The sequence below is a fragment of the Phocoena phocoena genome, chromosome 9, assembly GCF_963924675.1.
Source record: "Phocoena phocoena chromosome 9, mPhoPho1.1, whole genome shotgun sequence".
In the NCBI taxonomy this organism is placed as follows: Eukaryota; Metazoa; Chordata; class Mammalia; order Artiodactyla; family Phocoenidae; genus Phocoena; species Phocoena phocoena.
Genome location: NC_089227.1, coordinates 9,218,553 through 9,279,500, shown reverse-complemented (window position 1 = coordinate 9,279,500; position 60,948 = coordinate 9,218,553). Strand labels below are relative to the sequence as shown.

General features: G+C 48.6%; 3 protein-coding genes and 1 non-coding gene across 7 annotated transcripts; 2 read left to right on the top strand and 2 right to left on the bottom strand.

The window, feature by feature from the left end:
• Nucleotides 1-839: 839 nt before the first annotated feature.
• ZMIZ2 (zinc finger MIZ-type containing 2) lies at nucleotides 840-9,585 on the top strand. 3 transcript variants are annotated; one of them, XM_065883464.1, is made up of 18 exons: nucleotides 840-889; nucleotides 1,050-1,164; nucleotides 1,483-1,685; nucleotides 1,929-2,121; nucleotides 2,385-2,648; nucleotides 2,804-2,980; nucleotides 3,655-3,732; nucleotides 3,922-4,090; nucleotides 4,709-4,853; nucleotides 4,930-5,140; nucleotides 5,768-5,873; nucleotides 6,073-6,230; nucleotides 6,894-6,961; nucleotides 7,210-7,278; nucleotides 7,554-7,798; nucleotides 8,292-8,461; nucleotides 8,546-8,785; nucleotides 9,478-9,585. In XM_065883464.1, exons 1-18 carry the CDS (start codon nucleotides 840-842, stop codon nucleotides 9,583-9,585), a joined length of 2,769 nt encoding a protein of 922 aa, XP_065739536.1. The 3 variants fall into 3 exon arrangements, with proteins under 3 accessions (XP_065739536.1, XP_065739538.1, XP_065739537.1); XM_065883466.1 differs by lacking the exon at nucleotides 3,655-3,732 and having other exon boundaries at nucleotides 1,579-1,685; XM_065883465.1 differs by lacking the exon at nucleotides 3,655-3,732.
• A 15,337-nt stretch (nucleotides 9,586-24,922) lies between these two features.
• Nucleotides 24,923-28,724, top strand: PPIA (peptidylprolyl isomerase A). Its single transcript, XM_065884116.1, has 5 exons — nucleotides 24,923-25,030; nucleotides 27,108-27,138; nucleotides 27,227-27,315; nucleotides 27,684-27,856; nucleotides 28,383-28,724. The coding sequence occupies exons 1-5, from the start codon at nucleotides 24,962-24,964 to the stop codon at nucleotides 28,513-28,515; spliced, it is 495 nt and encodes a 164-aa protein (XP_065740188.1). The 5' UTR covers nucleotides 24,923-24,961; the 3' UTR covers nucleotides 28,516-28,724.
• Nucleotides 28,725-40,236: 11,512 nt separating this feature from the next.
• H2AZ2 (H2A.Z variant histone 2) lies at nucleotides 40,237-51,160 on the bottom strand. 2 transcript variants are annotated; one of them, XM_065883748.1, is made up of 5 exons: nucleotides 51,056-51,160; nucleotides 46,954-47,031; nucleotides 44,379-44,492; nucleotides 41,700-41,829; nucleotides 40,237-40,565 (listed from the first exon to the last, which is right to left on the bottom strand). In XM_065883748.1, the coding sequence occupies exons 1-5, from the start codon at nucleotides 51,056-51,058 to the stop codon at nucleotides 40,504-40,506; spliced, it is 387 nt and encodes a 128-aa protein (XP_065739820.1). In that variant the 5' UTR covers nucleotides 51,059-51,160; the 3' UTR covers nucleotides 40,237-40,503. The 2 variants fall into 2 exon arrangements, with proteins under 2 accessions (XP_065739820.1, XP_065739821.1); XM_065883749.1 differs by lacking the exon at nucleotides 41,700-41,829 and having other exon boundaries at nucleotides 40,264-40,565; nucleotides 51,056-51,109.
• Nucleotides 51,161-60,594: 9,434 nt separating this feature from the next.
• LOC136128651 (U6 spliceosomal RNA) lies at nucleotides 60,595-60,701 on the bottom strand. The gene has a single exon (XR_010656237.1). It is a non-coding gene; the product is annotated as a U6 spliceosomal RNA (small nuclear RNA).
• Nucleotides 60,702-60,948: the final 247 nt, after the last annotated feature.

Here is a 60,948-nt window from a genome sequence, read left to right as displayed (position 1 = left end):
GTTGGGAGCTCACCGTACCCGTGATCTGTGGGGGTCAGTCTTCCCGCCTTGCCCCTGTGCGCACCTCGCCCTTCTGCTGCTCTGGGGAGAAGCCCTGGGGCTGGGAGGCTGCCAGCCAGGGATGGGCTGCTGGCTCCACACCTAGTTCCGGCCCCTGCCTGGCCCCAGGCTGCAGGTTAGCTGACCTGGTGCCGCACCCCCACCCCCACCCCCACCTCCGGCATGCAGAGGCCCCTCCCCATAGTGGGCAGGCCCCAGACCCTGAGCAGGTGAGCCTGCTGTCTGGCACCCCTAGGCCTCTGGCCTTGTCTGCCCCGCCCCCGCTCGCCCCCCCCACCCCCACCCCACAGCCCCGGGCCTCAGGTGGGGTGGAGGCAGGGGATTCTGGCAGCTGGGTTCTGGATGTCCCCTGGCTTTTATGCGTATCCAGGTTTTCGTGTGGGGGAGGGAGAACGTGGAAAGTTTGGGGGATCAGAAAGTCTGCTTCCAGAACCATTCCGGGGGCTCCAGGTGGCAGGGCCCGGTCAGAAAGGGTCAGTGCTGGCTTCTGGGCTGGGGAGGGCAGAGATCTGCCAGGGTGGGCAGTGCGGTAGGGCCAATGCTGGGCTTCCCTGAGCCCCCTGAGCGGGCCCCCGGGTCCCGGTCTCACCTGCCCTACCCTTCATCGGTTGGAGCAGAGGAAGGACGGGGCTTGGTGCTGATAGGGGTCTCCCGGCAGCATCTCCACTGACTTCCTTCCCTCCTGTCCCAGCAGCCAGAGCATCTGAGTCCCACGTAAGCACCAGTGAGGGCTGCTTCCTGCCACCCACAGACCTGGCCTTTAGGCTGCTCCCAAGCCAATGAACCCCATGAACCCCATGAAACCCGCCCTGCCCCCCGCGCCACACGGGTGAGTGGGGTTTCCTGCTGCCCTCCCCGCTCGGGCCCCAGGACACGGGTGGGTGGTAGAGCGGGACCCCTCTGCTCTCAGCCTTCGCTTCTTCCCAGGCGGGGTTCTAGGCACCTGCGGCCTCCTGACCGAGCCTCCCCACCTGCCCCTCTCCTTGTAGTGATGGTCCATTCGCTTATGAGGCGGTGCCTTGGCAACAGAGTGCCACTCAGCCAGCAGGATCGCTGTCCGTGGTCACAACCGTGTGGGGAGTCGGCAACGCGGCGCAGAGCCAGGTGAGCCCACACCTGGGCCCCGTCCCGAGGGGCGCCAGAGCCCCCCTCAGATCTCGGAGAAGTGGAGCCAGGGCTTCCTGAGTCTCCCACGTCCTCAGAGACCAGTTCTTCCACACGTGGCGTGGGATCTCCTCCTCCTGTCTTCACCTGGCCTCCACACCCTACCTGTGAGCAGCTGCCCCTCCACTGGACCACCCTCCCCTCTGCCCCCACCTCCACCTCCTCACCTGCCCAGCCTCTCTTTTCCAGCACTTTAGAACCACGGCATGAAGCAGGTTGTTTGGATGGTGTCCTTTGGTGATTCTTCCTTCCTTGTAGGTTTTGGGGAACCCTATGGGCCCCGCAGGGAGCCCCCCCGGCAGCTCCATGATGCCCGGCATGGCAGGTGGCAGCTCTGCCCTGAACTCCCCGCAGTGCCTGGGACAGCAGGCGTTTGGTGAGGGTGGTGCCAACAAGGGCTACGTGCAGCAAGGGGTGTATGGCCGCGGGGGCTACCCCGGGGGCCCCGGCTTCACCGCTGGGTAAGCAGGACCCCTCCCCTGGCAGGCGTGCTAGGAGCCCTCTGGGGGCGACACTGCTAACTTGCTGGGCGCCTGGGAGCTGTGTGACACTGATGGGTTGAACGTTGCATCTCTGCGGCTCCTGCTGGCTCCCACACTAACGAGGGGGGTGTGTGGGAAAGAATGGGGCTCCCCTCGGGTGCTGTGTACCCCCCGGGAGATGGCAGGGGAGCACCTCTGAGCTGAGCCGTCTGTCTGTTACAGGTATGCGGGCGGCCCGGGGGGGCCGGGGGGCCTGGGCCTTCCCTCACACGCCACACGGCCCTCCACTGACTTCACTCAAGCAGCGGCGGCGGCTGCCGTGGCTGCTGCTGCCGCCACGGCCACGGCCACAGCCACGGCCACCGTGGCCGCCCTCCAGGAGAAGCAGAGCCAGGAGCTGAGCCAGTACGGAGCGGTGAGGCCCCGCAGCTCCTCCTGTGCGGCCCGTGTGCGTTGGTGCAGAAGGCAGGGTCTTGTCAGGCAGCCAGGATTGAGGCCCTGGGGACACGCACGCTGTGTGCTGGGGCCAATAAAGATGAGGCGGGAAAGGAGTGGGGAGCTGAGGGGAGAGGACCCAGGCCGGGGGGGCGAGGGGGAGCCTGCCTGCAGGGGGTGGGCACAAGGCTGGCACCCACAGCGGTGGGTAAGGCCTGGACGGTTCCTCTCTTCTCTTCCCAGATGGGGGCCGGACAGTCTTTCAACAGCCAGTTCCTGCAGCACGGTGGTCCCCGGGGGCCCAGTGTCCCCAGCAGCATGAACCCTGCCAGCGTGGGAGGGCTGATGGGCCCCTCCGGCATGAGCCCCATGGGCATGAACCCCACCCGAGCAGCGGGCCTGGCGCCCCTATATGCAGGGCAGCGCCTGCCCCAGCACGGGTACCCTGGGCCCCCCCAGGCCCAGCCCCTGCCCCGACAGGGCGTCAAGAGAGCCTACTCCAGTGAGGTGAGTGGTCAGGCCCCCCACCCCAAGCGCCCTCAGAGCCGTTGTGTGGAGGGAGAGTCGGCTGTGCCTGACAGGGCGGGTACCGCCCTCCCTCCCCGGGAACGGGCTTCCCCAGCACCTCTTCTCCTGGCCATTTTGCCTCTTTCCTCCTTCAGGTGTATCCTGGGCAGCAGTACCTGCCAGGAGGCCAGTACACACCCGCCACCACCCAGTACGCGCCTGGCCCCGGGCAGCCCCCCGCCCCGTCCTCCTACCCTGGGCACAGGCTGCCCCTGCAGCAGGGCGCGGGCCAGTCCCTGTCCACCCCCAGCCCCGCGGGACTGCACTACAAGGTAGGGCCGCTTCTCCCGGGCCTCTGCAGCCCCTGCTGGCCCACGCCAAGCCCTGTGGGACACAGGCGGACCTTGAGGCAGCCGGGGCTGGCGAGTGGGCTCGCGTGTGCTTGGGTGGCCGAGCAACCAGGAGCTTCCCGGGGGCCCTGATCAGCGTAGGGCAGCTCCCAGGAGGGGAGTCCAGGTACGAAAGGCCCCTCTGTGAGATTCAGTGTATGGAGCAGCAGGCAGGCACCCACGCCACCAGCGTGTCCTTTAGGGACAGTGTCCCCATCCCCTCTGCTTGCTGCAGAGAAGCCCAGCAAGGGGACAGGCCAGAGGGGCCAGGAGCTCGTGAGGGGAGGGGCCCGAGCGATAAGAGTGCCGCTGGAGGGCGGAGAGGAGGTGTGTGTACCTGTGTCCTTTCAGCCTCTCTGTGGCTTCATCGTAAACCTCTCTGATGCGTGAGGTCAGCTCTTTTTCTGTAGTGGTCATTCTTAAAATTATGAAATCGGCACGTGCTCCCTATAGATTATTTAGAAGACACGAAAAGTGTATAAAGAAGAAAGAAGCCAACACCCGTGTGTGTGGTGGGCCCCCCTGTCCCCAGCCCTCTCCTAGGGTCAAGTCCAGGACCCTGTGAGCGCTCAGGGGCAGGCGGCAGTCCCAGGCACACGCGGTTTTCTCTCCTGCAGCCCGCAGAGCAGTTCAGCGGGCAGGGTGCCAGCTTCAACGGGGGGAGCGTCAGCTACAGCCAGCCCAGCCTGAGTGGGGTATGGGCGGCGGGGCAGGCGGGCAGGCGGGCGGGAGGCTCATGGGGTGGGTGCCCGGAGAGAGGGCGCCCAGGCAGGAGGAAGCGTGGACTCCCTGCCCGTTCCTGGTCTGACCGTTCCCATTGGGTGCTCCAAGAACAAACTCTACCCCTACACCACTCCACCTTGACTGTTTGCTCAACCCCACAGCCCGCCCGTTCCATCCCCGGCTACCCCAGCTCCCCACTGCCAGGGAGCCCCACGCCGCCCATGACCCCCGGCAGCAGCATCCCCTACATGTCCACCAGCCAGGAGGTCAAGTCGCCCTTCCTGCCTGACCTCAAGCCCAGCGTGAGCAGCTTGCACCCGTCACCACCCGGTGAGTGAGGTCTGCTCTCAGGACAGATGGGCAGGGCTCCAGAGAGTCCTGCAGGGACCTTGGCGGGGGCGGTGGGGGGCCTTCACCTGCATTTTCTATTAATGGATCTCTTTGCAAATCCATTTGAAGCATCCATCTTCTCTGTAGAAAAATAGCCATGTGCACAGTTTTGTGTATGGTTTCAGGGGCCCCCTGAAGCCCACTTCTGGTTAAGACCTGCTTTCCGGGAGACCACTGCAGCAGCAGTTGGGGGTCCTAAAACCCTAGCTTGAGCACTAGGGTGACAGCAGGTGGCCCGTTCGTACCTCTTCTGCCTCCTACCCCCTCTGAAAGCACCAGAGGCGCCATCTTTTTGGGTTGGTGGGGCATATTCTCCAGTCATGATTCAGGGATCTTCTCGGGGCTCCTACTGGAGCAGGACAGAATGGCGGGACACCAAGATCTGTTCCCGTTGGAGGTGGAGGCCGAGCCCAGGGTCCCAGGAGAGATGCTGCCCAAGCCCCAGCCCCATGGAAGGGGAGGAGGGGCCACGGCCCCCGCGATGGGGCGGGGGCAGGCCGCTCGGCCTGGTGGCCATCCTGTAGGTGGCCTGTTCACACCGGCATGGCCTGCTTCCAGGCAGCGGCCCCTGTGACGAGCTGCGGCTGACTTTCCCCGTGCGGGACGGGGTGGTCCTGGAGCCCTTCCGCCTGCAGCACAACCTGGCCGTGAGCAATCACGCTTTCCAGCTCCGTGACTCCGTCTACAAGACCCTGATGCTGAGGTGAGTGGGCGCCTGCCCCCAGCTTGCAGCCCCTCGCACCGCCCCCTCGCTCTCAGCATCCATCCTTCCCGTGCAGGCCGGACCTGGAGCTGCAGTTCAAGTGCTACCACCACGAGGACCGGCAGATGAACACCAACTGGCCGGCCTCGGTGCAGGTCAGCGTCAACGCCACCCCGCTCACCATCGAGCGCGGCGACAACAAGACCTCCCACAAGCCCCTCTACCTGAAGCACGTGTGCCAGCCGGGCCGCAACACCATCCAGATCACCGTCACGGCCTGCTGCTGCGTGAGTGCCCTCTGCGGGGCTGGGTTGGGGGCGTCATGGCTAGAGAAAAAGGCACTGGCTCTCCTCCTAACCATCCTGGGCCTTGTAAGTAAAGGATCTCATAAAAATGCCCTTGCTGCTTTCGGGTTAGGTTCAGTGACTAAATTTGATGCTCATGTTAATTATGTAAGGGAAACTAGCTGGGCCTGCCTCTTCCCTGGAGGAAGCTCACAGGGCCCTGAGTCCCAGCTGACCCTGAGTCTTTGTTAAGGAGTCGTTCAGGTTCCAGCAGGCTCCAGATCCAGGACTAGAAGAGGCAGGATGCACAGCACTGATCAGCCCGGGTGGGAGGGGGCAGAGGCGGGCAGCCCTGATGCGGTTCTGGGATGTTTTCACTTGGACCAGCGTGGATAAAGGTGGATGCTGTAGGCAGGGCACATTCAGGAGCCTCTCAGATAATTGTGTTCCGACAGAGAGGCCGTGGTTGGTGCAGACACACAGTGAGCTTTCCAGATAGGTGTGGGCCTGGTCCCCCGGGCTCCCCGGGGAGGGGCAGCAGGTGGCCTGCCTGTGCGTTAGCCACAAGAGAACGGGCCTGCGCTGCGCCTGCCCGGGCCACGTCCCGCTGACCGGGTCCTCCTGTTGCAGTCCCACCTCTTCGTGCTGCAGCTGGTGCACCGGCCGTCCGTCCGCTCGGTGCTGCAGGGTCTCCTCAAGAAGCGCCTCCTACCTGCCGAGCACTGCATCACCAAGAGTGAGTGGCCCTTGCTTTCCTTGGCCCCAGGCAGCCGGCCCCATGACAGACAAGGCCGCCTTCTCTGGGGTGGGGGTGGGGGCTGCGTGCAGAGAGCAGCAGTCAGCCCTGGAACGCCCCTCGGAGGTGCTGAGCCAGCAGTGGCCGGGTCCCGCTTGGCGGCCCTCACCCACGTCCTCCTTTCCCCTGTCGATGTCAGTAAAGCGGAACTTCAGCAGCGGCACCATCCCTGGCACCCCTGGGCCCAATGGAGAGGACGGGGTGGAGCAGACGGCCATCAAGGTGTCTCTCAAGTGCCCCATCACCTTCCGCAGGATCCAGCTCCCTGCCCGAGGCCATGACTGTCGCCACATTCAGGTAGGTGGCCACTGCAGAGCTTTGCCAGAACTTCCGTTGCCCTTTAACTGTGTACAGCGGGAGTGGCCTCTGAGCACCTCGGCTGGCAGGTGACAGGACAGGCCGGCCAGTGGGCAGGTGGCCTGGCTCCCCTGTCTTCTCCCCTCAGACTGGGCTTTTGTTTCTTCTAACATTATTCTAAGCGTAACAGCCGTTTTACTGCGTTCTCGGGGCTCCGATTTTAAACGGCATCCTGGATGCAGGGCGCTGTCCTCTCCCCGCCCTGCCCCCAGGAGCAGCGCCTTTGTTTGTCTCTGCAGAAACGCTCTGCGTGCAGACAAGTACGTGCACACACACCCTCCACCACCCAGCCCCCGCCCACCTTTTGGTTACATAAACGGTAAACATCACTCTGCATCATGTTTTTCCTCCACACCACATCCTGGAAGTCATTCCCTGACTGGGCAAAGCTGCCCAGTTCTTGCTTTGGCCACACGTCATTCCCAGGGAGGGCTGCGTAGGCTGTCCCGTCTCTTACGTCTGTTAGGATGATGCCGTGGTAAAAGCCTGGGAGCCGAGCCTTCTCACACAGGCAGTAAATAAGCCCCAAGTTCCTGAAACCACAGAGCATGGCCGGGTTGCCCCGGCCCCAGTGTGAGGAACTGTCTCGCCCTTTCTCTGCAGTGCTTTGACCTGGAGTCCTATTTACAGCTCAACTGTGAGCGAGGGACCTGGAGGTGCCCTGTGTGCAAGTGAGTGTGTCAGAGACGGTCCCCACGGCTCTGGGGGCGGGTGGCACTTTCTCTGAGGCTGTTAATGGGCGTTTCCTTCCACAAGCCAGGTGTGGGGCTCACAGCACAGGCTAGGAGGGATGAAGTGGCTCAGGGCAGCGACGTCACGCAGGGTTACCTCACACCGGGGGCTGAGACATGACAGGGCCTGTGCCCGGGAAGAGGTTGGGCCAGCCCTCTGAGCTGTGTGTCCCCTTGGTTTTCTACAGCAAGACGGCATTGCTGGAGGGCCTGGAGGTGGACCAGTACATGCTGGGCATCCTCATTTACATTCAGAAGTGAGTCTCCTTTCCTGCAATCCCAGCATCTTTGGTCAGCAGAGGGCAAGCAGCCCTGGGACAGGTGGGGAGACACCCCATGCTGATCCAGCGTGGAGCGGGCTCGACTCCAGGCCGTGGATGGAATCCACATCCGACCCAGGCCCGCAGCCCACAAGCACGTGGAACGTGCTGGGTGGCCACGAGCATTTGAGTGGGAGGTCTGCCTAAAAATGGCCCAGGGCCAGGAGAGGCAGCAGGACAGGTGGTGACCAGCCGTGCATGTCCCCGCCCAGCTCTGACTACGAGGAGATCACCATCGACCCCACGTGCAGCTGGAAGCCAGTGCCTGTGAAGCCTGACGTGCACGTCAAGGAGGAGCCGGACGGGCCGGCGTTGAAGCGCTGCCGCACCGTGAGCCCCACCCACGTGCTCATGCCCAGCGTGATGGAGATGATCGCTGCCCTGGGCCCTGGGGCCGCGCCCTTCGCCCCCGTCCAGCCCCCCTCAGCCCCAGCCGCCGGTGATTACCCCAGCCAGGGTGAGTACAGGGGGCTTGCCCTAGAAACAGACGGCCCTGGGCAAATGATCCGTCCTCTGCCACCAGTCTGCTGCCTGTGGACGTGTCACTCCGAGGGCCGCGAGCCTGGGGGCCTGGTTGGGGACTTGGTGGCATAGGTGCAGCCTCGGCCGAGCCGGCGGGGATGGGCAGCAGGGCCTCCGGCTGCAGCTGCATGCACCTCCCCAGTGGTCTGGAACGAAGGTCTGTGCCGGCACACTTCATGGACCGGCCCCGTCCGACCACGCGTGCGGGAGTGTCTGGGTGCGGTGGGTCCCATTCCTGTCCCCTCGCAGCCTCCTGGCAGTGTCATCAGCCAGTTCCCCTAGCAGCAATGAGAAGAAATGCCCTTTGCCGAGTAGCAACTTCCATAAAGTCAGACGTTATCTGGGCGAGCTCAGTGAGTCCTGCCCACGCTGTGGCTGGCCTGTTTCCGTGCTCTACCGGCATGAGCCCCCTGGCTCTCCTCTCTCAGGTTCCAGCTTCCTGGGACCCGGGACGTTCCCCGACTCCTTCCCGCCCACCACGCCCAGCACCCCGACCCTTGCTGAGTTCACCCCGGGGCCCCCCCCTGTCTCCTATCAATCCGACATTCCCAGCAGCCTCCTGACACCGGAGAGATCTGCCCCCTGCCTCCCAGGCCAGGTCAGTGCCAAGGCGGGGGGCTGACGAGCTGTCCACCCAGAGAGCCCCTGGGCCGTTTTACTAGGTTCTTCTCTCCTCCTTCAGATGGCACCAGCGGGTCACCTGGACCCGGCCCATAACCCTGGGCCTCCGGGGCTGCACGCCGCCAACCTTGGAGGCCCCTCAGGGCCCCAGCTGCACCATCCAAACCCTCCCCCGGCATCCCGGCAGCCCCTGGGCCCGGTGAATTCGGGTCCCATCGGTGAGCTGGCCTTCAGTGCTGCCACAGGCATGATGGGGCCCCCCGTGTCTGGGGCAGGGGAGGCCCCGGAACCGGGCCTGGACGTGAGTACTGGGCCCCGTGCTGGGGAGCATTTGGAGCCGGGGCTGGGGTGTGGCTTATCTGTCATCCCAGGGTCCACATGCTTCATAGAAGGGAGGACAGTGATACCACCGTGACTTCCAGACGCAGGGAGAGCTGGTCGGGTGACGTCAGCGCTTTTGTTGACGAGTGTGAGGTATCCAGAGTAGCCGTGGGTGATTGTGTCCAGACATCTGGCCCTGGGGACCTGGGTGCCACTGTGGCATGGGCAGAGTCCCCGAGAAGACTTGGCTTGTAGCTGGTGACCCTGGCCTTAGGGTCTGATTTGACCTGTCTGACTCAGAGGTGGTATGTGAGCCAGAATCAGTGCAAAAAAGACAGGTGACTGTCCCTTGACCATGATAAATGAATACAAAGTTCAACGTGAAAAAAATGTAGAAAGCACAGCTCAAAGCAGAAAATCCCAGGGAGTGGGATCCCACCTTCTGCATTCGCCCTGTTCACGTCAGGGACCCCTCACGGTCCTGGGTGTCCCATGTTGTCCTTGAACAGCTTGTCACAAGCGATGCCTGGTCACAGAGCAGTCTTTCGCTGGAAGAGCCCCTGTGCAGAGCAGGCTGAGGGGCTCCAGTGCCAGCCTGTGTCGGGGAGAGGGGTGTGCCGCATCCTGGCTGGGGACCCAGGCCCAAAGCTGGCGGGTTTGCTTTGTCCTCAGCTGCTCCCAGAACTGACTAACCCTGACGAGCTGCTGTCCTACCTGGGTCCACCCGACCTCCCCACAAACAGCAATGACGACCTGCTCTCTCTCTTCGAGAACAACTGATCCTGTTGACCACCTGGCCGACGGGGACATGCCCGCAGATGTCACACACCCTTCTCTCCAGCCCGGCCCCCCAGACACCAGCGGCCCTCCCCACACGTACACCTGGAGCCAGGATGCGCCCCGACGCCTGGCCCTGGAGGCTGGAGGCGGCCCTGCACTTGCTGGGAGGGGACCCCTGGGCGGTGGTGCTCGCTGGCCCAGTTTGCAGCTGCAGAACTGTTTTTGATGAGATCCCCAGCCCCGCCCTTGTCCCTGCCCCGTCCGCACCCCACCCATGCTTGTCCAGCCCTGCCTGGTTCATGCACACCTGCTGCCCCTGACCCCCTGACCCCTGCCTGCTCTCACCAGCCTGCATCTTGTCCAGCGTTGACCTTTTTACTTCAATGACCCCTTGGCCCTGGGCCGGTGAGGAGCGGGGCTGCTCTGTCCCGGGGCCCCGTGTCGCCCAGCCTCCTGTGGCAGGGGCTGGGGGCGTCCCTCCTCCCACCCGAGGCTTCAGGCTGATGCTGGGGGTGGGGCCTCTACAGCACAGCAGTGTACCTAGTGTAGAAATGCTGACAGATGTAGGGTGGCTGGGCCTCTGTGCAGCCGGGGGCTCCTGCCCTGGCCGTGTGCAGATGGGGGGGGCGGGGGGGGCGGCAGCAAGCTCCCTCCTGCTGGAGGCAGGACTCGGACTCGGCTCCCCCAAGTTCCCCTTCTCTGTGAAAGTGAAGAATTGGTCTCGCTGTGTTTTTTAAAACCACACCTCTCCCGTGTCCACCCTGGGGCCACGCCAGGTGGGGGAGGAGCCGCCGCACTGCAGGTGCAGGGCTGAGCTGTGTCCCCTGTCCGCCCGTCTCTATTAAAGGACTCCCTCGTGGTGGACCTGGTGAGTCCCTCCTTCCTGCTCCACCTTCGTCCTGCGCCTGGGCGGGGCTCCCTGCTCCAAGCCAAGGCCCAGCTGTTCGCAACCCCGGGTAAATTTCCTTGTCCCTGGAATTTCCCAAGTTGGCTTTGGCAGGAGAGCTGTTTGGTGAAGTGTCACCAGGGCTGGGAGACGCATCTGCCACCACGTCACTGTGTGGGCTTGCCTCAGGCAGGGAGCCAGCTATGGGGCCAGAGGCCTCAGGAGGGGCCGGACCAAGTGCCTTCGTCTGTGTGCTAGCTGCCTGAGCCTCCCTGAGGGCCTTCCTGTCCAGCAGAAAAGGCTTATGTGTCCCATGGGGGAGGAGGGAGGGCGCCCCCGGACACCTGCCGCCGGGGGGAGCGTCCGGTGTGGGCGGGCTCCACGTTGCCTGCTGACATCTTGGAACCCCAGGTGTGGGCCTTCCTGTCCCTCTGCAGCCTTGCTTCTGGCTTTTCTGGCTGAGGGAACGGAAGTGGAGAGAGGCTGAGGGAGGAACGGCGCCCCCAGTGCTGCAGGGAGCAAAGAGGCAGGTCCCGGGGTTTGCCCAGAAGCCCAGACCCAGCAGAGTCCACCCCCAGGGGGTGGGGGGCTCCTTTCTGGGGGATGTTAGGCACAGCTGGAAGCGCTGTCCCACTGTGTGGGGCAGCTGTGCACCCTTGGCCTGTGATGTGCTGGGTAGAGTGGAGAGATCAGGAGATGGGCTGCTCGGGCTACACCCACAGAGAGGTCGGGAAAGGTCTGAGGGGCACCTCAGCCCCGATGTCACCGTGGCCATCTCAAACAGTGAGGGATGAAAGCAAGGTGTGGGGAGTTCACGTGGTGTGATGCCGTTTTTATAAAGCACAACACTAGGTCTGCATTTCATGGGATCTGCACACGTGCAACAGGAAGGAAAGCAAGGCGGTCAACACAGTGGCCACAGTGCTCCCTGTGGGGACAGCACAGGGGTGCATCTGGGGAGAGTGACAGTGGCAGTGGTGTTCTGACCCTCAAGGGGAGCGGTGGTTTCACGGGTGTTCACCTTATGCTTCGTGCTATATGTCCTTACGAACGTACCAAATATGCAACTTAAAAAGCTAACTAGGCCTGACAGACACACAGAACACCCAGCAACAGCAGAATACACGTTATTTTTAAGTGTATGTGGGACGTTCTCCAGGAGAGACCACACGTTAGGCCACAAAACAAGCCTCAATAAATTACCAAGATTGAAATCATACAAAGTACCTACTCTGACCACAGTGGAATGAAGCTAGATAAGAGAAGGGAAACGAAAACTCACAAATGTGTGTAAATGAACACACTTCAACAGTCAGAGGGTCAAAGGAGAAATCACAAATAAATTACAAGATAAAACACTACACACCAAAATCTAAAACACAATGAAAGCAGTGGTAAAGAGGGAAATTTATAGCTGTAAACGTCTATATTTAAAAAGAGGGACTTCCCTGGTGGTCCAGTGGCTAGGACTCCATGCTCCCATGCCTGGGGCTAAGGTTGGATCCCTGGTCAGGGAGCTAGATCCCACGTGCTGTGGCTGGGGGTTCGCATGCCCAAGTAAAGAGTCTGCATGCCGCGACTAAGACCCAGCACAGCTGAATGAATGAATGAATACTACAAAAAAAGAAGTAGCAAAAAAGAACTCAGTTAACCTAACTAGGACTGAAGGCAGTAGAAAAAAGAAACTAAATCCAGAGCTTGCAGAAGGAAATAACTATTAAACAGAGGGAATAGGAAGACAATAGAGAATCAAAGTAAGCAAAAGTTGTTTCTTTGAAAAGCAACAGAATGAAGAAAGCTTTAAGCTAGATTGACTAAAGGAAAAGAAACAAATGACATTAAAAGGATAAGAGAATACTATGAACAATCGTGCACCAACAAATTAGATAACTTAGATGAAATGGACTAATTCCGAGAAATACAAATTACCAAAACTGACCCAACAAGAAACCGAAAATATGAACAGACCTACAAGTAAGGAGATTGAATCAATAATCAAACCTCCCCCAACACAGAAAAGTCTGGGACCAGATGCCTTCATGGGTGAATTCTACCATTTAAAGGCTTATACCAATCTTTATCCCACTCTTGTAAACACTGCAGAGGAGGGAATACTTCCTGAGCGTTTCTTCTCGGCAGCTCCCTGCCAGCAGCACTGCCATGTTCCTGGCCTTCTCTCGCTCCAGGCTCGGTGGCCTGTGTCCTCTCCCTGCAGCAAGGAGCTGCCACCCCTGCCCCCTTAGCTCTACCCCCTGCAGCCCTGTCCTCCTTAACAACCTTTCAAGCTTGGGTGGCCCCTGAGACCATTCATCCTGCCTGCCGCGGGTTCTACGAGAGAAGCAGGGACATCACGGCAATGGCTGGAGGGAGAAGTCTCTAGACAGGATCAAGGGAATGTTTCATGGGCCCAGGGACTGCTGAAGCCTTTTTTCTTTTCTTTTTCTTACTGTTTAACCTTTTGTGTTGGGAGTCATTGGCCACTGGCCTGATCCACTTTTTTAAGCTGACATACAGAACTGAGTTCTGTAAGGTCAATACACCTGTGGAACTGCTGTCCAGGTGAAGACAGATGTTTCCACCGTTCCCCCCACCCCCTCAGCTACTGCTGCTCTGGCCTCTATCACCAGAGGTGAATTTGGCCTGGTCTTGAACCTGATATAAGTGAATCATAGGTCTGCACCCCTGGGTTAACTGACCCTTAAAGCTCATGTTTTTATTTTCATTTAACTGTAAGTTGTTCCTAGTTATGACTAGCAGTGATTAACACTGCTCCCCAGCCTCCGACACCCAACCCTTTCTGGCCAGGGTGCTCCTCGGCTGAAACCCTCTCCATGGGGTGTTAGCCACGACCCAGGTTGCAAGTGACCATGACCCACTCGGGACCATCTTGGGGCAAATTATGGACAAAAAGACCAAAAAAAAAAAACCCAACTGCCACTTCTGAAGAGCCAGGAGCAAAAACGGTGTCAGAAGCAAAAGCAGGGTACTGTGCGTGCCCCCTGCGCACAGCACCACCAAAGGGGTGGGCAAACCACCTAAGCTGGACCCCTGGACACACCCCTACCCTCACCCCATGTAAGGAACCAGCTTGGCCCCGCCTGGGGGAGCGGGCAGGGGAAACTGTTACTTGTTCTCTCTCCCCCCTGCTGCAGCAGGGGCCCCAGTAAAGCCTTGCCTGAATTTCTTGTCTGGCCTCTGGTCAATTGCTATTGATTGGGGAAGGCCAAGAACCTGGTCAGTGTCAGGGACAGCTGGACATGGGCAGGCACACCCCAGGATGGCATTCCTCCCCTTTCTGAAAGGTTTGTTCTCCAGACCTGAGCTTCCAAGCCTGGCTCAAGTTGACTCACCACAGAAAGGCACTGACCGTCTGTTTGCTTTCCGGTCTGGCTCTGGTTGGCTCAGCTAGGGGGGCCCCCGTGACTAGAGTGGGATCATGAGCACTTCCTGAGAGAGGGGGTCAGTTTTCAGAAGGGGGTGCAGGTGGCCCCCAGGTGCCCCAGGATGAGGTCCACATTCCTTAGCCCAAAGCCAGACCAGCCTGGCCTCACCTCCTCCAGCCAGGCTTCCCGGCCACAGAGACCAGCACCTCTGCCTCCCCACTCCCCACCCCGTCTGAAGATTTCCAGGTTTCTCAGTGTCTTACCCTAGCTCAGGCTTTGGTTGAACTGCCCCTTCCCCAGGGAGCTCTCTGTTTCCAGAATGAGTCGGAGCCTCTTGCTCTGGCCATGGCTCACCTGTGGGTTGCTGTCATGGTCCCCATTGTAGCTGATCAATTACAGACAATTATAGTTTATCTTTGTGAAGTTAAAACATAGTACAGTGAACATCCACACCACCTTTGGATTAACCAACTGTCAATATTTTGCCCTGTTGCTTTACTGTTCCCTCTCACTCCCTCCATATATCTGTGTTTTTTTAATGCACACACTCGCTTTTTTTGTTGCCAGCTTCAGAAAGTAAGTTGCAGAGAGACACTTCATCCCTACTTTTTTTTTTTTTTGGCCACACCATGCAGCATGCAGGATCTTAGTTCCCCTACCGGGGATCAAACCCATGCCCCCTGCAGTGGAAGCGCAGAGTCCTAACCAGTGGACTGCCAGGGAAGTCCCCACACTTCATCTCTAAATACTTCAGCACACATCTTGGAAAAACAAGAATGTTCTGTTATAAACACGTTACCATTATCACACCTAAGAAAACGAATGGTAATTCCACAGCTTCACCTATTATATTCAAAGGTCCCATTTGTCCTAAAATGCCTTTTATCACTTCTTTTTTTTTGCAATCTGGGATTCCATCAAGGTTCACTTTTGCAACTGGTTATTAGTCTCATTCAATCTAGAACAGTCTTTGGCCTTTTTTTCCCCCTTACATTGATTTTTTTTTTTTTTTAACAGTTCAGTCAAGTCACCTTATAGAATGTCCCACATTCACCTGGTTGTTCCCTCCTGGCATTGTTCACTTTCTCCTTTATCCCCTGTGTGTCCTGTCACTTACAAGGGAAGTCTAGAGCGTGGTTAAACATTCTTGGTCAGAGGAGATCATATAAGTTTTTAATTTGTTTTCCCCATGAGACAGTGAACTCCATGAGGGCAGGGAGCAGATCTCTCCTGTGTCCTGGATTATTCCGGTGCCCAAAACATTTGTCAGAGAGATTAAGGCAGGAACGAATGGGGTGGATGCAAAGCTGTCTTCCGGAGGTACATGCGGCCTGGCCCATTCTCCCCGAGGGCCGCCGCGTCTGCCCACCGCCAAGCGCCTCGCAAGCACGCAGAGCTTCTGCCGGCATCTTCTCCACTCAGCTGGTGACTGTCCCCTGCTAGGGACTGTGCCCTGCAGGACCACTCTAGGACACTCAGCAGGTGTCCAGAAGAGCATTTGCTGGTTTGATTGAGGAAGAGTTCGGCCATCTGCTTCGATGGCTGGTGGCAGAGCTAGATCTGGGCACAGTGACCCTGCTCTCCAGCTGGACCCCTACCCGCCCCCCCACAGAAGCGGCTCCCCTCCCAGCTCCTCTGCATCTCCTCGTGGCCCCCTTTGGGTGCTGGGACACTGGCTGACTGCGACGAGGCCACCTTCTCCATACTGCTCTTCCTTCCTGTAGCTGGATGTGGATGGCGGTCAGGATTTGACCACGAGGTGGAGCGGGGTGGCGCAAGCTCTGGTAACGCCAACTGGACTGGAGAACCGACCCTGCTGATGTCAAAACAGGTCCATGTGGCCGGAGCCAGCGTTGTGTGGTATTTTCTGTCTATAGCCAAAACTCCTCCTGACTGAGCCCGCACAGGACCACAGAGCCCGAGGTTTCTGGCGGCTGGTGTCAGTCTGCTCTTTTCTCCCCCAACCTATCCGCAGGAGCCCAAGACAGCAGAGGCCTCGGTGGAGAAGCCGTCACCTGCCAACAGTGTCACCGTCTGCTTGACTTCCTTGCAACATGAGCAGGAAACACTGCTTTTGTACAGTAAATACACACTCATGATAAAAAATAAAACACGAAAGTGACAGGAACCCTCATTCATTGCTGGTGCAAATGCAAAATGGTCCATCCACTTTGGAAGACAGTTTGGTGGTTTCTTATAAAACTCAACATACTCTTACCATACAATCCAGCAGCTGGGCTCCCTGTTTTTTTTTTTTTTTAATTTTTTTGGCCACATGGCACACAGGATCTTCGTTCCCCAACCAGGGATCGAACCCTTGCCTGCTGCAGTGGAAGCACGCAGTCTTAACCGCTGGACTGCAAGGAAGTCCCCGGGCTCCTTGGTATTTACACAAAGGAGTGGAAAATTTATGTCCACACGAAAACCTGCACACAGATGTTTATAGCAGCTTTATTCATAATTGCCAAAATCTGGAAGCCACCAAGATGCCCTTCAATAGGTGAAGAGATAAATAAACTGTGGTACAACCAGACAATGGAATATTATTCAGCACTAAAAAGAAATGAGCTGTCTGTTGTACACCAGTAACTTTTGTTAGATTGCACGTCAATTATGCTTCAATAAAAAAATTTAAAAAGACATAGAGGAACCTTAAATGCATAGTACTAGGTGAAAGAAGCCAATCTGAAAAGAATACATACTGTATAATTCTGACTATATGACATTCTGGAAAAGGCAAAACTATGGAGACAGTAAAAAGATCAGTGGTTGCCAGGAGTTGGGGGCTGAAAGATAACAGGTGGAGCACAGAGGATTTTTAGGGCAGTGAAAATACTCTGCGTGATACTGTAATGGTGGGTACATGCCATTATACATTTGTCAAAACCTACAGAATGCATCGATACAACACTGAGAGAACCCTAATGTAAACGGCGGGTTTGGGTGGCTATAATGTGTCAGTGTAGTTTCATCGATTGTAACAAATGCACCACTCTGGTGGGGGATGATGATAATGGGGGAGGTTGGCCAGGGGCAGGGGTGGGGAACAGGGGATATATGGGAAATATCTGTACTTTCTCCTTAATTTCCCTATAAGCCTAAAAACTGTTCTTAAAAAAGTTTCTTTTTAAAAAGTCTGTTAAACAATTGGTACCTTACATATTATTTGTAAATACGATTCTTAATTATTGTTACTGACTTTAAAAGAAACAAACAGCCTAAACAGGTGGAAAGCAGGAAGGACCCCTATACGGTCTGCCAGAAGTCCTCCGTGTGCATGGAGTCCAGGAAGACATCTGCTGTGTCTACTCAGAGTCTGGAGTCCTGCCCAAGCGGCCTCGTTGCATTATAAGGTCAGCTGTCTCATCATTGGCTATTTTCAGTGGTAACCAGCAGCCTCCCTTGGTGAAGGGGCCTCTCCCCTACTGTATTTGTAAGTGGGCTGCAGAGTAAGGACATTCAGCATGATTTCAACATGGTTTTAGCCTCCATTGAGGGTCCTCGACGATGCCCATGATTGCACTGCAAAGTGATTTTTTTCCTTTGATCTTTCCTTCTATATGCATTGCCTGGAATTCTGTGAAGAGTGACCCCCCCCATACATACACTTTTGTTATCTAGAATCACTGTGGGCTTGGATTTGTTTCTGTCCAATGTGTCGTAACTACTCTCATCATTTTTTTTGATACTTCAATTGACCCGAGTTTGACAGGTGGTACCCTGGCTCCTTGACCCGTTTGGACGTGAATACTCTTGCTTTCTGGCCCAAGCTGTTCGGGGCTCACCTTGCCCTTTCCCTGCCTCTGACCTTTGGTAGGGCATTTTCCCAGTGGTCCCTGGTTTCCTTGCATGGGAAAACCACATATTTATTTCTTTATTTTTTGCGGTACGCGGGCCTCTCACTGTTGTGGCCTCTCCCGTTGCGGAGCACAGGCTCCGGACGTGCAGGCTCAGCGGCCATGGCTCACGGGCCCAGCCGCTCGGCAGCATGTGGGATCTTCCCGGACCGGGGCACAAACCCGCGTCCCCTGCATCGGCTGGCGGACTCTCAAGCACTGCGCCACCAGGGAAGCCCTGGCTCCTCTTTATTGTTTCTATCTCTCTGTTGAAAATCTCACCTGTCGTGACATCATCCACCCTTTGCAGTATATCCTATTACACATTTACCATGGTTAAAGTCTCTTGTCTTATAACACAGGCTATGTCTGGGTCTGGTTCTATTGATTGTTGCCTTTCTAGATGATGGGTCACATTATCTTGGGGTTTGTTTGTTTTTGTTTTTGGTGTCTACATTTAGTCAGAGTTCTCCAGAGAAACAGAACCAATAGGAGATATACATATTTGTTTGCTTCTTATGAGGAATTAGCTCACCTGATTATGGAGGCTGACGAGCCCCAAGATCTGTGGGGTGAGTCAGCAAGCTGGAGACCCAGGAGAACCAATGGTGTAAGTTCCAGTCCAAAGACAGGAAAAAGCCAGTGCCCCAGTTCAAAGGCAGTCAGGCAGGAAGGATTTGTCACTGAATACCAAGCACAATGTGTAAAGAATAGCAGAGGCTGAAGTAAAGAGTTGGATGCCCAGGAAACGGCACATCCTTCTGTGCTGGCTGTTGGTGCTGGGCTCAGCCCATCTGGCCTGTGGGTGAGCTGAGTCTGGACTTTGTTGCAGCTTTAGATTCGGCTCGCCACAGGCAGCAGGATCCCTTCCTTTAGCAGTGCTGGCGTCTGAGTGTGTGAGGGTCTGTTGCGGCAGGCCCTGTGCCCCTGCACCTTGGCAGGTGGTCTCACTCTGCTCTTTCACTCCTCAGCGGTCGACGGCCATTGCCTGGCAGTCGGTGTGGCCTGGGGACACCTGTAGTGTTTCTCTTGATCCCCCTGCTCTCAGAGGCCCCATGTGCCTGTCCTTCAGCAGGTCTCAGCTCTCCTGACACACCCCCACTGGTACACAGTGTAGGGCCTGGCATGTCCACCCTCAGCCTCCAGTAGCACCATGTGCCTGACCCTCGGGCCAGGTCTTACTCATGATCCCCCAGGGCAGACAGTCACTCCCAGGTGCTTACTGCAGAGCCCCTGTCCTTGGAGGGTCTCTCAGGACCCCTGCTCCTCCCCCAGAGCCTCAGGGAGTCTCCTCCATCTCCTGGACCAGCCTCCCGTCTTCCTCATGAGCACTTGGTGATGACTCTTGGAAAAGAGCCAGGGGGTGAGTGTAAAGTCCCCTGTGTCTAGGGCTCCCAGGGATTGACGGTTTGCCACCAAAGGCAGTGGCAGGGCCAGCGACCCATGCAGCCACACAGGGCTCCGTGCTCAGAAGGGCCCTGTGCTTGGTTTAATGCTCTGCCATCCCTGTCTTGGAATCCTTGACCATTTTTGAATAAGGGGTCCCACATTTCATTTTGCTATGGGCTCTATACATGACGTAGCTGCTCTTCAGAGGACTGAATGGTCCCTGCCTAGTTTCCCCTCCTGGTTCTGTCTTCACCTGCTGTAGTTCCACCTTCAGCATTAGAGGAGGAGGTCAGGATGGTCACCACAGGAACTTTGCTGAAATCACCCCAGGAATTTGGAGAACTGAGCTTTGTGAGTAATGTTGACCTTCCCTTCGTGGTCAGACCCACACACACGTCAAAACTGAGTGTGAGTTATCACGCAGCCAAAGTTGAGATCCAGCCAATGGATACAACCTGGGCGCTCAAAAAAAAAAAAAAATCATGACACTATCAACAGAATGAAAAGGCAACCCACAGAATGGGAGAACATAGTTGCAAATCACATATATGTTAAGGGGTTAATATCAAGAATATGTAAAGTATTCCTAAAACTCAACAGCAAAAAGCCAAACTTGAATAGATGTTTCTCTGTTCAAAGAAGACACACAAGTGGCCAAAAACACAAGAAAAGATGCTCGGCATCACTAATCCTTAGGGAAATGCAAGTCAAAACCACAATGAAGTACTGCCTCACACCCATTAGGATGGCTACTATAAAAACAAACAAACAGAAAATATAACATGCTGGTGAGGATGTGGAGAAACTGGTATGAATGTAAAATGGTGCAGCTGCTGTGAAAAACAGTATGGCAGGCTTCCCTGGTGGCTCAGTGGTTAAGAATCCGTCTGCCAAGGCAGGGGACACGGGTTCGAGCCCTGGTCCGGGAACATCCCACATGTCGCGGAGCAACTAAGCCCGTGTAACACAACTACTGAGCCTGCGCTCTAGAGCCCATGGGCCCCAACTACTGAGCCCGTGTGCCTAGAGCCCGTGCTCCTCAACAAGAGAAGCCACCGCAACGAGAAGCCCGTGCACCGCAAAGAAGAGTAGCCTCCGCTCACCGCAACTAGAGAAAGCCCGCGCGCAGCAACAAAGACCCAACGCAGCCAAAAATAAATAAATAAATTTAAAAAACAGTATGGCAAAAAAATAAAAAATAAAAAAACAAAACAAAACAAAACAGTATGGCGGTTCCTTAAAAAATTAAAACAGTATTATTGTCTGATTCAGCAATTCCACTTCACAGTATATACACAAAAAGATTGAAAGAAAGGACTCACCCATGTTCATAGCAGCATTTGTCACGATAGCCAAAAGATGGAGGCAACCCAAGTGTCCATTGATGGAAGGATGGATAAACAATGGAATATTATTCAGCTACTAAAAGGAAGGAAATTCTGACACATGCTACAACATGCATGGACCTTGAGGACATTATGCTAAGTGAAATAAGCCAGTCACAAAAGGACAAATATTGTATGATTCCACTCACATGGAGTTCCTAGAACAAGCAAATTCATAGAGACAAGCAGCAGAAGAACGGTGGGTGTCAGGAGATGGGGAGTTAGTGTTCAGTGGGGACAGAGTTTCAGTTTGGGAAGATGAAAAAGTTCTGGAGTGGATGGCGGGGATGCTGAACAATAATAGGAATGTACTTAATGCCTGTGAACGGTACACTTAATAGTGAAAATGGTAAACTTTATGTTACGTACATTTTACCATAATTTTTTTTAATTTCAGGATGTGGCATGGTGGTGAGGCGCACAGGGCCCAAAACCAGGTAGAATGGACATCTGGCTCTACCTCTTCGCAGCTGTGTGAGCTTGAGGAAGTTACTCAACTTCTCTGAGCTTCTGTCTCCTCTTGTGAAAAATAGGAGAAATAGGGAATTCCCTGGTGGTCCAGTGGTTAGGATTCCATGCTTCCACTGCAGGGGGCACGGGTTCCATCCCTGGTCAGGATTCCTGCATGCCGTGCCATGCAGCGCCGCCAAAAAAAAAAAAAATAATCAAAATAATAGTATCTACTTCAAAGGACTGCTATGAGAATTAAATAATGATCGTAATAATGGCACCCGATATTTTCTGGAATCTTGAATTAACTAACTTAGGCCTCATTTCCCCCTTTTTTGGTTACTGTGCCCCTTTCTGTGTTAGGGAAATTCCCCACCTTATGTGAGAACACCAGACACCACCTTTCCCAGCCTCCGGTGATCTGGGGTGATCCAGGGAGATCGGGAATGATCTGGGCTTCACTAAGCAGATGTAGTCCCACCCCGGTCCCGCCCTGCCATCAAATCCAACGTTTGGGGGGGTGGTCCTCCCCCAGGCCAGGCTGAGGTGGGTTTCTCTCTGTGCCCTGATGTGCAGGTTTCCTAAGGGCTGAGAACTCCCAGTCCCTCCCAGTCCATCCTTTTTCTGCTGGGTCAGCAATAGTTGCTGCCTCGGATGTTGCCTGCTGTCTCCCCAAAGCAGCCATCTTGCCTTCCTCCTTACTATCAGAAGCCGGGTGGCTCGGGTGGCAATGTGCCCAGATCAAAATATTCATCTTCCTGGATTCCTGCTGCCAAGGGTGAAAGCCGCTGGGTGGGGCTCCTGGGAAAGCTTTGCAAACAAGGCTGTGATGGCACCACTCCCGAGCCTTCTGCCCTTTTCCTTTTCTCCCCCTTCCTCAGTCTTTGCGGCAGTCAGACGATCTTGAACATGAACTTGGGGGGATGCGGGAGGGGAAGGGAGGTGGTGGCACCTGTGAAGCTGTGAAGTGATAGGGCTGGAGCTGAGGACGGGGTGGCGGGGTGAGGAGTAAAGTCCTCTGGGTTCCCTGACGTAAGAATTGGAGCCCTGCATCTTTTCTTATGTAGCAAGACTACTCAGGAGTTATTTTGTTATATTTTAACAACTGATATTTAATTTATTAAACTACAGTTTAAAACACAGTTCTTCAGCTTACACATAATATTTGTCTCTTTATAGGTATGGCAGATTTGAACTCTTTTAATATATCTTCAAATATTTAAACTGCATTTATAGATGTAATACATTTGGTTTCCTTTTAAAGTACTTCATTGTCCAAATTAACAATGAAAAAACCTCCCTGGGCATTAAACAATTCTGATAAACTTTTAAATAGGTTGAACCTAAAGTTCTCTTAAATGTTAAAATGCAATATGTAGGGACTTCCCTGGTGGCTCAGTGGTTAAGAATCCATCTGCCAATGCAGGGGAGACGGGTTGGATCCCTGGTCCGAGAAGATCCCACATGCCACAGAGCAACTAAGCCTGTGCGCCACAACTACTGAGCCTGCGCTCTAGAACCCATGAGCCACAACTACTGAGCCCTTGTGCCACACTACTGAAGCCCATGCGCCTAGAGCCCATGCTCCGCAACAAGAGAAGCCACCACAATGAGAAGCCCATGCACCACAACGAAGAGTAGCCCCCGCTCGCCACAACTAGAGAAAACCTGCGTGCAGCGACGAAGACCCAATGCAGCCAAAAATAAAAGAAAAAAAATGCAATATATAAACTTTAATATTTCCAGTTGAAACCACAAGTCTAAATCAATTTTTAACTACACAATTTTAAAAGCAGTTATTGGGTGGAAACAGGGAGTTACTAAAAATGGGCACAAGGTTCTTTCTGGGTGAGGGAAATGTTCTAAAATTAGATTGTGGTGATATCTGCACTGCTCTGAATTTGCTAAAAAGTCACTGAATTGTACGCTTAAAACAAGTGAATTTCATGGTATGTAAACTACATCTCAATAAAGCTTCCATACCATGAAATTCATTTGTTAAAAGCTGTTAAAAAAGAAAATGCAGGGAATTCCCTGGCGGTCCAGTGGTTAAGGGCTCCATGCTTTTACTGCCGAGGGTGAGGGTTCGATCCCTGTTTGGGGAACTAAGATCCCCACACGCCGCACAGTGCAGCAAGAAAAAGAAATGCACACATAAGTCAAAGAGACAGAGAGAGAAAAAAAACAAAACAAAACAAAAAACTACTGCACATTTTACCACCTAACTCAGGTCAGTAATGCCCAGGCTGGCCTGGCTGCAGACAGGATCCTTTTGGCCATGCCTGCGTGCCTGCCACAGAGACCCCCGTCTTTGGGGCCTGCACAGGACATAACCTGGCTTCCCCTCACTGCCTCTAGCCCTCTCAGGTGGAGGGTGCCCCTCTGAGTTCTTGGTAGAAGAAGTGAGTGAGAGACTATGATGATGGTGAAGAGAAGGGAGGGCCCTGAATAGTAATGTGAGGAAGTCATAAGTGACAACCTTATTATTCATTCATTTATTTCTTAGGAGGGGTTCCTAACTGCTTTAAGGTTCAGAGTGGAGGAGAGAGAAGTTGAGGGAGTTTATGCCTGAGGGCCTCGGGTCATTTTTTCAGTGTCAGATAAGGACAAGCAGCTTCCTCAAGGTCAGAAAGCACCGGTGCTGGGGAGTGGGCAAAAAAGCAGTTGCCAGTTCTGGCTTTGCTAATACTCCTACGCTGGTTACTCTGAGCAAGCTACTTAACATGAAGGATGCTCACTTTCCGCATCTGTAAATGGGGATTCTGGGGTGGTTGTGAGAACAAAACCGCACTCTTATAAATTCTGAGCAGATGTAGGCTCACAATGCCATTATTAATAACGATGGCATGATGCCAGACACTGGATTTCATCTTTCATAAGGACTCTCATTTGCTTCTCACAACCCTATCTTGGTTTTGGAGATACTAAATAACATTCTGAATGTCAAAGGATATATAAATTTTCTTTTCAAGGTTTTCCGAACAAAAGACCAGGGCCATATAAGTGCATTTAGTACTAGTAATAAAAGTATTATTAATATCTTTGCCTAAGGGAGTTCACTTTTCTTTTTTTAAAAAATAAATTTATTTATTTTTGGCTGCGTTGGGTCTTTGTGGCAGCGCGCGGGCTTCTCACTGCGGTGGCTTCTCTTGCTGCGGAGAAGGGGCTCTAGGCGCCCGGGCTTCAGTAGTTGTGGCATGTGAGCTCAGTAGTTGTGGCTTGCGGGCCCTAGAGCACAGGCTCAGCAGTTGTGGCGCAAGGGCTCAGGTGCTCCACAGCATGTGGGATCGTCCCGGACCAGGGCTCAAACCCATGTCGCCACATTGGCAGGCGATTCTTAACCACTGCACTACCAGGGAAGTGACAGGCTCTTGTTTTAATGTCTTCCTCCTGGAGAAAATTCAAGCAGAGTGTGCCAGATATTTTCGGAAAGTAGGGTATTTTGGAAGCATTTCATAACCTTTCATACTAGGGGAGAAAGGGGGAAGGGAGAGAGGGCGGCGGCTGCGCCTCATCCTCATCTGCAGTGGGAAAATGGTGATGCCCAAAGCCACCTGGCCTCCCAGAGCGGCATGGGCCCTGGACCCCGAGCGACCTTGGCGGGCGGCGCGACCTTGAGGCCTGCGTTTGCCTCAGTTGCCCCCTCTGCGCGATGGGAAGACGTCCTGACCGCGGGCCCAGGCAGGTGCGTGTCTGTCGGTCTCCCACCGACCCAACCGGCCCACCAGGGCGGTCTCCAAGCCCCGTCTCCAACCCGATCGCCTGAGCGCGACCCCACACCGCAGCGCGGAGACCGAGGCGGCGGGCGGGAACCTGCCTGCAGCTGCCAGCGCGCACGCGCGTCTCCCGTCCCTCCTCTCCGGCGCCATCTCCACCCATAGGCCCAGGCACACCGTCACTTCGACTGACCCGCGGTCGCGATTGGCCAGAGACGAGGCGCGCGACCGGCCATGGGCGGGGCCTGAACCGGCTATAAAAGAGGCGGGCGGTGGGGCTCGTGCTGCTTTGCAGACGCCGCCACATCGGAACTTCCCGCGCAGTCCAACCATGGTCAACCCTACCGTGTTCTTTGACATCGCCGTCGACGGCGAGCCCTTGGGCCGCGTCTCCTTCGAGGTTGGGGCGGGCGGCGGCGCGCCGGGTGGGCCTGAGCGGGCGGCGGGGGGGAGGCCGAGGGGCTGGGTGCGGGCGCCCCGCCTGAGAAACGCGGGCGGCGCGGCGCCATTTCCTGACGAGGGGCCATTTTGGGAGGCCGGGGGCGGCGGGCAGACAAAGGCGGGGCGGGCGGGGGAGGCGCGGCCGCGCCCTTCCGGCCGCGCACGTGCTCCGGCCGCGAGCCGTTGGCCGCCGCGTGGGACTGCGGGGCCTTGAGGGTCGGCAACGCCCCAGACGGAAGGCGGGCGCCGGCCCTGGGCAGCCGCGACCTTCCCGGGGCCGCCCTCGAGGACTCGGAAGCCGCTTCCTTCGAGCCGACGCGGCGGCCGCACCTGAAGGCTGCCTTTTCCCGCGCCGGGCGCGTCAGGGCCGGTGGGGATAGCAGCCCATCCCGTGTCCCGAAGGACGCTTGCTAGTTCAGGGTTGGGTTATAAGGGTGCGGGGTCGGCCGGCTCGAGGGCTTCCCCGGGTGTTTTAAAATCGCGAGGTTGATGTAGAAAGAGGCCCCTCCCCGCCCCCACCCCGAGCGGAAATGTGCCGGCCGCCTTCCCTCCGCTGGCGCCGAGGCCCGCCTTCCGCTGCGGTGACGGCGGGTGGGAGGCGCCCGGGCCCCTCCCGGTCGTCCCCGCGCAGAACGGGCTAGTCGAGACCGGCAGCGCGGCAGGTCTTCTCCGCTGTTTTCCTAATTAGTTCAGGCGTGTTATGGGTACTTCTTAATCAGTTTGTAATCACAGCAGGGTAGCTAAGTAAGTCGGCGGGCTCTTCAAACGGTAAATGGGATTCCGTTCCAGTTAACCCAGCATGGTAGGTCTTGGGGTGTAGCCCTAAGTGGTTTTATCCTCTTTTACCACTTCTCAAAGAGCCGCCAGTGACCAGGTCGTAGGATCTCAGTCCAAGCTTAGATAGCCCCCCATGCAGATCAGCCTGTAACCCACTCTCACTGTAGTCAGAGCTAAGCGTTGGTAAGGGCCCATGTGGAAACTTGCCCTGACGTAACAACTGGAGAAATATTACATCCAGTAGATGTATACTCCACCTTTATCCGAAGTCAGCTGATAATTGGCCAGGGGCCACGTGGAAACTTGGCCTGAGCCTAACCCTTTGTAACTTGTGTGTCTCAGGTTAGCCAGAGGGCTTAATGGAAATGAGGTAGGCGCTCTGACAGATCCCTCGGTGAGAATGGACGTGGAACTGCCACTGCGAGCTTGAACTGCAGTAAGGGTCTAAAAGGGAAACGAGTTAGTACGAGGGTTGGAGACAGGCTAATACTTAAAGGAGACCGTACGTTTTATATACAGTACTTAGACGCTAAATAGCAAGTCTTCTAAGAAGCATCCAGGGATTTCAGTAGATGATTTAAGTCTCGGATCTGTGGAATAGTTCATTAAGTAAACTGTCTTTATGCAAGGGCTTGCGTTTTCTATGGTATTTAAGCTTTTTTAGCCAAAATGTTTGATATATGCAGGAAAGGTTCGAAGCAGTTGTACTAGAAACCAATCTTTATTTTTTACCCCACTACTAGGTAAGGGACCTGGAAACCAAGAAGTGACTGCTCATCCAATCCATAAAGCTATGTTAACAGATTGGAGGTAGTAGCATTTTCATTACCAGTGACTAAAATTACAGCTGTTTACTCCCTGATCGTGCAGGAGTACTTGCTCTTCTTGAAAGTTCTTGTCTTTAGGTTCAAGTTGAAGTTGGGGGAGGTGATGTACCTTTGAGAGACCATATATTTGTTTAGAAGTAGGTGTGATACACATAAAAGTTTTAAGTCACTTTTTAGAAGCCTCACACTATCTGAGTCATTCCTGGTTCTGGAGTTTTGGCATGTCTTTGGGTGTCATGTTGCTAACCCAACCCCGCAGGACCTTAAGGCTGTCAGGAGCCGTTCTTATTTGGGATTCAAAGTAATTACTGAAGAAGCATTCTCTTCTAGTGAGAAAATGAATTTATGATTCAGAGGCCCCTAAAGACAAGGGTACTAAGCAACAAAACATGTAAGCAGATGTTTTTCATTAACTGTCATTTTCTCTTACAGCTGTTTGCAGACAAAGTTCCAAAGACAGCAGGTTAGTTTTATTTCTTTTTTAAATGTTTAACAAAGGTATTCTGATTTTAACTGTTGTGTCTATATACATATACACTTTATTTTAACAGAAAACTTCCGTGCTCTGAGCACTGGGGAGAAAGGCTTTGGTTATAAAGGTTCCTGCTTTCACAGAATAATTCCGGGATTTATGTGCCAGGTATAAAATTTACTGATACTGATTCGGGTTCTCTTAATTTGGGATTGAGCCAGAACACTTCAGGATGTGCACATATGGTCTGTCTGCATTGGTGCCGGTCTACTTTTATACTTTGTTTTCTGTTACATTTGTCTATTTGACAATTTTGCACTGATAACCATGCCATCTAAATTGCTGTGGTCTGTAATAAACAAATGTTTGGTTTTTTTTAAGTGCATATATGAACTAAAATGTTAATTCTACCATTTTGGTTCCACTTGACCCTTTTAATTATTTTAAACTTGAGTTTTAAAGTTTGAACCTTGCAGACTTGGCATGTTTTCCAACTGTGTTGCCAGAAGTGACAGGTTCCTCTTTTATGTTCACAGGGTGGTGACTTCACACGCCATAATGGCACTGGTGGCAAGTCCATTTATGGGGAGAAATTTGATGATGAGAATTTCCTCCTGAAGCATACGGGTCCTGGCATCTTGTCCATGGCAAATGCTGGCCCCAACACAAACGGTTCCCAGTTTTTCATCTGCACTGCCAAGACTGAGTGGTAAGAGCAGAACATAGCAAAGGCAACCTTTCCCTGCTGTTCCTGCTCTAAAGTAGTAGAAGGGCATGAATAGTCACAAATTTAGATAGTGTGCTATAGAAAGTGAGATACTCTAATAGCAAAACAGGGCACTTTGTTGAGTAGTTGAATTTAAGAGTGGTGGTTTCATCTAATTAGCATGTGATTTGTTGGCTCTTTTTTAGGGGTCCATTCTAAAATTAGGATTCTTAACAGTGATTAGAGACTCTTGGAGACCACCTTTTTTAGACTGGCTTAGAGTAATCTGGTGTTGACACTTTTTTTTTTTAGGTAAAAGGATAAAATGTTTCCAGTATTTAACTAGTCGGCGTTAGCTAGTGCTAAAAGCTGGATAAACCACTCTTCTGGTCTTCTCTTGCTTGGGTATGCTATATTGATTTGTGGGACACTGTTCTTATCTCAATGCACAATGCAGGCTGCTTATTTCTCTCTTATTTCATTACTACCTGCAGGTTGCAGGTAGTAATGTTTATTCTTCTGTTTCCAGGTTGGATGGCAAGCATGTGGTCTTTGGCAAGGTGAAAGAGGGCATGAATATTGTGGAAGCCATGGAGCGCTTTGGTTCCAGGAATGGCAAGACCAGCAAGAAGATCACCATTGCTGACTGTGGACAAATCTAATAATAAATTTGACTTGTGTTTTATCTTAACTACCAGACCATTCCTTCTGTAGCTCAGGAGAGCACCCCTTCATCCCCATCTGCTCAAAATATACTATAATCTTTGTGCTCTCATTGCACTTCTTTGGGTTCCATATTTTCCTTATTCCCCTCCAAGTTTAGCTGAATTGCAAAGTTAAGTTTATGGTTATGAAATAAAGACTAAACAACCGTTGTCTGTCCTTGTTTGGTTAGGGTATTGATGTAGATTTCATTTTAATCAGCAACACGTTACTTCTAAGACAACAGTTGCTGTGTTTGTTTAAACGTATCTTGTTTTTTTGCTTCCCTGATCCAAGAATAAAGTTTTGCTGATCGAGTATCCCAAGGGCAAGCTGTGAGTGGAATACGGAAGATGTAGGCTCAGGCAGGGGGAAAAGGTGGAACTTCAAGATTGTGACCATGTTGGAACAGTACTCCTTTAAGGGTGACAGTGGAAAATTCTCATTTGGCACATTTAGGGTTATCCATCAAAATTACTATAACAAATTGAAAATCAGCTAATTTTTTTTTTTTTTTTTTGTGGTACGCGGGCCTCTCACTGTTGTGGCCTCTCCCATTGCGGAGCACAGGCTCCAGACGTGCAGGCTCAGTGGCCATGGCTCACGGGCCCGGCCGCTCTGCGGCATGTGGGATCTTCCGGGACCGGGGCACGAACCCGTGTCCCCTGCATCGGCAGGCAGACTCAACCACTGCACCACCAGGGAAGCCTGAAAATCAGCTAATTTTAATAAAGCGTAATTTGAGCGTATTCTGTGGTGGCCCTCCTTGAGGGAAATATGTCAAGCTTTAGCCTCTGTGGGGAGGGGTCTTTGGACCATGTTCTTGGGATATTTAGCTGTTTGAGAATGTAGATGCAGAGTACAGGGTTTATGACAGCTCAATTGTGAAGTTCAGTCTGCTAGAGAAAGGCAGGCAGACCTGGTGTGGTGCAATCTACCTGCAGAAGGCATCTGGCTCTGCCTTGCTCCAGACCAACTGGTGACCAGGTAACTGTCTATAGATGAGGGAACTTCTCCCTGGCTAGTTGTAGAGGCCCTCATGGTCATTTGAGGTCTTCTCATTCCATTGTGCAGACCTGGTAACCTGAGCCATAATGTGGTCCAGTTGAGGTCTTTATGTTCGTGAACATGGTTTCCTTTAAGATCAAGAACTCCCCTTGGGGGGCCTCCCCACCTCCCCAGTTGCATACTCTATCCCTCCCAAGAGGCCCATTTTTTTTATTTTTGAGGTCACTGATTTTTGTGTTTGTCACCTATGTGTGTCCCTAAAAACAGACTGTTTAGTTTTTTTTGTTTTTTGCAGTACGCAGGCTTCTCACTGCTGTGGCCTCTCCGGTTGCAGAGCACAGACTCCGGACGCGCAGGCTCAGCGGCCATGGCTCACGGGCCCAGCTGCTCTGCGGCATGTAGGATTCTCCCGGACCGGGGCACGAGCCTGCGTCCCTTGCATTGGTAGGCGGACTTGCAACCACTGCACCACCAGGGAAGCCCCATACTATTTAGTTTTGAAAGGGTAAGTGGCTGCTACGTTATGAAGGTCTCCGGGACAAGGCAAGGTGAGCAGAATCGATTACAGTGTGGCCTCAGTTTCCCTGAGCACAAGAGCTGCTGCTTCCGGAGAGGGCCAGCCATGTATCCAATAAGGTAGGGCTCACCCAATTGCTTTAGCACACCTCAGAAAATAAGCAGAATCCATACAACCTGCAGTGTATGGTCCTTATTCAGATTTCCCCCACTGGTTTCGGAGGTGGTTTTATTTTTGGCTGCGTTGGGTCTTTCTTGCGGTGTGCACAGAGTTCTCATTGCCATGGCGGCTTTTGTCGTGGAGCATGGGCTCTAGGTGCGCAGGCTCGGTAGTTGTGCACGGACTTAGTTGCTCTGCGGCATGTGGGATCTACCTGCCCAGGGCTTGGACCCGTGGCCCTCTGCATTGGCAGGCGGATTCTTAACCACTGCGCACCAGGGAAGTCCCTAGAGGTGTTTTTAAAGTCAGCTTTATTAAGGTATAATTTACATACAATCAATGTATTTAATAATGCTCTCTCCCGCCCACACACACCCCCCACTGCCCCCAAGGGTCCAACCTAGGTTCACACACTTTGATTGTTAGGTCTCTTTCGTCTCAATCTAGAACAGTCCTTCCACTTTTTAACATATTGTAATTTCTATTAATGTTAAAAAAAAGGCCTATTGAGATAATTTATACACCATAAAGTTCACCCGTTTTAAGAGTACAATCATTTTAGTGAATTTACTGAGTTGTGCAACCATCACCGTAATCCACCACACCAGGAAGACCCTGTGCCCACTTGCAGTCCCTTCTGCTTTCACTCCCAGTCCCTGGCAACTACAAGTTGGCTTTCTGTCTCTAGATTTACCTTTTCTGGACATTTCATATAAATTGAGTCCTACACTGTGTGGTCTTGGCCTCTTGCTTTTTTTTTTTGACATCAACTCCTTAAACCCTCCAGGACATTGACTTCGTCGAATGTCCCTGATTTTGGAACTGCCTAAGGTCTCCATTTCGTGTTAACTTGCTTGTTCCTCTGGCTCTTGTATTTTCTGTAAACTGGAAATTAGGCAGAGAAGCTTGAATGGACACACGTTCAACATTTTATGCAGGAAGGCGTTGTAGGTGATGCTATATGCACTTAATCCCGCCTGTTGTCAGATAGCATATGATCTCATACTGACTCAACAGGAGGTCTGACTGCTCCACTGGAAGGGTACTTTGTATTCTTTCTGCTGAGTAGGTAACCTGTGGGGTGATACTTTGCCCCTGTGTGAAGACCCTGCTCCCAGACCTTTCACCTGATTATTTTCTGTTAGCATCACTTAATGATCTTCACCTGAATCAATTTTTAAAAAATAATTTTGGCCATGCCACGTGGCTTACAAGATCCAAGTTTCCTGATCAAGGACTGAACCCATGAGTGAGGAGTCCTAACCACTGGACCACCAGGGAATTCCCCTGAGTCAGTTATTCTGTAGTTGTGAAAAATTGAGTAATCTTATAATCTCTCTCTCCCTTCTCCTCCCACTGTGGACTCACGGATTTTCATTAAACGTGTTACGAACAATTGCACTCATTTTTTATATTTATTTATTTGGCTGTGCTAGGACTTGGTTGTGGCATGTGGGATCTACCTCCCTGACCAGGGATCAAACCCTGGCCCCCTACATTGGGAGCTCGTAGTCTTAACCTCTGGACCACCAGGGAAGTCCCTGCACTCATTGTTTTTGATGCTCAAATCATCCCAAATTTGGCTAGTACAAGCCCCTCTAAGTTGACCTCTGGCTCTTTGACATGATTCCAGTAGCCTTTAAGCCCTTCGGAAGTTCATGCTTCCCTTCCATTACACAGCAGTTGGAGGCCTCAGAAGTGCCAGGGATATTCAGATTTTTCAGCAGCCCAAAACCAAACCCTTCATGTTAATATGTAAAATGGAGTTTAGACTTACATAATTACAAGTTTTTCACATACACTAACATCTGGCCAGACGTTTGGAAGTCAGTGGAGCAGTCTCAGGCATTATAACATGTCCAGCATTGCCCCCATCCACTGTCAGAGGCCCACAGATTTCCAAAGTGCCTCCTGGCTAAAAATCACTGACGTAATGAGTTAGGATGCAGCTGTTAGAACAAAGTAGGGACTTCCCTGGTGGTGGTGCAGTGGGAAGAAATTAAATGAGTTGCTGAGGCAGCTATAAAACATCTGGCAGAAGGTAGGTAGTATTCTGCATTATATGAAAGGCAACTCAGACATGAAGGAGACATGGCCTTACAAGAAAACAATAGACAAATCGGAGAGTCTTTTGTAAGGAAAAATAATATGCTTAAGATACGTATGTGTCAGAATTATTTTTTTAATATTTATTTATTTATTTTGGCTGTGCCGGGTCTTAGTTGCAGCACTCGGGATCTTAGTTGAAGCATGGGGACTTCTTAGTTGCAGCATGCATGTGGGATCTAGTTCCCAAACCAGGGATTGAACCTGGGGTCCCCCCCACAACTACTGAAGTCTGTGAGCCTAAAGCCTGTGCTCTGCAACAAGAGAAGCCACGGCAATGAGAAGCCCACGCACCGCAACGAAGAGGGGCCCCCACTCACCGCAGCTAGAGAAAGCCCAGGCGCAGCAACGAAGACCCAATGCAGCCAAAAATAAATTTAAAAGAACAAGGTAGTGCATCTCCAAAATAGCCTCAGCTAGACGTTTATTTGAAAACAACAAAGAGCAGTAGAACACAATATAACACATGCTACAGTTTTTGTAAAAAGCAGAATGAAGTGTATCTTTGTGCTTGTACATACCCTTGGGAGGATACAGAGAAATGTTTCCCAGTGGGTGTCTGGGTAGAGGGGTGAAGGCCTGTGGGCAGAGAGGACTTTGTCACCACACATCCCTTTTACTTGTATTAAATACTTAAAATTTCAAAACCATACGTTCTAAAATGAATCAATAGCACAGTTGGTCCTCCATATCCACAGGTTCTGCCTCCACAGGTTCAGCCAACCATGGATCAAAAATACTGGGGAAAAAAATTCCAGAAAGAAAAACTTGAATTTGCCATGCACTGGCAACTATTCACACAGCATTTACATTGTTTCTGCAACTATATACATCGCATTTACATTGTATTATGTATCATAAGTAATCTAGAGATGGGTTAAAGTATCTGGGAGTATGTTCCAATGTTGTGTGCAAATGCTACACCATTTTGTATAAAGGACTTGAGCACCCTGTGGATTTGGATATCCAAGGGGTCCTGGAACAAATCCCCCATGGATTCTGAGGGATGACTGTATTTGGCTCACTTCAAAATGCTTAATATAAGAAAGATATTATTGGGACTTCCCTGGTGGTCCAGTGGTTAAGACTCCACGTTCCCAATGCAGGGTGTGTGGGTTCGATCCCTGGTCAGGGAACTAAGGTCCCGGATGCTGCACGGTGCGGCCAAAAAAATGAATAAATAAAACAATTTACTTTAAAAGAAAAAAGATATTACCTAAGTGTCCATCGACAGATTAAGATATAAAGAAGATGTGGTATATATACACAGTGGAATACTACTCAGCCATAAAAAGAATGAAATAATGCCATTTGCAGCAACATGGATGGACCTATAGATTATCATACTGAGTGAAGTAAGTCAGACAAAGACATCACATGACATCACTTATATGTAGAATGTAAAAAATGATACAAATGGACTTATTTATAAAACAGAAATAGACTCACATAGAAAACAAACTTCCGGTTACCAAAGGGGAAAGGGTGGGAGAGGGATAAGTTAGGAGTTTGGGATTATAATATACACACTACTATATATGGAGTAGATAACCAACAAGGATTTACTGTTTTCAATATCTTGTAATAACTTTTAATGGAAAAGAATCTAAAAAAGAATATATATATATATATATGACAGTCTCTTTGCTGTAAACCTGAAACTGATACAAAATTGTAAATCAGCAATATTTCAATAAAAATTTAAAATATAAAATTTAGTAGAGAATAACAAAATACAATAAAAAATAACGATATTGCTCAAAAAATTAGACTTTTTCTAAAACAAAAACTAGAAATCATTCCTGATTATATGGGTAAAATAAGACATACTTTATTTTTGGCAATGCTGCGTGGCTTGCAGGATTCAGATTGAACGCGTGCCCACTGCAGTAGAAGGGCGGAGTCCTAACCACTGGACTGCCAGGCAATTCCCTTCTTGTTCATGTTGGTCAACCTTTCAATCAGATGTTGTCTGCAGAGGGGTGACTGTCCACCCGTTTATACAGCAGAAGTCTCTCCTGGCAGTCAGGACTGAAGGTGATGAATTGAAAAGTATTGGTTAAAAATAATGTGGGAGACTTCCCTGGTGGTCCAGTGGGTAAGACTCTGTGCCCCCCGACCCCTGGTCTGGGAACTAGATCCCGCATGCATGCTGCAACTGAGTTCGCATGCTACAACTAAGAAGTCCCCATGCTTCAGCTAAGATCCCGAGTGCTACAACTAAGACCTGGCACAGCCTAAATAAATAAATAAATAGAAATAAAAATAAATATTAAAAAAAATAATTCTGACACATATATATCTTAAGCATATTATTTTCCCTTAGAAAAGACTCTCTGATTTGTCTATTGTTTTCTTGTAAGGCCATGTCTCCTTCATGTCTGGGTTGCCTTTCATATAATGCAGAATACTAACTACCTTCTGCCAGATGTTTTATAGCTGCCTCAGCAAGTCATTTCTTAAAAAGGAACTTGTGGGCTTCCCGCAGTGGTTAAGAATCTGCCTGCCAATGCAGGGGACACAGGTTCGAGCCCTGGTCCGGGAAGATCCCACATGCTGCGGCACTACTAAGCCCGTGAGCCACAACTACTGAGCCTCCCTCTGATGAAACATTTTGGATGTGAATTGGGCCCCTGAAATCCCACACTAGTTGGGGCAGTATTGCTGGTGTTAGAAGCACACAGGATTCGAGGGAGACCCGTTCTGAAACCTCAGCTTACCTGGGTTTGCCACCTACATCTACTTTGAGCCGAAGTTGCTGGCTGCTTACTGTGACTCTGCTGCCACACTGGCCCCCAACCCACCCCTCACCACCCCGTCGAGTCCATCAGGCGTTCCTGGCCATTTCCAGCGCTGGCCTGAGGCGCCCCCAGTCTGGACGGTCCTGAAATCAGTGATGTTCTGGGAGGAGAGCAAAGGTGGGTGATTGAGGACCTCTGTTCTGGGCCCCAAAGGGAGGGAGGAGGGCAGAGGACCAGCCCTGGGGGCTCAGATCCAGGTGAGCCTGCAACCCAAGGGTGGGGCTGCACCAGGGGTCCAGAAACCAGCCCCAGCGATGGTTAGTGATGCAAAAGAATGAAGAATCAGTCTCACTGTGTACGAGCCAACTGCACTCAGTATGTGAACAGCTTCAGTTTATTAGTTACTTCCCGTGATGCACATGAAACACATCGAGAGGAAGTAGTGCACATACACCGGTCACAGGACTAACTCCTGTTTAGGTACCCCCGGATATTAAAGTTTGACATTTTATGGAAGAACACTGCTCGCCACTCCTGCAGAGGGCTGGCTGGAAGAGTCAGAGGCAGCAGAGAAAGCAAATGTGCTGGAGAGGCTGGCGTCAAAAGCCCTCTCGTTGTACATTTGTTTGGGTTAATAAATATTAGAAAAGGTAGAGCCATGAAAGCTGCACAGGGTTTTGATGCTACACCAGCTCCGGAACCAGCTCCCCGTGAGAGCAGAGGAGTGCTTTCCCACAGCACAGCCTCTGGCATCAACTGGGAGGAAGCTGAGCACCAGGTGTGCTGGTGTAGTCAGCCGCCTGGGAGAGGATGGATCAGTGACCTTACGGAATTCAGACCAATGAGCTTTCAGAATAACAGATCGATGACCTTGTAGAAAGGTAGATAAGTGTGAGTGACCATCTCAGGCTGGGCTGGAGAGACAGGAAGTTTTCTTTTCTCCTCTTCACACCTAAAGAAGGATGACGGATAGGGAAGACAGGAACTGACTGGGGTTTATTCCAACAGCTTGTGAATTTTAAATGGCTCCCTTTGCCCTCTGGCAGCAAACTTTTAAGACTAAGCCGTGACTCTGGGGACCTCCTCCTGGGTCAAGGCTGCAGGGCCCAGGGTCCTCCCAAAGCCTTGACTGCTCTGGCGGCACTCCTGGTTATGGCAAACGGTTCTAACGTGCTGCCTTCAAGAGGCTCTTCGGTGAGGCCCTGCCTCTTTGGCTGAGCTGGTGAAGGCCGTCCCTTCTCTGAAGTAGAATACGGGGTGTCTATCCAGACTCGGCTCCCTTCATTCTTGGGTTGTCGATCCTAAGCTCTCTTCCCCTTCACCTTGTCCTCCATGTGGCCACCATGCTTTTTTTTAAATTGAAGTATAGTTGATTTACAGTGTTAATTCCTACCGTACAGGAGTGATGCGGTTACACATATACGCACCTTTTAAAAATTATCCTTTTCCATTATGGTTTATCATAGGATACTGAATATAGTTCTCTGTGCTATAGAGTAGGACCTTGTTGCTCATCCATTCTGTATATACCAGTTTACCTCTGCTAACCCCAAACCCCACTCCACCCCTCCGCCAACCCTCTCCCCCTTGGCAACCACAAGTCTGTTCTCTAGGTACTAGGCTCCTCTTTTTCTTTTAATGCATTTTGCTGAGCATTTAAAAAAAATAAATTTATTTTTGGCTGCATTGGGTCTCCGTTGCTGTGAGCAGGCTTTTCTAGTTGTGGTGAGCGGGGGGTACTCTTCGTGGCGGTGCGCAGGCTTCTCATTCCGGTGGCTTCTCGTTGTGGAGCATGGGCTCTAGGTGTGCGGGCTTCAGTAGTTGTGGCGCATGGGCTTAGCTGCTCCGCAGATCTTCCTGGACCAGGGCTAAAACCCGTGTCCCCTGCATTGACAGGCGGATTCTTAACCGCTGCGCCACCAAAGAAGCCCCACTCGGAAACTTCTGTGTCCACCTCTGTCCCCCCACTTAGGCTATGAGCCTCCTGAGTGGAGACCGCACTTTATTTTTTAATTAAAAAATAATCGTTAATGAATTTTGGCTGCATTAGGTCTTCATTGCAGTGTGTGGGCTTCTCATTGTGGTGGCTTCTCTTGTGCAGAGCACTGGCTCTAGGCGTGTGGGCTTCAGGAGCGGCACAGGTTCAGTAGTTGTGGCTCGCAGGCTGTAGAGCGCAGGCTCAGTAGTTGTGTCGCACGGGCTTAGTTGTTCCGCGGCGCGTGGGATCTTCCCGGACCAGGGCTCATACCCATGTCCCCTGCATTGGCAGGCGGATTCTTATCCACTGTGCCACCAGTGAAGTCCCTCAATCATCTAATATAATGAACAACATGATCTGGTCTAAGAACTTCTCTAACAAGAAATAACTGGACAAGCAGAGAAAAAAAACAGCAGGCAAATGAGGGCCATCTCACAGATGAATAGTTGTTATAAAACAAATATAGTAAACTATTAATCGTAGAATCTAGGTGGTAGGTGTTAAGAATTATTCACTGTATAGTTAACTTTTCTGCATATTAAAATTTTTTCATAATGTCAAAAAAAGACCATCGTACTATCAAAAGAATAAAAAGGCAACCTACGGGGACTTCCCTGGTGGTCCAGGGGTTAGGAGTCTGCCTTCCAATGCAGGTGACACAGGTTCGATGCCTGGTTGGGGAACTAGGATCCCACATGCCACGGGGCAACTAGGCCTGTGGGATCTAGAGCCTGTGTGCCACAACTAGAGAGCCCCGTGTGCCGCAACTACTGAGCCCGCACACCACAACTACAGAGAAGCCCACGTGCTGCAACAAAAGATCCCGTGTGCTGCAAATAAGACCTGATGCAGCCAAACAAATAACTAAAAAAGAAGAAAAAAAGGCAACCTACGGAGTGGGAGAAAATATTTGAAAATCATGTATCTCATAGGGGGTTAATACCCAAAAAATATAAAAATAACTCATATGACTCAGTAGCAAAAAAAAAAAAAATCCAATTAAAAATGGACAGAGGGCTTCCCTGGTGGCGCAGTGGTTAAGAATCCGCCTGCCAACGCAGGGGACATGGGTTTGAGCCCTGGTCCGGGAAGATTCCACATGCTGCGGAGCAACTAAGCCCGTGCACCACAACTACTGAAGCCTGAGTGCCTAGAGCACGTGCTCCGCAACAAGAGAAGCCACCGCAATAAGAAGCCTGTGCAGTGCAGAGAAGAGTAGCACCCCACTCACCGTAACTAGAGAAAGTCCGCACGCAGCAACGAAGACCCAACGCAGCCAAAAATAAGTAAATAAATTTATAAAAAAAAAATGGACAGAGGATCTGAATAGACATTTGTTCTAAGACATACAGATGGACAACAGGTACATGGAATGATGCTCAGCATCACTAATCATCAGGGAAATGCAAATCAAAACCACAATGAGGTACTGTCTTGTTTAAAATAGAAAAAGCCGCCTTTTTAAAGCTTTCTTTTAGAGTTACCTATTGAAGTATTACAGGTGCAATATGATGGCTGGGACATGCTTTAAAAAAGGCCAGTGGGAGGAAGGGGTGTATAGGTGACGAAGATGGACCAAATGTGGGGGTGAGGCCCCAGAGCACATGGCCCAGTTGTTCTATTTTTTTTCCATCAGAAAACAAAAATACAATCCTGGGAACACAGTAGGAAACAAATAATTACACTACCAAAAGGAAACAGATATTTGAAGCAATTATATAGAAAACTCTAGTAAAAGACCCTATTCTCTGATAGGTTATTTTGCCTTCTTTTCTATTGCTTCTTTGGTTTCTAAAAACTACTAAAACTTCACACATGGATAATCGTAGATCCTTTCAATATAGAAGCTTCTTCAAAATATGTGCCAAGATTCAGTAAAATCCACACTTAGAGACAATCCTATAGGTCAAACACCTCAGTTTCTTCAAAAATTATAATAATAAAAAAGAAACATACAGATTAAAAAGAAATTTAAGAGCTATCAGTAAAATGTAAGACATAGTGTCTGGATCCTGATTCAAACAAACCAACCGTAAAATTACGAAACAATCAGAAATCTGAATACTGACTGGGTATTTGTTATTATAAAATGTGTTAGCTGTCTTAAGACAATGGTATTGTGGTTATGGTCTAAAAAGTACCCCATCTTTAGAGACACATGCTTAAGTATGTGGACATAAAAATAAATCATGCCTGGAATGGGATTCAAACCAATCAACTGGGATGAGGGTTCAGGTTGGGGATACAAGTAAAACAAAACTGACCACAGGATAACTGCTGAAGTTGCAGGATGAGTACACAGGGGTTCATTATACTATTCTCTTTATTTTTGAAAATTTCCATAATAAAATAAGTTTTTAAAAATGAGAGTTTTGTTTTGATACTGTTGTATTATAAAACATTAAAGAATTTCCATTTTTAATGAAGACTTCCAGACTTCCAGAAAAATATAATTTTCTGATGGACCGTTAACTGATACATTAACTTAAATCTTACAAGTTACTTAGAAACTGACAAACAAAAATAATTTTTAAAATATTGTACAAATTACTGAATGTTACTGTATCAATAAAAGATCACTAAAAGCTGGAATTTTAAGCCAAAAGCAGACAACTTTGATCATCTTAACTTCAATTCTAGGTAAGGGTGTGGGCTCTGGAGTCAGCCAAATCTAGGTTTATATCCTAGTTCTGCCCTTTTCTATCTATGAGATAAATGTTTTCTGGCAAGCCATTTAACTTCTGTGAGCCTCAGGTTCTACATCTTTAAAATGGGGGTAAAAAAATTTCTTCATCAATAAAGCGCTTAGCACAGGGCTTGCCACATAGTAAGTGCTCATTAAATAAATCCACTATCCTATTTGATCAATTCTAAATGCATGTTTTCATACTCTAACATCTCTGAAATTGGGATGCATCTCATAATTGATGGCATATTATGGTTTAATTGGCAGTTTTTTCCTTTAGTGGTATGTAAAATAATTGGTGCCTACTACTAACAGGTAGCAGCCAAGATTCAATATAATATGGTATCAATCATGATAGAAGGAGATTCCCAATTTCTGTTTTAAGATTTTTCTGAATATATAACCAATTTGAAATTTAAAAAATTTTGAAGTATGAGCAAAATATTTTCAACACAGCACAAACAGAACGGTTTAGAGACAAATTACTTTTTTAAAAAATGGTTTATCAATTCCATTTTTGTATAAAACACATGGGAGAAACCTAGCCAATCAACACACAACTGTTGCCACATGAAAAGATATTTTTATCAAACTTCGAGTCTAAGAACATACAAATGTTTCTTTTTCATGTCTACAGTAATTGTCTATGCTTTTCCACTTAACTGTTTTAAAAATTCCACATATCCCCATTATTTCTTCTGTCCCAGTTACAGTACAATGACGGGGAGGAAGAAGGTTGGTTAGAACAACTCTCTAAGCAGTTTTCTGCTGTCCCTTCTTTCCAATCAGAGACTTGTGGATGTGAGGGATCACACCTAGAATGAAATGAAAAGAAACAGTATTAGTAGAAAAACTTTAAGCTGGCTGAGAGGCATGTGGGATCTTTAGTTCCCCAAGCAGGGATTGAACCCGTGCCCCCTGGAAGCATGGAGTCTTAACCACTGGACTGCCAGGGAAGTCCCTAAACTGGCTATATCTTACCACTTTAGGGCTTCAACCCCAAAAAGCAATTATATAAAGAATGAGGACCTCCCTGGTGGTACAGTGGTTAAGCATCCGCCTGCCAATGCGGGGGACATGGGTTCAAGCCCTGATCCGGGAAGATCCCACATGCCGCAGAGCAACTAAGCCCGTGTGCCACAACTACTGAGTCTGCACTCTAGAGCCTGCGAGCCACAACTACTGAAGCCTATGTGCCTAGAGCCTGTGCTCTGCAACAAGAGAAGCCACTGCAATGAGAAGCCCGCGCACCGCAACGAAGAGTAGCCCCCACTCGCTGCAACTAGAGAAAGCCCACAAGCAGCAACAAAGACCAAATGCAGCCAAAAGTAATTAATTTAAAAAACAAACAAAAAGGCTTTTAAAAAAGGAAGAAATTTAGTTAAGTCCCCTTTCACATTCTGATTCTGTTAAAGTATCTATACCAAGGGGTCCCCGTCTCGGGGTCTGGGAAACCCCCTCTAAAACTGTATGTAAAATGGTGTGATTTTATGTGCTTTTTTGAGAGAAGAGTAACCACAGCTTTCAAGAGGTTCTCCAAATGTGATCCAAAAAGTATTAAGAACCAATTTATATCTCACCTTCACTGATCCTGACTCATTCAATTATCTCAGCTCTGATTTTCAAGAGCATATTAAGCAATTTCTCAAGATCATTTTTCAAACAGTTTAAAGGATATGGGAAATATTTTAAACACCAGGTTTTAAGTCTCACATATGAAATTTAGATGAAGAACTTGCTAAGATAAAAATAGCGTTGTATATGGCTACAAAGAGAAGAGATATGTATTCAGATCATAATGAGAAGTCTGGAATTGTCGGACTTAACCCTTTTGGAACTTAAGTCTCTATGCTCTCTAGCTGGTGATGCACATGTATCGGACCATCTATCTGAATTATCTATTAGTTAGGCCAGTTAACCATCTAGGCTGAAGAGGAAAGAATACATACCACCCCCAGCTATGGTAGCCTTGATAAGAGAATCCAACTCTTCATCACCACGGATTGCAAGCTGCAAGTGGCGCGGAGTGATCCGCTTAACTTTGAGATCCTTGGAAGCATTACCTGCCAGCTCCAGCACCTACAAAGCATCCGGTGAGATAGCACATCAAACAAGGGTGAAGTGTTTAAGGATTCAGTTTAGGCCTGCAATTATAGCTAAAAAGATCACTACAGCATCTACACACAAAACACACAAGATACATATATAAACCAACACTAAATTTTTTCCAAATTTCTGTAATGCTTTTATAGAACTCTTATTACTTCATTTGGTCCTTTTTTTTTTTTTTTTTTTTTACGGTACGCCGGCCTCTCACTGTTGTGGCCTCTCCCGTTGCGGAGCACAGGCTCCAGACGCGCAGGCCTGATCAGCGGCCGTGGCTCACGGGCCCAGCCGCTCCGCGGCATGTGGGATCTTCCCGGACCGGGGCACGAACCCGCGTCCCCTGCATCGGCAGGCGGACTCTCAACCACTGCGCCACCAGGGAAGCCCCATTTGGTCCTTTTATATTCGTTCTCTGCAAGAGAACTAGAACCTTGAGCAAAAATCTACTTCTATAGAAAGAAAAAAGACAAGAGATGATATCCCTTAGCCAAGAATCTATTCAATAAACGTGAACATCTGGAAATACACGTCACTACGCCCGCGTCTATTTCTCCACGGCCCTTGACAGCTGGCATTTACTGCCTAGCACTTGTAGAAACATTTTAAAATATAATTTAAAATAATTTCTTATTCAGAGTTTTTAACATCACTGGGCCCTATAATCTGTAGGCAATTAGCTAGAAGCCCTTTATTCTATGAGGGCAATTTTCAACTAGAGAAATTTCAAAGTCCCAGTTGGCCATAGAATTGCATTTTTCTTTCCTTTTCTTTTCTGCCTCCACAGACTGTACTGGCATTATAAAACCTTTGATGGAAGTAACACAAAAATAACTCCACAGAACCTCCTCACTTAAACAGAGTGGTGGGAAGCCTCAGTGTACATCCGAAGCAATCAGCGTGCTTTAAAAACCACCAGTACCCTCTACTCCATTCTCCCTTGCAACCTTCACTGGTCTGGGGTGAGGCCTGGCACCAGTATCTTTTGAAAGCTTCATAAGTGATCCTAGTGTGAAGCCAACATTGAAAAGTGATTACCCCGAACTTAGATTTCAGTATTTTCTTTACCTCTATTATTGACTAAAACCCCAAAATTAAATATTTGGAAAATACACATTGACTGCATATGTATGTATGTATGTATATGATTATTGTTTAATCTTAAACTAAAAAATCATAAAGTTCCTAAGAATATAGATAATGGGAGTTTAGATGGGACTTGAAAATCTGAACCAGAAGCCTATGCCTCTACATGAGTGCACAAAATGCATACCTTTCTGAAAAGTCTGCAGGTAAACAAATAAAAACTGGTATAAGAGTGATAAAGCAGAAAGGCTCTTAACTAGTACCAATACAAAAACATTACCAACTCAAAATCCCTGCTTGTGACATAGTGAAGTTGAAACTATCAATGTTAAATCTCCAATAGGAAAATAAATGACTTGGTAAGGTTAATGAAATGACAGCAGTGATAATTAACACACAGGTTAAAGCTAAATCTTTCAACCTAGCTCCCAACCACATCTTTCTCAAGTAGGAAGCTTCCCCATTTCTATTAGGTTGGCTATCTCTATCAGTTGACTTGCTTGTTACTCAACTTACTTCCCTTGCTTGGAATGTAGTTGAAGGAGTTTCATGGCTTCCCTTTTGTTTTCCTTAGGAGGGATTAGAATGGAGGAAGTGGTAGTCCATGACCTAAGAATTAAGAACTCTTAAAAAAAAAAAAAAAAAAAAAAGAACTCTTGCCCAATTAACTTATCTTCCTGAAAAGTCAAACTGAGTAAGATACAGCATTTTATGCATACAACCGTGCACAGAATCAGAAGGTTGCTTAGGTCTTTTACCAAATTTTGTTATCATAATATAGTTGTGATATTTAAAAAATATGTATCATCACACTGCCAAGACTTCACCCCACCTCAAATCTTTATTAACCAAGAGTTATGCTGGGGCTTCCCTGGTGGCGCAGTGATTGAGAGTCTGCCTGCCGATGCAGGGGACACGGGTTCATGCCCCGGTCCAGGAGGATCCCACATGCTGTGGAGCGGCTGGGCCCGTGAGCCATGGCCGCTGAGCCTGCACGTCCGGAGCCTGTGCTCCGCAACGGGAGAGGCCACAACAGTGAGAGGCCCGTGTACTGCAAAAAAAATAAATAAAAATTTAAAAAAGAGTTATGCTGTAAAAAAAAAAAGTTATGCTGTAACTTCACAAATATCACCTATCGATCATATACGTATTTCAGAGTTCATTTAATTAGTAGTATGGTATTTAAATTATTTTACACTTGTCACGTCACTTAAAAATATGGATTATTGACCCTTACTTAACTTTAAAAAAGAGCACACCAAAGTTCTATTTGACACTGGTACTAGGTAATAGGCTGATAAGATACATCTAAAGCCGCTATATTAAAAGAAACTAACAAGAGTTTGTCTTTTTTATTTCAAACCAATATTCCATGGGTTTTAGCCATTTATGTCCAAGACACCTCTAGGATTCCCATGTATAACATTTCCCCCACTAACCTCAGCAGTGAGGTACTCCAGAATCGCGGCACTGTACACTGCAGCAGTGGCACCGACCCTTCCGTGACTTGTGGTGCGAGTCTTCAAATGTCTGTGGATGCGGCCCACAGGAAACTGAAAGAGACCATCCAAATGGGAAGCACTGAAGTCTTATCACACTACTGAATGTAATCAAAGGCTGAATAATAGGAGTAAAGCATGAACTAAAAACCAACACCATTCTCCCATTGTGACCCTTTCTTTCTACTTTCTGAGAACAGGCACTTTCTCACCTCCAAAGTCCCCTAATCCCACTTGTCTGTGCCTTTGACTAACCCCACTCCCAACTGTCTTAAGGACCTTCCTTACGCTGTTACTGCTCCATCATTCAACAGCTCCAATTGCTTCCTTTTTGCTGGCTCCTTTCCTTCTGCACACTTCACTTAAAATGTCTCCACGTGTCTACAGCAACTGCCTCCAGTTACAGTCTAGACATCTCCTTTCCAAAGGCAAGATTTAAAAGCAAACCCTGAAACCCCTTTCTTGTCACCCATTTTCTCCCAATCCAACCCTGGCTTCTGTTAAACACCATTCTGAAAGACGAGCAGTAACATTTTAACTACCAAAATCTACTTGCCAGCAAAATCTACTTCCAGATTGCATCCTTAAAGAGAAAAGGCATGATTGTTTTGTTTACATCCTTCCCTAATTCTAAGCTCCCCAAGACCAGGATCCATGTCTTACTCCCTTCTGCATCCTCAGTAACCGCATGTTATGTCGTCTGACACAGAGGACCTCAAAAACCATTTCTTCTCGGCTTCCCTGGTGGCGCAGTGGTTAAGAATCCACCTGCCAATGCAGGGGACATGGGTTCGAGCCCCAGTCCTGGAAGATCCCACATACCGCGGAGTGGCTAGGCCCGTGCACCACAACTACTGAGCTTGCGCTCTGGAGCCTGTGCTCCGCAACGGGAGAGGCCGCAACAGTGAGAGGCCCGTGCACTGCGATGAAGAGTGGCCCCCGCTCTCCGCAACTGGAGAAAGCCCTCGCACAGAAACGAAGACCCAACACAGCCAAAAATAAATAAATAAATTTATTTAAAAACAAAAAAACAAAACCATTTCTTCTTAGGCTGAAGCAATTACATAGTTCTAATACTAACTCTGACTACTCCTCAGTCTTTTCATTCTTTGACTCAAATACCATATCAAATATGGTACGGGGTCCACCAATGCCTTTTTGATCCTTTCTCATGCTCGACTTAGGAAACTTATCCACAGCACAAGCTGCCAATTTTACGTAAGTGACCTTAAATTTCTAATTCTTTTGATCACCTCTCTTGGAAAGCTAGACTCAAATCTACAACTTTTGGACATTTTCATATGGATGTTTTGGTGGAACTTCAAAACGACTGCAGTTAAATTTATTATTTCATAACTTGCCCCTACTACAAACTCTTCTGCTCCTTAGGGTCTAAGCCTTAGAGAAACTTCTCTTTGACCGTCCTCTCAATCCCATACCCCTCCTCCCATTTTTGGGGAGCATACACAAGCCTTCTATTCTTTTCCATCCTACTCAAGTTCAAGTATGTTATTACCTTATTCCTAAACCACTGCAATAGTCTGTATCTGTCTTCCATCTCCCACTTCAAGGTAAGGACACTTCAAATAAATTCTAATTGAGATTTGCATGATGTTCTAAAATACAGAACGTACCCACCAAGTACAAGTTCTCGCCCCCCCTTCCTTCAGTACCATCCAGATCATGTCATCCTCTTCCTCAAAAACTTTCAATGGCTCACTACTGTCAAGAAGATAAAAATCCTAACCTTATAGTCTGGACTTCAAACTTTCCTGTTTAAAAAGTATCTCTTACATGTAGGGAATAATTCTTACTCATCCAGAAAATTCTGAGTTTGTGGATTAAAGCTGCAACAATTTAAATATACGAAATTTGAAACCATTTAGGGCTTTGAGTATATCACTGAGTCTACACTTGAAGGTATTGGGGAAAGATTCACAGGACTAGTGGACAGTTCATTATTCTCTCATCCTGAAAGCCGATGTACCATGACAAACACTCTTTAAAATAAAAGCCACAGCATACTCACTTCAATCTGATACAATTTATAAAAGAACTAGGAACATAATTACAATCTAGAAATAATAGATTTTAAGAGAGCAAAATCACCAAATTCATTTAAGATCTTTTCATAACTTGTCCTTGTTTAGAAGAAGAGAATACAAATTATATACAAGGGAGTTGCAGGACTTCCGTGGTGGTCCAGTGGCTAAGGCTCTGCACTCTCAGTGCAGGGGGCCCGGGTTCAATCCTTTGTCAGGGAACTGGATCCCACATGCCGCAACTAAGAGTTTGCATACCACAACTAAAAAAGATCCCGTGTGCCGCAACTAAGACCTGGCGCAGCCAAACAAATAAATAAATAAGGCAGTTGCTTTGTGGTTTATATTTTGACCAATTAATCTCATTATCAAAGGCCAGTAGTACAAGTACACTTTTGTAATTAAAGAAACACCTATGAGTCATGAATTATAACAGTAAAGAAAATAATGAATTACAACAGCATGGATGTTACCTGTAACCCAGCTCTCTGTGAGCGAGACACTGCCTTAGCCTTGGCCTTCCCACTGTCCTTTCCAGCTTTGCCTCCAGCCTAGGTGGAAAAAATTCCAGATGAAGAATCGAAAATGCTATTTCAAAACTATTTAGGACTACAAATAAACTTACCTACAAAACAGAAGTACAGTTACAGATGTAGAAAATAAACTTATGGTCCCAGGGGGTAAGGCCGGGGGAGGGATAAATTGGAGGATTGGGATTGACATATACACACTATTATATATAAAACAGAGAACTAATAAGGACCTACTATATAGCACAGAAAACTCTACTCAATACTCTGTAATGGCCTATATGGGAAAACAATCTAAAAAAGAGTGGATATATGTATATGTATAGCAGATTCACTTTGCTGTACACCTGAAACTAACACAACATTGTAAATCAACTATACCCCAATAAAAATTAAAAAAAAAAATTAAACTTAGGAAATAAAATTTCTTCTAGTTTTACTTTAGGTAGTTAAAAAAATCTAGGTGATCTTCAATTTTAAATATACATGTGTTACAGCTCCATTTATTTTATTTTTTAATAATTTTATTTGTCCCACAACTGATGATGTTCATTTTTTTCTTTGGCTGCACCTTGCGGCATGTGGAACTTCCTCGACCAGGGATTGAACCTGCACCCTCTGCAGTGGAAGTGGAGAGTCTTAACCACTGGACCATCAGGGAAGTCCACCATTTATTAATTTATATAGAAACAAGGTCAAACCTTAAATACTTTTTAAAAATGAGATTTCTAAAAATTTGAACATATTTTTCAAATTTCAGACTGAAGAATCTTCAAGTCAATATAACTCTCATGCTAGAAGTATTTCATAATAAAATAATTTTAAAAAATGTCACTGTGTATCATTTCCACAGAAATATTCAGAACTTAGCTCTATGGGGAGAAAAAAAAGCATCTTAAAAAAAATTAAACAGAGAATTACTCTATGATCTAGCAATTACACTTCTAGGCACATACCTAAGGAATTGGGAACAGGGACTCAAACAGATATTTTCTATACTATTTGCTATTTTGTTTATATCAGTATTATAAACAATAGCTAAAAAGCAGAAACAACCTAAATGTCTACCATGGAAAAATGAATAAACAAAATCGTGGTATATACACACAATAGAATAGTATTCAGCTGTAAAAAGGAAGGAAATTCTGATACATGCTACAACATGGGTAAACCTTGAAGACATTATGCTAAGTGAAATAAGCAAAAGGACAAATATGTATGATTCCACTTACATGAGGTACCTAGTCAAAATCATAGGAACAAAAAGCAGAATGGTGGTCACCAGAGGCTGGGGAAAGGGGCAGAATGGAGAGTTACTATTTAATGGGTACAGAGTTTCAATTTGGGAAGATAAAAAAGTTCTGGAGATGACTGGCAGTACACTTAAAAATGGCAAAAGGGTCAACTGTTACGTGTATTTTACAAAAAAAAAAAGGGACATATAAACTTATTCTTAAGGGGTTAAACAAATACTACTTTCAACTGATAAAGAAATATTTCTCAAATAACATGAATGGTCACAAACAGGACACAGTATATAAATGCAATGGGGTATTATGCAGCCCTTTCAACAAATGAGTTACAGATATGTGCTGATAAGGAACAACTCACAAAACATATTTGTGTAAAAGGCAAGGTATATGCAAGTGCAGTGAGCTTTTGTTTACATAAAGTGGAGTACTGTAGACTGTGTGTACATATACATTTCTAGAAGGTCACACAATACATCAGAAAAGTTATCTGCCTCTAGGGATGGAATACTAAGGATCTGACTTGAGAGGGAAACCAATATTCTCTTTTGGGCTGTTTGATTTTACTACTTAAATCTATTATTTCTTCTCTGTTAAAAGAAAAATTAGTTAAATAAATCAGTTTACATGATTGGCTAGTTGTTTGAGGATGTTTTTGAAGCAGAGGTTAAGCTTTGAAATAGCATATTCCCTTTGTCCCTTTGTAATGGTTTCCTTAAAATACTTTTTAGGCTAAAAATCCCCCCCCATGTTTATCTCCCAAAACCATATGGGGGAGTAGCCATATATTCTCACTTCTTCTTCAAATAAATCTTTTCAGCTCTATTTGCCCTGCTGTAAATACATTAAAAAAACCTCTCAGTTGGTGCATGAGTCTAAAACTATAATCACTGTCTATGACAATTATGAAATTAGTAGTTATCCATTAAAAACTACCAACTGCAGGGCTTCCCTGGTGGTGCAGTGGTTGAGAGTCCGCCTGTCGATGCAGGGGACACGGGTTCGTGCCCTGGTCCGGGAAGATCCCACATGCCGCGGAGCGGCTGGGCCCGTGAGCCGTGGCCGCTGAGCCTGCGCGTCCGGAGCCTGTGCTCCGCAACGGGAGAGGCCACAGCAGTGAGAGGCCGGCGTACCGCAAAAAAACCCAAAAAACAAAAAACAAAAACAACAAACAAAAAAAAACTACCAACTGCAAAACTTCCCAGGCTTCCCAATTTACTGCTCTTAAGCAATTTTATCACTTCAAATCCATCATACTTGCTATTTAACCTATTTGCTTTTTAAGGAAGTAGACATAAAATCAGTTTTTTTTTTTTAAATCTCAGTGTTAGGACTTCCCTGGTGGTGCAGTGATTAAGAATCCGCCTGCCAATGCAGGGGACACAGGTTTGAGCCCTAGTCCGGGAAGATCCCACATACCACGGAGCAACTAAGCCCGTGCGCCACAACTACTGAGTCCACATGCCACAACTACTGAAGCCCGCGTGCCTAGAGCCCGAGCACCGCAACAAAGAGTAGCCCCCGCTCGCCGCAACTAGAGAATGCCTGCGCACAGCAACGAAGACCCAACGCAGCCAAAAATAAATAAATTAAAAAAAAATTTTTTTTTTAAAAATCTCTAAGCTAAATGACTATTTCCGTGGTTTCCGGATACATTTCTCATACTTAACAAAAACAAAGTCTTATGGAATCAAACTTGTGCGAATATAAAATTGTAAAGTAAATAATTTCTTTTCACAACCCCCTCAAACTCTGTATATACAACCTCCAATTTCACACATTCATTTTAATATGTCTGATGACTGATTGAGAAACAACATACAAGCACCATAAAATTTTTGATTCTAAGAGCTGTGTTAGTATTAACCTGGGTTAAGAATCTCGGTAGAAAATACGCCTATGGAGCCAGCTGGAGCGTATTTCATTCAGGAAAAGTTGAAAACTGGATGCCAAGAAACTTGCATACTAGTTCAACAGATACATGCTCACGTCCCCTCAAGTTTAGAATTCTCAAAACAAGAATGACAACTCCACGCCTCCTGTATTTTTAGCTTATGCGATCGTGCATGTATTTTTAGCTGCTGGTAAAAGGGACAGCCAATATGTGGCAGGTCGCTAGAAATTAAATGAGTGACCCCTTCGAAACCAGCAAGGACCAGGAGAATCATCCGCTTGAGGAAATCAGTTTACAGACAGATCTAATCTGTGCCTGAGTCGGCCGGCGGAAGCGCTTCCGTTAACTGCACAACTACAAGTCAGAAACGGGGGTGCGACCATCCATAAGGTCGAAGCCAGGTCTAAGACGCCATAACGTCACAATAACCATAATTTCTGTTTGTGGTTCAGCCCCGGGCAGGGCTGTCTCCGTAGGGCGCTCGGGCGGACACTGCTCGTCGCCTCGGCGTCGCTGCTTCGCTCCCGCGCGGGGCACGGCCACCCTCCAGCGCCTCTCCCTGCCAACTTCACAAGGGGCCAAGTTCCCTCCACTCGCGTTTCTAAAAACCGCACTTTTTTTTTTTTTTACCGACGCACAATTCAGGAGTCAAAGTCGGTGGCAGGGGCAGCGGAGGTGCTGCAGAGCAGCCAGGGTTGTCCCGCTCAGGGCCACCCGGCCTCGGCCCGCACACCTCAGTTCGGGCCGGCGCCGCGGCGGGCGAGGCCGGGACCGCGGGGAACCCCACCGCCTGACGCCAGCCCAGCCGTCGTAGTCGCCTGACGCCCGCCCGCCTGACGCCTCAACAGGTAGCGGCGCCGCCCGGCCATCGCCACCCACCCGGCCGCCCCGCAGACTTCACCATGGTCTCGGCCGCTCCCGCCCTCGGTCCCGCCGAGCCACCGCCGCCAACGCTCGCGCAGCACCGACCGCCGCCGCCGCCACCGCCGCCGCCGGAGCCCGGACAATAACCGGGGCCCGCCTCGCACCACCCCGGCCAATGCCCGCTCGCCTTGCTCGTTTGAACCCCGGCGACCGCCCAATTGCGCGCCTCCTTCTAACCAAACCCCGCCCCCAGCACCTCCTCCCTAACGGCTGTTTGTTTTTGCACACGGCACGCGGAGGCGGAGCCTCCGACCCCAACACAGACGCGCCTGTGCGCGACCGGGGGCGGAGCCAAACGCCACTCTCCGCCTTTCTCCAAGGCCCGAGCGTGACGAACGGAGATACTGACCAATGAGAGCGGAGAGCTGGCGGAAGTCAGCCAGTAAGAACATCGCCCGCGAGCAAGGAAGGCAGGCCTGCGGGAACGACAGCGGGATTAGCCAATAGGTGGAAAAATTGGTGGTGGCTTTGGCTTTCCCGCCCTTTCTCAGCATCGGCTCTGGGCTTTCTGAGACCTGTTTGGGAAGGAGAGGGTTGCTGTCGTTGATTCTGCTGGCTGCTTTTCACAGATTCCGAGGGTTTCTCCGTGCTAATGGGAACTCCCTCCGCGGCGGGCACAGTTTCCAGGCCTGGCAGCCCTTCTCAGCGCCTTCCCGCTGGCGTTAGGTTAGCCGCCCAACCTAAAGGAAAGAAAGTCGGAAATGGGGTCGGCGTCCCCGCTCCCGCTGCGAAGTTGAGGGACGGGCGCGAAGGAGGGCTTGTCTGCCCATGGCCGCTCCCCCCGGCTGCCCTCCCCCCTCCCCAGGCGGCGTGCGGGCCCGGTTGTCCCCGGGACGGCACGCCCGCGGTCGCCGGGGCCCAGGCCCGGGCTTGGGGCCAGTTCTCACCCGCTGCAGTTTGAAACCTTTGCTTCTTTTCACAGTTGTCTGCACTGACCGCGCCGGGCAGCGTTGCAGGTGCGCGGAGCCGTCCGTCCCCGCGGAGATTTGGTTCTGGCGGGATTTCCCCAGGCGGGCATTTCAGAAGTAACACCAGGTGGGCAGATGCTGTCCCAAAGTGAGATTTCTCCTTCGTTTGACACGGGGGACCCTGAGTCTTTAAGGAAATGTAACTTGAGTTCGAGGAGAGGAAGGGGCTGAGCTTCTAAGTAAGAGTTTGGAAAAATGCGAGTGAAGGTGTAGACGAGCGTGAAGAAGGAGGGGCCTGTCAAGGTGGAGGTAGAGAGCAGTGTGCCCAGATGAATGGAAAACCTGACAAGTAGGTGGAAGAGTTAGGAGTTAATTCAGTAATCAGTAACCATTGTTAATTGCTGCCCCTCCTTTCCTGTTTCTGGCCTGAGTGACTGGCATTACACGTCTGCCAAGGCATCCACCTGTGAGTTCACCGTCAAACAGTCACCGAGTGATTTGTTGGCACTGTTTGGAGGCGCTGTGCTGGGTATTGGGGATTCAGGGGTTGGCAAAATAGACCTGTCCCTGCCCTAACGGTCCTTGACAGCAGGGGTCAGATGTTACAGAAGTAAACAGGCAAATGTGTGAATTACAAGAAATGCAAGTGCGTGGAAGGGAAGAAACAGTGCTTTGAGAGAAGCAGAGTAAATGGAATTTAGAAAGGGTGTAATTTAGCAGTGTTCCACGAAGAAAGAGCAAGTATAAAGGCTCTTGAAGTGAGAAAGACTTGTCCCTTGTGAAGGGACTTAAAGTAGGCTAGTTTGGCTGCTGTAATTCTGACCAGATCCCTCTACTTCCTGAATATCAAATCTGGCTTTTTTTATTTGCTGTGTGTATTGCCACTGATTCAGTTTAGCCTTTGTCATTTTTCTCCTGGATCAGTGCAAAAACCTGTTAACTAATGTCCTATTCTCTTCCTCCTTCATTGCACCCTCCACTCTTTCTAAAATACAATTCTTACTATATTTTCCTTTAACCTCACTGACTTGAGAACAAAATTCAAACCCTTAGCATGGTATAGAAAGCCCTACCTTTTTCTGGCCCCTGCTTATCTTATGTTTTGTTGCTTCTCCCTACCACCCCTGAAACTCCATCTTGCCTTTGCACATGCCTTTGCTTGAAACAGTCCTCAGTCTCAGCTTCTCCCTGGCTAACTTTTAATTATCTTTCAAGGGCCACCCCAGACATCACTTTCTTCAGTATGTCTTCCTTGACACCCCTGATTTGGATTAAGTGCCCTGTATGACCCAGTGTATTCTACTGTCATCAGTCCTTGTCATGCTGAACTGTGTTGGTCTCCCTTGGCGCACGGAACTCTTTTTTTAGGTTGTCATTGTTTGCTTGGTACAGTACCTAGTACCATGAAAATGTCACTTGGCTAATGAAAAGAAAGAATAGGGGGCTTCCCTGGTGGCGCAGTGGTTGAGAGTCCGCCTGCCGATGCAGGGGACGTGGGTTCGTGCCCCGGTCCGGGAAGATCCCACATGCCGCGGAGCGGCTGGGCCCGTGAGCCATGGCCGCTGAGCCTGCGCATCCGGAGCCTGTGCTCCGCAACGGGAGAGGCCACAACAGTGAGAGGCCCACATATCGCCAAAAAAAAAAAAAAGAATAGGAACTCATGTTTAGGCCACTTAGATAGGCAGTGTGGTCTGTGGAAAGACTTGAGTTTGAATCCAGACTCCTTTACTTACTAGTTGTGTGATCTGGGTGAGGGATTTAATATTATCTATTTTGTCATTTGTAAAACTGAAAATAGCAATACCTATTTTACAGGTTGTGACCGAGCACTAATTCAATAATGTATGAGAAAGTATTTACCACTGTACCTAGCGTGTAATAAATACCCAATAAATGTTAACTTCTTTCCTTAACAGGAAATTCATTTTCTCACTTGCCACTCTCTACCCCTTAGCCTTCGTGTCATTGATTCAAATTTTGATGAAAATGGAGTCAGACTGACAGAAACTGGTTCTCATCACAGACAATAGTAATCCCTTTAGTGATTTATACATCTTGTTTAGAGATGAATGAAATATATTGAGGCCCACAGACTGAAGGAAAATGGATGGAAGATTTCTGGCATCTGTAAACAGAAAAACTGCCTATTAACTGTTTTATAAAGCAAGTGTGTTAGGGAATAAAGTCTCATTTACAGTGAACTAGGTTGCAAAGAAGGCAGCTCATAAGGAGCACATCTAACCAGAGAATCTTAGGTACTAGCATCTATAAATTATAAATACTAAACATTAACAAATGATTCGGCTTTGCTGGATTCAACCCAGTAAGATACAGTGGAATGGTTCTCGTAGTGTGGTCCCTAGGCAGCAGCAGCAGCACCACCTAGAACTTGTTAGAAATGCAGATTCTGACCCCCAGCCACACCTACTGAATCAGAAAGTGGGGTGGGGCTCATCAAGCCCTGCAGGGGATTCTGGTGCACACTAAAATGTGAGAACCACCAGTATAGTACATGTAACATATATAGTATATAGTATAGTATAAGCTATGGTACAGAGTTCCAATGCCCTTTTCAAAACGGAGGCACTTATTCCTTCAGCTCCTGGGAGTGTTGGCTGATCATTGCCCGGTAGTCTCTTCCCAGGAATTGTACTCAGCCAGAAGGAGCTGCATCACCCAAGGTTAACCCCTTTTCAGCGGGCAGCCTACTTCCAACGACTGGTGGAAGTGGGGTAACTGCACAGCTGCTTTGCCTTAATTTGGGACAACTCTGAAGGGCCATTCCAGCTCCAGAATTTTCTGTGTGATTAACACCAGTGCTTGAACTGTATGGCAGTTCAACTTCTCCCTCTACTTAATCCTGCTTCCTTCAATTTCTTATAGTAATGTTGCCAAGAGTATTACTGTGGAATCACAGTAAACTTCTTGAAGGCAGTTAGAGTCTGCTGGGAAGCCTGATCTAAGACGATGGCTTTTCTCTGCAAAAATTTAGTCACTTTTTGATAGGGCAGTATATTCACATGTACAAAAATTTAAAGGTACAAAGGCTGAACAGTGAAAAGACCTTCTCCAGTTATCCATTTTACCTATGCATAGGCAGCCAGTGTTGTCAGTATAGTAGAAGTATTTTAGCCTTTAGAGAGGAGAGCCTTAAATGATTACATAGTTTTTGCGGTGCACGGGCCTCTCACTGTTGTGGCCTCTCCCGTTGCGGAGCACAGGCTCTGGACGCGCAGGCTCAGCAGCCATGGGTCACGGGCCCAGCCGCTCCGCGGCATGTGGGATCTTCCTGGACCAGGGCACGAACCCGCGTCCCCAGCATCGGCAGGCGGACTCTCAACCACTGCGCCACCAGGGAAGCCCTAATTCCAGGAGTTTTTAATCCCTGTGTTCAGTTTTAAATTTCCCTTTAACACTGCAGTACTCCCCCTAAATATTATAAAGCCTTTAAGAGACAGAAATTTTCTGCTAGTCAGTCTAGTAAAGGACAGTCAAATTCTTTTTATTTTTTAAAACATCCCTGCTCTTCCCTGGTGGTCCAGTGGGTAAGACTCCGAGCTCCCATTGCAGGGAGCCCGGGTTCAATCCCTGGTTGGGGAACTAGATCCCACATGCATGCTGCAACTAAGAGTCCGCACGCCGCAACTAAGAAAGTCCACATGCTGCAGCGAAGATCCATTGTGCCTCAACTAAGACCCGGTGCCGCCAAAAATAAATAAATAAATATTGAAAAGAAAAAAAATCTTGGAGGTTTATGCCAGATCCCAGCGGCTGGGCAGCTATTTCCATGAGCCAGAACCTGCCAGGTTCTAATGAGGTCAATCAGGATGCAGTATCCACCTACTTACTACATTCAGCTTTGTGATTCTGAGGCTGGGACTCTGCAAACATTTCTGCTTTGCCTTCTGCTTCCCTGCTAGGCTTTGCCAGTAGGGAGCACTAGAGGGAAACTCCAAGAGTGGAGGAGGGAGAAGGGACTTTTTTTTTTTTTTTTTTTTTTGGGACTTTTTCCTTTCTGTGTGCTTTCTGTTCCTCCGAGCATCATCACCCAGCCAATGCTTCTTTACTCTGGCAGCAGCAGTTCCTTTGGTAGGAGCAGCTAAATCAGCTTTTCTAACATTTGTGAAACCAGCCTCATTGCTCCCTCCCCCTTGACGAGCAACCAGCCAGCTCCTTCCTTAGAGGTTTGAGTTCTTCCTAGCTTCACAGGGCCCTTCCTCTAGGTTTCTAAGGTTTTCCCTTTGTTTCTTCAAGGTAACTGCTATTTGTTAACCTCTATGACACCTTAGAGTTCTCTTTTCACCCTTTAACAGTTAACTTTGTATTCAGTTACCAATACTTTGTTAGTTCTCTCTGTTCAAATAACTGGTGTTTTCTGCAACCTGAATGGACCTTGACTGATAAGCCTATGATATATATATTTCCAGTTTTTTATTATGGAAAGTTTTAAACATATACAAAGTAAAAATAGTAAAATGAACCTGATGTTCCCTTCACACAACTGTAATGATCATCAACTCATGGCCACTTTTGTTTTATTTTACATTCATATATACATCTGCCTCTCCCCTCACTGGATTATGTTGAAGCAAATCCAAAGTAAAGGAAAGGGGCAGCAAATATTTTTACAGGAAAATAGTTTCCTTACAAAAACCTTGGGTCATCTTGAATTTGTGCAATGTGCATGCATTGCTTACCTAAACAAGACAAAAAAGAAGAGCAAACAAAAAGCAAGCAGAATGAAGAAAAAAAGATTAGAGAGAAAAATAAATGAAATAGAGAAGAAAAACAATAGGAAAAAAATTAATGAAATCAAAAGTTGGTTCTTTGTAAAAAAAAAAAAGTTGGTTCTTTGTAAAGTTCAACAAAATTGACAAATCTTTAGACTGAACAAGAAAAAAAGAAGATTCAAATTACTAAGAAGTTAAAGGGGAAATCACTACTGACCTTACAGAAATAAAAAGGACTATCAGGGAGTACTTTTGAACAATTGTGTGCCAGCAAATTAAATAACCTAGATGAAATGGGCAAATTCCTAGAAAGATATAATAAACTACCAAAACTGACTCAAGAAAAAAATAGAAAATCTGATAGACCTATGACAAGTAAATTGAAATAGTGACTTAAAATCTTCCTACAAAGAAAAGCCCAGTCTTCACTGTTGAATTCTATCAGATATTTAAAAAAGAATTAATACCAATCCATCACAAACTCTTCCAAAAAATAGAAGGGTACATTTCCCCATTCATTATATAATGCCAGTGTTACTCTAATACCAAAATGAGACAAAGATACAACAACAAAAATCCCACTGGCCAATATCCTTTTAATCCAATCAATATGCCATATTAATAGAATAACGGGCAAAGACCACATGATCCTCTCAATGGAGGCAGGAAAAGCATATAACAAAATGCAACACTCTTCATCAAAAAAACATTCAACAGCTAGGATTAGAAGGGAACTTCTTTAACCTGATATATGTCAGCTGAAAAACCCACAGCTAATATCATACTTAACAGTAAAAGAATACTCACTCCTGAGTTCCGGAACAACATGAGGATGTCTACTCTTGCCACTTTTATTTAACATTGTACTGGAGCTTCTAGTAAGGGCAATTAGGCAAGAAAAAGAAAGAAAAGGCATCCAGATTGGAAAGGAAAAAGTTATCTCTTCACAGATGACATGATCTTGTATATATGGAAAATCTTAAGGAATCCACTAAAAAAGCTATTGAGGGACTTCCCTGGTGGTCCAGTGGTTAAGACGTCGCCTTCCAATGCAGAGGGTGTGGGTTCGATCCCTGGTTGGGGAGCTAGGGTCCCACATGCCTTGCGGCCAAAAGACCAAAACATAAAACAAGCAATATTGTAACAAATTCAATAAGACTTTAAAAATGGTCCACATCAAAAGAAAAAACTTGGGGGCTTCCCTGGTGGCACAGTGGTTGAGAGTCTGCCTGCTGATGCAGGGGACACAGGTTCATGCCCCGGTCCCAGAAGATCCCGCATGCCTCAGAGCAACTAAGCCTGTGCGCCACAACTGCTGAGCCTGTGCTCTAGAGCCCGTGAGCCACAACAACTGAGCCTGTGTGCCACTACTAGTGAAGCCCATGCACCTACAGCCTGTGCTCCACAACAAGAGAAGCCACCGCAGTGAGAAGCCCGCACACCACAACGAAGAGTAGCCCCCACTTGACACAACTGGAGAAAGCCCACGTGCAGCAAGGAAGACCCAAAAGAGCCAAAAATGAATAAAAATTAAAAAGAAAAGCTTAAAAAAAAAAAAGTCAATTGTGGGACTTCCCTCGTGGTTCAGTGGTGAAGAATCCACCTTACAATGCAAGGGACGCAGATTCGATCCCTGGTCAGGGAACTAAGATCCCACATGCCATGGGGCAACTAAGACCACGCGCCACGACTACTGAGCTCTCACGCCTCAACTAGAGAGCCTGTGTGCCATAGACTACAGAGCCCACGTGCTCTGGAGCCTGCACACCACAACTAGAGAGAAACCCACACGCCACAGTGAAAGATCCCGCATTCCTCAACGAAGATCCCACATGCCACAACTAAGACCCAACGTGCCAAAATAAGTAAAATAAAAAAAAAATAATAAAACTTTAAAAAAGTCAATTATATTCCATATATTAGCAATGAATAAACTGAAAAGCACTTCCATTTATGATAGTATCTAAAAGAATAAAGTACTTGGGAGTAAATTTCACAAAAGAAGCACAAGACATACTTTGAAAACTACAAAACATTGGTGAAAAAAATTAAAGATCTAACCAGAATCTCAGCTTGCTTCTTTGTACTCATTGACAAAACCATCCTAAAATTCATATGGGAATGTAAGAGAGCAAGAATAGGCAAAATAATCTTGAAAAAGAATGAAGTTGGAGGACCTAATATTTCTCGATTTTAAAACTCATCTCTGCTTATTTTCATAAAAATATTACCTTTTAATAAATCAAAGTCTTGGGCAAATGCTAAATCTTGGACAAATGGGACACTGAGACAACAGACAAAAATGGGACTGTCTAGAACAAACACTACCTGTGGGAAGGTTGGGGATGGATGGAGACAGTTAAGAACAAGACTTCTCAATTTCCTTTTCCTTTTCTTTTGATTTTGAAATATGTAAACGTCTATTTTAACAGTTAAAGAGAGGGCTTCCCTGGTGGCGCAGTGGTTAAGAATCCACCTGCCAATGCAGGGGACGTGGGTTCGATCCCTGGCCCAGGAAGATCCCACATGCCGCAGAGCAACGAAGCCCGTGCGCCACAACTACTGAGCCTGAGCTCTAGAGCCTGCAAGACACAACTACTGAGCCCACGTGCCACAACCACCGAAGCCTGCGCGCCTAGAGCCCATGCTCCACAACAAGAGAAGCCACCGCAATGAGAAGCCCACGCACCACAACGAAGAGTAGCCCCCACTCGCTGCAACTAGAGAAAGGCTGCGCGCAGCAACGAAGACCCAACACGGCCAAAAATAAATTAAAAAAAAAAAGTTACAGAGAAAAGCAAGAGATAAAATAGTGTATAGAATGCCATCTGGGGCTTCCCTGGTGGCACAGTGGTTGAGAGTCCACCTGCCAATGCAGGGGACACGGGTTCGTGCCCCGGTCCAGGAGGATCCCACATGCCGAGGATCCCACATGCTGCGGAGCGGCTGGGCCCGTGAGCCATGGCCGCTGAGCCTGCGCGTCCGGAGCCTGTGCTCTGCGATGGGAGAGGTCACAACAGTGAGAGGCCTGCGTACCGCAAAAAAAAAAAAAAAAAAAGAATGCCATCTGTTTATTAAAAACAAAACAATCCACCTGTCTATAGTTTCTTCTTATTTTAAAAAATGTTTATTTATTTATTTGGTTGCATCAGGTCTTAGTTGCGGCACACAGGATCTTTGGTGCGGCATGTGGGCTCAGTAGTTGTGGTGCTCGCGGGCTTAGTTGCCCCGCAGCATGTGGGATCTTAGTTCCCCAACCAGGGATGGAACCTGTTTCCCCTGCATTGGAAGGTGGATTCTTAACCACTGGACCACCAGGGAAGTCCCTATAGTTTTTTTTTTTAAAACATCTTTATTGGAGTATAATTGCTTTACATTGTTGTATTAGTTGCTGCTGTATAACAAAGTGAATCAGCTGTACATATACATATATCCCCATATCTCCTCCCTCTTGCGTCTCCCACCCTCCCTATCCCAGCCCTCTAGGTGGACACAAAGCACTGAGCTGATCTCCCTGTGCTATGCAGCTGCTTCCCACTAGCTATCTATTTTACATTTGGTAGTATATATAAGTCTATGCCACTCTCTCACTTCTTCCCAGTTTACCCTTCCCCCTCCCCATGTCCTCAAGTTCATTCTCTACGTCTGCGTCTTTATTCCTGTCCTGCCCCTAGGTTCTTCAGAACCTTTTTTTTTTTTTTTAGATACCGTATATATGTGTTAGCATACGGTATTTATTTTTCACTTTCTGACTTACTTCACTCTGTATGAAAGTCTCTAGGTCCATCCACCTCACTACAAATAACTCAATTTCATTTCTTTTTATGGATGAGTAATATTCCGTTGTATATATGTGCCACATCTTCTTTACCCATTCAAAAAATATGGAATGCTTCACAAATTTGCGTATCATCCTTGCGCAGGGACCATGCTAATCTTCTCTGTATTGTTCCAATTTTAATATATGTGCTGCCTAAGTGAGCATCCTATAGTTTCGTTTTAAACAATATTCTGAGGCTCCTCAAATTTGACTTGTAGTCAGTGAAAAGACAAAAAGTATAAGAAATTCTCATGTTATTCCAAGTAAAAAGTTTCTCAGCTTGCTGTAAAAGAAAGGGTTAGGATTATAGTATGTAATAGTTTAACACAGACATTTGGTCAAAAATGAGTAAGAAATATAAATTCTATTTTTTATTTATTTCTATAAAACCTATGGCTATCTTTTGGGTAGG

Bases quoted from the DNA above. Each gene is read 5' to 3' on its own strand.
- PPIA (XM_065884116.1), top strand. From the start codon at position 24,962: ATGGTCAACCCTACCGTGTTCTTTGACATCGCCGTCGACGGCGAGCCC. The intron at 25,031-27,107 runs GTTGGGGCGGGC...TTTCTCTTACAG, and splicing joins TGGGCCGCGTCTCCTTCGAG to CTGTTTGCAGACAAAGTTCC. The intron at 27,316-27,683 runs GTATAAAATTTA...TTATGTTCACAG, and splicing joins TTCCGGGATTTATGTGCCAG to GGTGGTGACTTCACACGCCA.
- H2AZ2 (XM_065883748.1), bottom strand. The intron at 41,830-44,378 runs GTTAGTGGGGGA...GATGCTTTGTAG, and splicing joins TGGAGTACCTCACTGCTGAG to GTGCTGGAGCTGGCAGGTAA. The intron at 40,566-41,699 runs GTATGTATTCTT...ATTTCATTCTAG, and splicing joins GGCTACCATAGCTGGGGGTG to GTGTGATCCCTCACATCCAC.
- ZMIZ2 (XM_065883464.1), top strand. From the start codon at position 840: ATGAACCCCATGAACCCCATGAAACCCGCCCTGCCCCCCGCGCCACAC. The intron at 1,686-1,928 runs GTAAGCAGGACC...TGTCTGTTACAG, and splicing joins GGCCCCGGCTTCACCGCTGG to GTATGCGGGCGGCCCGGGGG. The intron at 7,279-7,553 runs GTGAGTCTCCTT...GTCCCCGCCCAG, and splicing joins ATCCTCATTTACATTCAGAA to CTCTGACTACGAGGAGATCA.